The sequence below is a fragment of the Setaria viridis genome, chromosome 6 (genome assembly GCF_005286985.2).
Source record: "Setaria viridis chromosome 6, Setaria_viridis_v4.0, whole genome shotgun sequence".
In the NCBI taxonomy this organism is placed as follows: domain Eukaryota; kingdom Viridiplantae; phylum Streptophyta; class Magnoliopsida; order Poales; family Poaceae; genus Setaria; species Setaria viridis.
This window is the reverse complement of record NC_048268.2, coordinates 14,402-75,349: the sequence shown is the minus strand read 5'-3', so window position 1 is coordinate 75,349 and position 60,948 is coordinate 14,402. Positions and strand designations below refer to the sequence as shown.

Below are 60,948 nucleotides of genomic sequence, written 5' to 3'. Positions count from 1 at the left end.
GGCGTGGAATGCTGGCACCCTTTTGAGAACAGGGTTCTCTCTTTGCGTCTCAGCAACCTGGGTCTTGAGGCCAATTTCCTCAAGGTCTCGAGAATTGTACAAGCATGACCGGCCTGGACTTGTCGAGTAACAATTTTTCAGGAGCCATCCCTTCCAATATGGCATGGCAGCTGTCCAGTCTGACGTCTTTGACCTCTCATATAATAAATTTTCGGGTGAACTCCCAATCGGTATCTCAAACATCACATACCTGAACACTCTCAACCTTCAACACAACCAACTCAGTGGCCAAATTTCAGATCGATACGAGTTTTCTAGGTTATTTTTGTTCAATGTTGCAGACAACCAATTATCTGGTCCTATTCCGTTGCATTTGCAGATGTTTCCGCCTTCAAACTTTGCTGGTAACCAAGGGCTTTGTGGTGCACCGTTGGCTGCATGTGACCGTAGAAGCAAATGGATCAGCGACGAGTCCAGTATTGGCGTGGCTGTCGGGTTGGTGGTAGGCTTCGTGGTGGCTTTCTACTTCCCCCCCTGCTTCATTTTTCTCCCAGAGGCTCCGCCCGTACTTCTTCCGCATATTCTGACATCAATCATCTCTGGAGGCTAAATGAGCATCTGCAACACTGGTTCTTTCTTTAACATTTACCAGCACTTTGGTTTTCAGTTAATTTGTGCACTCGGCAGTTTCGCAAATGAGAAGTTTCGTTTGCACTGCACATTTCAACACTTAAAATTTCCAAAACCATCTCTGGCGTGGCAGCTTGTAAAACATGGGAAGTACTTAGTTTCAATCGAGCTTTAGGATATCTGCATACTGCATACATCATGTCGTCCATGAACCCTCTCGAGCAACGGCTTATCATGAATGTAATAACTGGCGAAAGATGCTTAGTACATCTGTGAACGCATCTTGATCATCGCGGCCATGTTCGGAGAAGGCATCTCATGCCGTTTGCAGTACAGCAAATGCGTAGTAAAAACAATGCAGACGTGAGTGCAGTTGGTGGCGCGCCAACGCGGAAGACAACAGCGTCACGACCGGCGCCGTGTTAGTCAAACACGGTAGACGCCAATTGGCAAGTGCGTGGCTGCCCAATTTCACGCGAGGAGATATAAACTTCTCCCCACCGACACGGCGACGTCGTCCCATACTCCCATCTCCTTCGCTTTCCATCTCGTCTCCATCCGACACTAGGTGCAATTAACCCTAACATTTAACAGAAGGGATTGATCTCCCCTTTCATCTGTCGCGGGTGATGCCTTGTGCAGTTCTGCTTTGCCTGGATCAACTAAGAGCCGGTAATTCTCCTGAAACACATCCTCTGTTTCAGATTTTACACGACTGTTGAACATCTAGTGATGGCGCTGCTACACATATGGAGAAAAAAAACTAATATTTCGAGTTCTTGTTTTTTTTTCTCACTTATGCAGGTAGGCATCACCATATTTTGTGCCTGTGTAGGAACACTATTTCTTCATTACAAGAGAAGTTTTTTTTAAGCAATAAGCAAGAGAAGGTTTTGGATATCCTTTCACAGCTTTGAGTGGAACCATGTCTTGGATGGTCGGTGGTATCAAGTTCCTCCTTTGGTTTCTGCTTTTGAGCAGCTCATCATTTTGTTTCGGTTCCGAACTTGATGTAACCTGCTTGAAGACTTTACAGAAATCAGTGATTGATCCTAGGGGCATATTGAAATCCTCATGGAATTTCAGCAGATTCATATGCGGCTTTACTGGTGTGGAATGTTGGCAGCCTGATGAAGATGACAGGTTTCTTTCGCTGAGTCTAAGCAACCTCGGGCTTCAAGGCCAATTTCCTCAGGGTCTTGAGTATTGCACTAGTCTAGTCAGCCTTGACCTGTCAAATAACAATTTTTCAGGGCCCATCCCTTTGAACATCACACGGCAGGTGACATACTTGACATTTCTGGATCTCTCGTACAACAGGTTTTCAGGTGAAATTCCAATAGGCATCTGCAATATGGACCTGAACGTCCTAAACATTCAGCACAACCAACTCAGTGGTCAAATTCCAAGACAATTCGATGAGATTCTTCGGTTAACATCTCTCAATGTCGCAGATAACCAGTTATCTGGGCTTATTCCTTCATTCTTATCCAAGTTCCCAGCATCCAACTTTGCTGGTAATAATCAAGGGCTTTGCGGTCCACCGTTGGATGATTGTGGCAATACAAACAAAGCGTGTCTGGGATCACGCAGGATCAACGACGAGTTCATTATTGGCTCGGCTGCTGGGTTCGTGGTGGGATTTGTGGTGGCGTTCTACTTCCCGCATATGTTCATCTTCTCCCAACGGCTCCATCCATATGTCTACCGCATATGTTAATGTCTATTTGTTCTGAAACGTTGTGGAGAGTCGAGACCAAGTGAGTGATTAGACTGCAATTAATTCTTTTTTCCCCTATTAGCAGACAAAAAGGAAACATTCTCTGAATTTGTGTTCATGGAAACCTGCAAATGAGGTGCTTGTTATGCTGTAAATGCGGATTTCAGCACTTCCCATTCCCAAAAATGATTTTGAGGCACAATGGAATGGGGAGCACGAACTAGGGGTACTTGGATGTTGACTCGCCGCCGCCGTGAGTGCTCGTTGGAGAGGATAATGAATTAACCATATATTTGCTTTAAGATTTGTACAAGTTTTATATGAAAAGAACCACCCATTGCCTAAGTTTTCATTTCCTGGTCTGCCGGAGCCGGCCTGCTATAAGTACTGAATAACTTAGTCAGTGTCCTCTTAAATCAACGGTGTGATGGCAATAGAGCATAAATTCTAGCATCTGATCAGCTCAAGGGTTTTTTTCGTGAATATACAGGAGAGCTGCGTATCTTTGTATTAAGAAGAAATAACGTTTAGAAACGTTACAACGTGGGCCAACCGGGCGCACGCACACAATGCGGGCCAACCGGGCACATGCACACGGTTTGAACAACGGTGGCAACGCATCCACCCAACCAGTACAACCATAGCGGCAAAGAATCCGCCCAAAGCAACCAACAACGGCGGCAAAACATCTGCCTGAAACAACCAATGACAGTGGCAAAGCATCCGCCCTAAGCAACCAATGACGTCTGCCAGAGAAGAGGGGGCCGCAAAGCATCCGCCGGACGACGACAACCTAAGCAACCCGGGCAAGGTGGACAAATCAAAGCGAAGGCAGGCGCCCGGCTGGAGACGACTGGGGGCGGTGTTCGGCAACGATCCCTGCAGTGGTGGCAGTAAGAACCCACTGAGCTTCCAAGACAACACCTCAAAGGAGGGGGCGACACCACTGGCGCCGTTGTTGTCTGACCAACACGTTCAAGGCTTTCACCCGGAAGCTCACCGTAGGGGAGGGAAAAGGGGGAATGAATGATGCCTTCAAGAAGGGAAGCGGTGCCCGGGGGCGTCGCCATCATTGACCCGCAAGCAGGCACAAGGCTTTCGCCTACACCCCATTCCTGTTGGAGGTATGCCCTAGAGGCAATCATAGAGATGATGATATTCCATTTGTATCCATGATTTATATTGTGTTCGTTGAATATCCATTAAAGGCTACTTGAATTGATTTGCAATTATGTGAATTGTATGTGAAACTCTTTACTTGTATGGTTATTCTAAAGTTGTCCCTAGTCGGTGTTCATGTGAGGACACACATGAATATTAGACTAGCACATGTATTAGTTGATGACTATGTTTCACAAGTCATGGACATGGAGATGTTGAACTAATAATGTGGGCACATGTGGAGACATGTGCTAGGACTGACCCAACACGAGAAGTAGTTCTCTCTTTACACAACATATACGCTTTGTCCTTAGACCTGAGATTGTCGCATGTACTCAAGATGTGGATCGACTTACTTAGGGGCTATCAAACGCTACGCCGTAACAGGGTAGTTATAAAGGTAGCTTTCGGGTTTGTCAAGAAGCATGCTATGAGACATGGTCAATCAAGATGGGATTTGCCCCTCTCTGATTGAGAGTGATATCTCTAGGCCCCTCGAGTGATCGGATCCGAAAATGCATGGCCATGCTACGTATGGTTAAGAGTTAACCTACAAAGGGATTCCGAATCATAGGATCGAGAAAGAGCGGTCGGCTTGAAGCTAGACCAAATATCGTGAGGCAAAGGGAATAGCATGTATATAATGTTGTGATGGTTCGTCTGATATGATCTTCGTGTGCGTATAGGAGTTGACACGTCTTGTTAGAGGCCGCTACCGACTATTGGGCCGAATAGGAGTACTCGGGCCATGTCTATACGTATCCGAACCCATAGGGTCACACACTTAAGGGGCTGGAAGCCCAATTCGGATGTGATCCGAGTTGGATTAGGTTTAGAAGTACTAATGGGCCTCGGACCTAGAGGCCCGTTAGGAACCTCTATAAATAGAGGGGTGGGGGCGCCCTAGGGTTTACACCTTTTGGCGAAAGACATCTGCCGCGCCTCCCACGCCCTCGCCTGTTGCAACTCACAGATCTAGCAGTCCGGCTTGCAACGCTTCCTCCCTGCATGTGTGGATACCTTGGAGGAGTTGTGCCTGCAGCACTTGGACGAGCCGCCGACAAGCCACGACTAGCCGACGACGAGCCGCGGCACGAGGGCGATCTTGCTGCACGTGGACGAGCTGCTGAGGAGCTGCTGGACGTCGACGTGATCGACTACGTACGACTACGCTGATCGACTTCGCTGCATCGACGCGAATCTACATCTTCCGCACCAGTGCGTCGAGTGGTAATCCCGTGATCCTTATACGGCAGTTTTCCTTGTTTACGCGGTAGAAAATTTTGATTTGCGCTAGTGTAGCCTACCTCGTATCCCTACAATTCCCTCCCCAGAAATCACTGCCGCCACTAGGAGCACAGACCACCGGGCGCCAAGGAGCCGAAGAATGCCGCCACATAGCCAGTTGCCCGGTCCCCCGCCGGTGGAACTTGGCGCAGCCACCAGATAGGGGTTTGGGGGGGGGGGGGCAGGGCAGCCACCCCGCCTGTAGCTCCCCGTCATCGTTGCTCGCCTCTACCGAGCAGTAGCACGTTCGGCTCCTCAACTCCCGCCGACCGCGGCCTCCTCCTTGTCGGCGCTAGGACCGCCACCGCCACCTACTCAGGGGGGCAGCCACCCAGCCTGCAGCTCCCCACCATCACCGCCCTCGTTGCTCGCCTCTGCCGAGCAGCAGCACGTCGGCTCCTCGGCTCCCGCCGGCCGTGGCCTCCTCCTCGCCGGTGCCCTGAAGGCCTCCATGGCCGCAACCGCTGTCGCCACTTGCTTGGGGGAGGGGGGAGGGGGCGGCCACCCGACTTGCAGCTCCCCGCCATCGCCGCGCTTATTGCTCACCTTTGCCGAGCAGCAGCACGTCCTACTCAACACCCTCCGGCCGCGGCCTCCTCCTCGCCGGTGCCAAGAAGGCCTCCATGGCCACAACCACCACCGCCTTCTCTAGCCATCTTGCTGCTGCATGCCGTGCTGCTCGCCCGCAACCCTCTTCTCCACGCAGATCAGGCACCGGGATGGTCGTATCCGGCCACCAAGGTGCCGGATCCGCCGCCCCTCGCCGCGCCGTCACCCTGCTAGCGGAGCTGCTCCGCACAGTCCTACTAGTGCGCGCAGCCCTAGCGAGGAAGATGCCCCACCGCCTCCATCATAGGGGCCCACACTGGCTTCGGCAGCCCCTCCGGCTGTGGCAGGGGAGGGGAGGAGAGGGAGGGGGCGACGGAGGCTGAGGTCACGGGTGCCGCCCATGTCGCCCGAGCGGGGACGACGTGGGGACCTCCTCACGTGAGAAGCTCCCTGGCCTTGTTTTCTTATTTTGACCAAGACAATCTATACCTAATATTAAAGTGCGGTTATTTCTTCCAACCGTCGTTTCTTCCAACCATCATGGTCATTTTGCAAAAAAACCCTTAAATTTTTGATAATCAACCCGTAGTCCTTGGTTGAGCACTTGTTGTTTTTGCTAAGAAGTCCCTGTGGCATCCATCCTTCCGTGTCCTATCCCTTCCTTGAGCTCCTCTCCCAGTCGCACGAGGAGGCCGCGGCGTGGTCTGCCTGCCGGCGGCGGCCAGCCGCCGCACACGAGGAGGCCGCGACGTGGTCGGAGGAGGCGTCGCGGCAGGTCTGGGGCAGCGCCATCCCCTTTCGTGAGCTCGTCTTCCAGTCTGCCGCCGGTTTCCTCTTCTCCGCCGCCCTCTCCCTCCCTTCCCCATGCCATAGTCCTTGGAGCAATTCTTGATGATTTTGCAAAAAGGTCCCGCAGGCCGTCTCCTCTAGGCGTCCTCCTCATCCTCCATCTAGATCCGGCATGGTGCGCCGGCTATTCTCCCATGCCACTATCGCTGGCACCACACCCTGGCTGCCTGCTGGCGCAAGCCACTCTTGTCTCACTGGCAGCTGCGCACAACCCCAGCCCCAAAGCTACCTACGGTGCGCGACCGCCCTCCCTTGCTAGTGACCCCGCGTGCCTCCGCGTGCCTCCGGCCATTTTGAAGTGTTCGGTCTGACACCTACAATTTCTTCCCCAGTGGCCGGTGTAGTTGTTTTTGACCTTCCATGACCTATAGCACACGTTTTCTTAACGAACATGCGTGACCTAACACACGCTTTCATAGCCGAACACGCTTCCGGAGGCCATTTGGAAGTGTTCGGTCTAACACCCACGATTTCATCCCCGGTGGCCAGTGTAGCTTTTTTTGCCTTCGATGACCTATAGCTCAAGTTTTCATGGCCTAACACGCGTCCGGAGGCCATTTTCACTTGTTCGGTCTGACACCCACATTTTCATCCCCAGTGGCCGGTGTAGCTTTTTTTGGCCTTCAAAGACTTATAGCGCAGGTTTTCTTGCTGAACACGCGTTTGGAGGCCATTTTCACGTCTTCGGTCCATCCCCACGTTTTTGTCCATGGTGGCCGGTGCGGCCGTTTTCGGGCTCCCGTGACCTATAACACAGGTTTTCATAGTCGAACACGTGTCCGGAGGCCATTTTCAAGCGTTCGGTCTGGCACCCACGTTTTCGTCTCCGGTGGCCGGTGTAGCTATTTTTGGCCTTCCATTAGCTATAGCACACGTTTTCATGGACGAACATGCTTCCGGAGTCCATTTTCACTTGTTCGGTCTTACAACCACGTTTTCGTCCTCGGTGGCCGGTGTAGCCATTTTTGGCCTTCCATAACCTATAGCACATGTTTTCATGGCCGAACACACGTCTGGAGGCCAATTACACGTCTTCGGTCCATCCCTGCATTTTCATCCCCGGTGGCTGGTGCGGCAGTTTTCGGGCTCCCGCGACCAGTAACACACGTTTTCATGGCCGAACAAGCGTCCGAAGACCATTTTCAGTTATTTGGTCCATCCGACACGTTTTCGTACCAGGTGTCCGGTGTGGCCGTTTTCGGGCTCGTGTGACCTATAACACACGTTTTCATAGCTGAACATGCATTCGGAGGCCATTTTGAAGTGTTTGGTCTGACACCCACGATTTCTTCCCCAGTGGCCGGTGTAGCTGTTTTTGGCCTTCCATGACCTATAGCACACGTTTTCTTAACGAACACGCGTCTGGAGGCCATTTTCACATCTTTAGTCCATCCCCACGTTTTCGTCCGTGGTGGCCGGTGCGGCCGTTTTTGGGCTCCCGCGACATATAACACACGTTTTCATGGCCGAACACAGATCCGAAGGCCATTTTTAGTTATTCGATCCATCCCCCATGTTTTCGTACCCGGTGTCCGGTGTGGCGATTTTCGAGCTCCCACGACATTTAACACACGTTTTCATAGCCGAGCACGGACACCCCGTTTTCATCCACGGTGGCTGGTGTAGCTATTTTTGGCCTTCCATGACTTATAGCACACGTTTTCATGGCCGAACACGTGTCTGGAGGCCATTTTCACATCTTCGGTCCATCCCCCATGTTTTCGTCCCAAGTGGCCGGTGTAGCCTTTTTCGGGCTACCGTGACTTATAACACACGTTTTAATAGCCGAACACACATCCAGAGGCTATTTTCAAGTATTTGGTCTCACACCCATGATTTCATCTCCGGTGGCCGGTGTGGCCATTTTCGAGCTCGCGTGACCTATAACACACCTTCCATGATCTATAGCACAAGTTTTCATGCCCGAACACGCGTCCGGAGGCTATTTTCAGTTATTCGGTCCATTCCCCACGTTTTCGAACCCGATGTGCGGAGTGGCCGTTTTCGGGCTCGCATGACCTAACACACGTTTTCATAGCCGAACACGCGTCCGGAGGCCATTTTGAAGTGTTCGGTCTGACACCCACGATTTCATCCCCGGTGGCCGATGTAGCCTTTTTTGGCCTTCCATGATCTATAGCACACGTTTTCATGGACGAACACACGTCCGGAGTCCATTTCAATTGTTCAGTCTGACACCTACGTTTTTGACCCCGGTGGCCGGTGTAGCTTTTTTTGGCCTTCCATGACCTATAGCACACGTTTGCTTGCCAAACACGTGTCTGGAGGCTATTTTCACATCTTCGGTCCATGCTGCACGTTTTTGTCCCCGGTGGCCGATGCGACCGTTTTCGGGCTCCCGTGACCTATAAAACACGTTTCCATGGCCGAACACACATCCTGAGGCCATTTTAAGTTGTTCGGTCCATCCCCCATGTTTTCGTCCCCTGTGTCCGATGTGGCCGTTTTCGATCTCCCAGGACCTATAACACACGTTTTCATGCCCGAACACGCGTCTGGAGGTCATTTTCAGTTATTCGGTCCATTCCCCACGTTTTCGAACCCGGTGTTCAGTGTGGCTGTTTTCGGACTTGCGTGACCTATAACACACGTTTTCATAGCCGAACACATGTCTGGAGGGTATTTTTAAGTGTTCGGTCTGATACCCACGATTTGATCCCCGGCGGCCGATGTAGCCTTTTTTGGCCTTCCATTTTTGTTAGGTTGTATTTACCTGTATGTACACTAGTGGGCCTACGTGCCTTGCTTCGTGTATGAGCTGGCAGGCAGCCTGCCTGTGGGCACCGCCGGCCCTAGCGAGTCAAGGGTGGCAGCTAGGGTTCCTAGCTGCCCCTGCGCCTAGTCCCCGAGGCCTATATATGGTTGTAGCCTGTGCTCCTGTATAAACAATCTAATCTTTCCTCGCCTAAATATCTCTTTCATGGTATCACGAGTCTAGGTTTCAGCCCTAGGTCTCCAGCTTCCGCTTTTCGCACGACACCGTGCCTTCTCTCCCATGGCTGGCTCCCTCGGTGCTCCTATCGCCGCCCCTACTGGCGCCTCGGATGCCCCTGCTGTCGCTCCTAGCGCCCCAAGCGGCGCTGCTGCCACAGCCCCCGCTTCCTCTAAGCGCGACGCGGTGCAGCACGAGGCCGCCGCCGTCGCCACGACTGCCGATGCCCGTGCTCGCGTGGCCGCTGAGTGCGTCCTCACCGTCGTCGTCGCTGCTCGCGAGGAGGCTACTGCCCGTGAGCAGGCTACTGTCGACGCCGCTGCCCGTGAGCACGAGGCGCTGGAGCGCGCTCTCGATCCCCCTCGCCCCGATGACACCATCTTCGCCGATGACCTCAATGACGCCCTCCTCCATCAGGAAGCCGCCCACCTCTTGGCGCTCCATGCTCAGGCAGTGGCTATCCATCATATCCGCGCCCTTTTCACCGTCATCCTCAACGTGAAGACCGGCAACTACACGCGGCGGCGCAGCCAGTTTCTCCTTACCCTCGGCAAGTACTCACTGTCCGGCCACGTCCTCACCGACACCGTCAGCACCCATCCCGACTGGGTCCGGATGGACTGCGTCGTCGTCACGTGCCTCTCCGGCACACATTTTTATGGCTGAACACGCGTCCGGAGGCCATTTTCACTTGTTCGATCTGACACCCACATTTTCGTCCCCGGTGGCCGGTGTAGCTGTTTTTGGCCTTCCTTAACCTATAGAACATGTTTTCATGGCTGAACACGCATCTGGAGGCCAATTACATGTCTTAGGTCCATCCCTGCATATTCATCCCCGATGGCCGGTGCGGCCGTTTTCGGGCTCCCGCGACCTATAACACACGTTTTCATGGTCGAACAAGCGTCCGGAGACCATTTTTAGTTATTTGGTCCATCCCACACGTTTTCGTACCAGGTGTCCAGTGTGGCCGTTTTCGGGCTCGTGTGACCTATAATACACGTTTTCATAGCCGAACATGCGTTCAGAGGCCATTTTGAAGTGTTCGGTCTAACACCCACGATTTCATCCCCGGTGGTCGGTGTAGCTGTTTTTTGCCTTCCATAACCTATAGCACACGTTTTCATGGCCGAACACCCGTCTCGAGGCCATTTTCAAGTGTTCGATCTAACACCCACGTTTTCGTACCCGGTGTCCAGTGTGGCGTTTTTTGGCCTTCCATGACATAGCACACGTTTTCATCTCCAAATACACGTCCGGAGGCCATTTTCAGTTATCCGGTCCATCCCCCACGTTTTAGTCCCCAATGTCCGGTGTGGCCGTTTTCGGGCTCACTTGACCTATGGAGGCCATTTTCACGTCTTCGGTCCATCCCCACGTTTTCGTGCCCGGTGGCCCGTGCAGCCGTTTTCTGGCTCCCGTGACCTATAACACATGTTTTCATGGCCGACCACACAGCTTGAGGCCATTTTCTGTTATTCGGTCCATCCCACATATTTGTTTCTGTACCCGATGTGCGGAGTGGCCGTTTTCGGCCTCGCGTGACCTATAACACACGTTTGCAAGGCCGAACACGCGTGAGGAGGCCATTTTCAATTGTTAGGTCTGACACCCACGTTTTCATCCTCGATGGCCGGTGTAATTGTTTTTCGCATTCCATGACTTATGGCACACGTTTTCTTGCCGAACGCTGGTCCAGAGGCCATTTTCGGTTATTCGGTCCATCTCCCTCCTTTTCGTCCCCAGTGGTCGGTGCGGCCATTTTCGGGCTCCTGTGACCTATAACACATGTTTTCATGGCCGAACAAGCGTCTGGACGCCATTTACACATCTTCAGTCGATCCCCCACGTTTTCGTCACGAGTGGCCGATGGGGCCATTTTTGGGCTCCCTTGACCTATAACACACATTTTCATGGCCGAACACACATCCAGATGCCATTTTCATTTGTTTGGTCCATCCCATACGTTTTTGTCCCTAGCGGCCACACCGGCCGCTTTCGGGCTCCTGCGACATATAACACATGTTTTCATGGCCGAACACGCGTCCGGAAGCCATTTTCAGTTATTGGTCCATCCCCCACGTTTTCGTACCCGGTGTCCGGTGTGGCCGTTTCTGGGCTCGCGACACCTATAACACACGTTTTCATAGCCGAACATGCGTCCGGAGGCCATTTTGAAGTGTTCAGTCTAACACCCACGATTGCATCCTAGTGGCCGGTGTAGCCTTTTTTGGCCTTCCATGACCTATAGCACACGTTTTCATGGCCGAACACGCATCCGGAGGCCATTTTCACAGCTTCAGTCCATCCCCCACGTCTTCATCCCTGGTGGCCGATGCAGCCGTTTTTGGGCTCCCGTGACCTATAACACATGTTTTCATGGCCGAACACACATCCGGAGGCAATTTTCAATTATTCGGTCCATCTCCCATGTTTTCGTGCCTGGTGTCCGGTGTAGCTATTTTGGGCCATCCATGACCTACAACACACGTTTCCATGGCCGAACCATGTTCGGAGGCCAATTTCACATCCTCGGTCCATCCCCACGTTTTCAACCTCGGTGGCCGGTGCGGCCATTTTTGGGCTTCTATGACCTATACACACGTTTTCATGGCCGACCACACATCTAGAGGCCATTTTCAGTTGTTTGGTCCATCCCCCACGTTTTCGTGCCCAGTGGCCGGTAAGGCCGTTTTCAGGCTCCCACGACCTATAGCACACGTTTTCATGGCCGAACACGCGTCCGGAGGCCATTTTCAGTTTTTGGTCCATCCCCCACGTTTTTGTACCCGGTGTCCGGTGTGTCTGTTTTGGGGCTCGCGTGACATATAACACACGTTTTCATGGCCGAACACGCGTTCGGAGGCCATTTTGAATTGTTCGGTCTGACACCCACGTTGTTGTCCCAGGTGGCTGGTGTAACTGTTTTTTCGCCTTCCATGACTTATAACACATGTTTTCTTGCCAAACACACACGATTTCATCCCCAGTGGCCAGTAAGGCCGTTTTCGGGCTCCCGTGACCTACAACACATGTCCGGAGGCCAGTTTCAGTTATTCGATCCATCCCCCACGTTTTCGTACCCGGTGTCTGTTGTGGCCGTTTTCGAGCTCGCGTGACCTATAACACACGTTTTCATAGCCGAACACACGTCCGGAGGCCATTTTCAAGCGTTCGGTCTGACACCCACGTTTCGTCCCCTATGGCCGGTGTAGCTGTTTTTGGCGTTCCATGACCAACAGCACACGTTTTCATGGCTGAAAACACGTCGGAAGGCCATTTTCACGTCTTCGGTCCATCCCCCACGTTTTCGTCTCCAGTGGCCAGTGCGGGCGTTTTTCGTCCGCTTAGTCCCTCCTGAGCTTCAGGAATTGAGTGTGAAATTTTAATTTTCGTACGATATCTGACCTAAACCATGACCTATAGCACATGTTTTTCATCCGTCCTAGTCCCTCCGGAGCTTCTAGAGTTGAGTGTGGAATTTTAGTTTTCATACATATCTGGCAACAACCATGATCTATAGCACATGGTTTCATCCTTCCTACTCCATCCGAAGGTGGTGGAGTTGTCTGTGGATTTTTAATTTTCGTATGATATTCGGCCTCAACCATAACTTATAGCACATGTTTTTCGTCCATTCTAGTCCCTCAAGAGCTTCTGGAGTTGAGTGTGGAATTTTAATTTTTGTACAATATCTAACCTCAACCATGACCTATAGCACATGTTTTTCGTCCTTCCTACTGCATCCTAAGCTGATGTAGGTGTCCGTGGTTTTTTAATTTCAAAAGGATACCTGACCTCAATCATGACCTATATCACATGTTTTTCATCCGTCCTAGTCCCTCCCAAGCTTCTGGAGTTTAGTGTGGAATTTTAATTTTCGTAGAATATCTAGTCTCAACCATGACCTATAGTACATGGTTTTCGTTTTTCATACTCCATCCGGAGCTGGTGGAGGTATCTTTAGATTTTTAATTTTCGTACAATATCTGACCCTAACCATGACCTATAGCACATGTTTTTCGTCCATTTGTAGTCGCTCCGGAGCTTCTGGAGTTGAGTGTAAAATGTTAATTTTCATACAATATTTGACCTCAATCATAACCTATAGCCCATGATTTTCATCCTTCCTACTCCATTCGAAGCTAGTGGAGGTTTTTCTTCTCCGACCTCAACTCTGACCTATAGCATGTCTATCCTAATCCCTGCGGAGCTTCTAAAGTTGAGTGTGGAATTTTAATTTTCATACGATATTGCACTTTTCATGCGAGGGAAGGAGTACAGGAGTTGACATAACTTGACAATACAAATTAAATGATGTCGAAACTTATAGAAAGTGGGTCTTGTTTTTTCGAAGGGAATCACAATGCGAGGGAATCATTAGAATTGCACTTTCCACGCGAGGAAATCATAATGCAGCAATTGACCTAGCAGAAACTAACAAGACAAGACATACACAGCTCAAGCACACAAATGTCCAGTGTCCGCCTACTTCCCCAAGGTCAACTAAATCCAAGAACTAAACAAAACCTAAACCAAAAACATACACGTTTAATAGAAACTGTTATTACAAGTGTAAAGGTCATTGGTGCTAGAATAATTTATGAAGACTACAGAGCACTTTAAAGTAATTCAAAAAATGGACTATGGGGAATACCATCATTTACTAAACACCAGCCAAAGCTAGTTAGGTTGACATCACCATTTGGTCACATGCCTGGAGGGCCTGGTTTGCATAGTACCTTACATCAACATCTGGGTCCTCACTGAGCTCAACAAGGCATGGTTTCACTGTCTTCTCCACAACCTGCAAAGAAGCATTTGATGGAGTCAGCAAAAAGCCTAATGCTGAAGAAAATAGGATCACAGGAGTTTGAAGGCTCCAACTTACAGATTGATCAAGGATGGGTATGAGCGACTGCAGGACTTTGGCAACATTGAATTTCATGTTTGGCACCCTAACAATTGAAGACTATCAGTGGAGCCTTGCGGAGATTATGCCTCAACATGTTAGCTATTTAAGACTCACCTATCCTTTGAGGATGCGATGACAACAGGGAGCAACTGTTGGCATGTGATGTCAGCACCCATGACTGGAGCAAGCAAAGAAATAGCTTGCAAAGTGGTCATTCGGTACAGATAATGTGGGTTGTTTATCTTCTCCAAAACCTAGAATACAAAGGAGAAATTAGACTATAAAGGTATATAATAGATAACACAATTTCATTTAGATAATCATAAGTTATTGCAAGACTTCTTCTTAAGGTTTGATGGTAAAAAAATGTTTACAAGCTCCATGCCATATGGTCAGGCCACATAAGGTCCAACCCAACGTTATTAATAATTTACTTGGTCTACTATGCCTCATTACTGTGAGCTTAGACATTGAAACTGGGGTTATTATCTATCACAGTTCCAATGGGCAGGCACGTAGGGCCCCTAGGCGCTAGGTGCAACCTAAGCAGCCAACTTGCCCTGTTTAGGTACTAGGCGCTATATCTCACTCTGCCACTTACCTATCACCTAGCACTTTCTGAATATTTTTTATTAGTAACCTCCTGGGACTAATTTCCTACTAGATTTCTTCACGAGTATGCATGAAAGAACGGTTAGGGGAACCATTGCATAAGAGCTGATCAGCATGAGTTTCATGCAATCATGCCCATCAACTAATCAACTAATTTAGTTAACCACCACCCTTGTAGTAAACCATGTCTTCTCAAGGTCAAGGAGGAAGGCAACCAAGACTAAGATAAGTATCAGCAAACGTATTATTTGTTTTTAGTAGTTGTAGGGCTAACCTGAGGAATTATATACTGCATTGCCCACTCAGGACTGAATTCCTCTGCCAGACGCTTTAAATTGTTGGCAGCAGCATCCCTGATTGAGAAAACCTGAAACCAAATGTTTTGGAATTTTCATAAGATCAATCAAGTATCCTACTTATAGATAAAAGACAGTCATCCAAAATTAGACATATAATTGGGAAACAAATGGAATGTTATATGGCATTGGTTCAGGAAATTGTTACTGTACCTTATCTTCTAACCACTGCATGCAAAGTGCCCCCAACTTGTCATCAAAAAATCCAACACCTAATTGGCTTGCCAACAAAGGTATGTACTCGATTATGGCAAGCCGAACTCTCCAATGCCTATCTTCAGCAAGCTCTACAATGGCTGGTAGAAGTGATTGCGACAGCAAGTCGATTCCAATAACCTGAAAAAAATTATTGGCAGAGCTTACAAGTGCAGCTTACAACTGGAAATGAATGAACCGGGAAAAGGTAATGTTGCTCAAGAGTCGAGACATAAAGGTAGGGGTAAACCCACATGAGCAAACTTGTCTTTTTATAGCTAAATAGACACCTTTAAGAGCTATTAACAGAATAGGGGCAAACTCAATCTTCATTTTGAAAAGTCGGGCATGTTGGGGATCGCCAAAAACGGTGGGTACCCTCGAGCGTCTGTCACAGGGTCAGCACTTGGTTAACTTATTCTTGCAGGTTATTATTTTGATACTGCAACTTCCCTTGCACTCATGGGAACCCTCGGGTAATTGGAAGAGCTACCAAATAGAGAAACATAATTCCTTACCTTAAGGTTCGAGGCTTATAAGAACCAGAGCTTAGGTCGATTGCGAATGACCTTCGATCTTTTAAACGGATAACAGCGCTTGCCTACTTGTTCGATAATTGTGTTTCATGTGCCAAGTCCATCAAGACGAGCTTCAAGGCGTATCTCCGAGCCAGAAGCCACGCCATGAGAGGATTAGGAACCCTTGACGAGAGATGGAGGCCTCGCAGAGGCTTCGCGGAAGAGCCCTGTGGCTATGGCGGAGTCCCAAGATAGACCCTAGCGAGGGTCCAAAGCAAGTGGTGTGAGAAGCCAACTTGAACACGTCTACATAGATGACCCTTGTGTACGGCACATTCTAAGGAATACAGTGGTTGAGTAGGGATAAATTGGGCAAGTAAAATAGTCCCATCCTGACCATAGAAGAGGATCGACCCTCACAGTACAAAGGATGATCATTCTTGAATGAAAGGCTCCTTTGTAGTTTCCATTTTGTGATCTTTACTGTGCAGCAAGTTTACTTGAGACCAACATGGCAAAATCACAAAGTAATAAAAAAAATGAGGGCAAAACCACAATTGGCCTTCGGGGGGCAGGATCCGAAAAGCCCCCAGATTTTATTATCAACACACTTAACATGTAGAAGACTAGGAACAGCATATATACTCATATTAAATTCTAAATTTGAAATCACAACATACCAAAGCTACAATAGAAAAGACGGCATGTGGCACAACAAAGGTATAAAGATGTTATGGACATAATTAGACGCAATGAGTAACTAACATAGGATTGTTAGTAGTAATGCATGTGTCCTTAGCTTATCTAACTAGTACTAATCTGAATGTCTGATCAGGTTAGCATAGGTCAGTTTCTTTTCTTTGGTCAGTAAGTCTAGTGAAGTCTTTCGCTGCAAGCTTGAGTCAAGTCAACGGATCAAGTCTTTTGTCTAGTAAGACAGCCACTAGGGATGTTATGTAGTGCTCCCTTTCAGCTATAAATAAGAAGCAAAGGGTCAGCCGTCAGGCTGTTAGCCCAAAATGATCTTTTCCATTCCACACACCCACAAAGGGGCAGTTTGAGGTACATATAGGACAACCATGGGTAGGTGGCTTAGAAGCTAACCAAAGCAGCATCTATAAAGCATCTAAGTAGATAAAGTGCACACAGGCACATAGATAGATAAATAGCACACCCAACACACACGACTTAGTCTATCAATCTCCCCCTAAGTCTTGCATGTCTTGAGCGGCAACTGGACCATCCCAATCCTAGAGCAGAGTTCCTGGAACTTGATCCTTCCAAGGGACTTGGTAAGGTCAGCGAGTTGATCCTTGGTGTTGATGTAGCTAGAGAGCCTGAGTCGAAGCGGAAGAAGTAGCGATGTACTCAGCCTCACAGCTGGACAGGGCCACCACCTGCTGCTTGACCGACTGCTAGCTAACGAGGCACTTGCTAAGGAAGAAGAACATCCCGCTCCTGCTCTTGCTGGTGTCGATGTCGCCGGCGTGGTCGATGTCGCTATAGCTGATGAAGTGTGCCGCCCCGGGACACCTCAGGTAGTGGAGGCCGTAGTCGAGAGTCCCCGCGACATAGCGGAGGATCCTCTCAACGGCCTGCTGGTGCTCCGCTATCGGTTGCTGCATGAACCGACTGACGTAGCCGACGGAGAACGCCAAGTACTGTCACGTGTGGGCGAGGTAGCGAAGGCTCCCCACAAGGTGCCGGTACGGTGTAGCATCCACCTCCTCAGCCGTGCTGTCGTGGCTCAGCTTCAACCTCTCCTCCATCGGAGTGAGAGTCGAGTTGCAGTCGGTGAGCCCACCCAGCTAAACGACGCGCTTGGCATAGGCAGTCTGTCGAAGTGTGATGCTCGAGTCGTCCTGGTGCTCCTCGATCCCTAGGTAGAAGGAGAGAGGCCCCAAGTCACTCATCTGGAAGGCAGCCTTCATCTCCTCCTTGAACGCTTCCACCTCCTCATCCTTGGTGCTCGTGATCACCAAATCATCGATGTAGACACCCACTAGCAGGGCATTGTCTCTGTTGCCCCGCCAGTAGACAACCACCTCGTGCGGGCTTTGCTCGAAGCCCATAGTCTTCAAGGTGGAATCCAGCTTGCCATTCCAAGCTCGTGGTTCCTGCTGCAAGCCGTAGAGGGCTTTGCGCAAGCGCAACACCTTGTCCTCCATGTCGAGGATGATGAATCCCGACGGCTGGTGGACGTAGATCTCCTCCTTCAAGTCGCCGTTGAGGAACGCTAACTTGACATCCATGCGATGGACACGCCAGCCCTCCTAGCTACCAGCGCGAGGAGACGCACGGACTCCATCCATGCATAAGGAGCAAAGGCATCATCGAAGTCGACCCCCTCCGGCTGCACAAACCCGCGTGCCACCAAGCGAGCCTTGTGCTTGACAATAGCACCAGCTTCATCCTTCTTCAACTTGTACACCCACTTAAGGGTGATCACGCGGTGACCGGGAGGAAGATAAACTAGCTCCCAAGTTCGATTCTTCTCAACAGCTTCCATCTCCAGCTTCATCGCATCACGCCATGGCGCATGTCCCTCAGCCTCAGCGAAGGAGCGAGGCTCGCCGTCCCTGTACGCGAGGTGCAACTCCACCTCCAAGTCGTGAGGCATTAGTCCTGGCACCGACTGGTCGCCGAGGATGTCCTCCATGGTGCGATACCTCAGAGGCTCACCATCGTGGTACGCGTCGACGCGGTCCTCGTCGTGAGAGAGCAGAGTGGCAAACTCCACCGGACTGTGCTCGTCGTGAGCCGTGATGGTGCAGGCGTGCCCGAAGAAGTAGCTACGAGCGTAGGAGAGTGGCGTGATCGGTGGTGGTGGCGGTGGAGAGCTCATCGCAGCCGAAGTACTCGCTGGAGTCGGTGGAGACCCGAGGATTAGGGTAGGCACGCTCGGCGAAGAAAAGCTGCCCACTCCCCCAGCTCCCTCGATATGGACGTAGTCGACGGTGAAGTCGTACGTCGGAGTCGAGCCGTCATCCACCATCTTGCCCAACGCCCAACCTCGCCCTTCGTCGAACACAACGTCGCCCAACCTCGCCCTTCGTCGAACACAACGTCGCGCGCCGTGCGCGCACGCTGTGCCTCCGGGTCAAGGATGCGGTAGGCCTTCACCCCCTCATCGTAACCGATGAACACCCCTAGGGTGCTCCTGTCGTCAAGCTTGCCAACGTGGCTCAACTCCTTGACGTACGCGAGGCAGCTGAAGACGCGGAGGTAGGCAACCGCCAACTTGCGCCTATGCCAAGTCCCGTATGGTGTCATATTGTCGAGGGCCTTGGTGGGCGAGCGGTTGAGGATGTGGACAACCATCAGCACCACCACTCCCCAGAAGATGGCCAGCATCCTCCTGTACCTAAGGAGGGCCCGGGCCATGGCCACCACCATCTAGTTGTGCCTCTCGACGACAACGTTCTGCTGCGGGGTGTACGGTGCAGTACGATGCAAACTCAGCCGTCATGAACTCGCCACCATTATCGGTGCGCAGCACGCGTAGCTCGCGGCCACACTTATTCTCCGCGACAGCTTGAACATGCTTGATGGCGTCCGCAGCAGCTCCCTTGGTGTCGACGACGACCATCCACATGTACAGGGAGACGTCGTCGACGAGTAGTAGGAAGTAGCGCAGCCCTCCAGGTGTAGCCGGCGTCACCAGCCCACGGAGGTCGCTGTTCAAGAGCTCGAGCCGCTCCTTGGCTCGGAAGCTCGCCTAGGAGGGAAATGGCGTCACTTTTGCTTCGTCACGACGCAGGTGTCACAAAGTTGCTCCATGTGGTCGACACACGACATGCCCGGCACCATCTCTTTGCTGCTGAGCCACTTCAGGGCCTCAAAAGTGGAGGTGTTTAAAGCGCTTGTGCCACCGCCAAGCCTCACCGTCGCGGCGAGCAGCAAGGCAAAAGGGTTGCGCCACCTCCGCGAAGAGGAGGTAGAGGCGGTTGCTCCCTCTCTCCACCTTGGCGAGTAGGCGCTGTTGTCGATCCCGGATCCGGAGCACTCCGCCGTCGATCTCCACGCGCGAGCCACTCTCATCCAACTCCAAGACTGATGATCGAGTTTCTCAGCGCAGGGATGTAGAAGACTCTAGTTTGGAGTCGGTGCTCACCAATCTTGGCAACGAGATCGACGGAGCCGATGCCCTTGATGTTCACGACCGAAGAGTCGCCGAACTTGACGAAACCACGTACGTCGACGTTCAAGTCGGAGAAGCACTCCCTGCACCCGGTCATGTGGTGCGTGGCACCACTGTCGAGGAACCTGTCGTCGATCTTGTCGTCACTGCTACCGTCGCCAAGTAAGACGTGTGCGCGTGGCTCATCGAGGTGGAGAGCCGTCGCGGCCAATGCCCCACCTCCTCGCACCCCACCCTCCGCACCTCGGCCGTCTGTTGAGGAAGAAGGCTCCCCTTCTTCCACTCCCTCTAGCAAGCAAGCCACTACTCAGTGGGGTGGAGCTTGCCACCAATGGTGACAGGCCCGCATGACGTCATCTCTTCACAGTCATCGAACGCCTTGAATCACCCCATCAGCTCCTCGATCGACAATGCTGAGAAGTCGAGCAGCGTCTCGATGGAGATAGCGAGCTGCGAGTACTTCGAAACGACGCGCAGGAACTTCGCAACAGCTTTCTCCTCGTTGATCTCGTCGTCACCGTACCGCTCCAGCTGCTGCATCAGGCTAGAGAGGCGGAGGGTGAAGTCATCAACGTCCTCGCCCGGCTCGAAAGCCAAACGATCCCACTCCTGCCGAAGCTTCTGCAGAGTGGACTTGCAGGCACGATCGCTGCCAACTCGCGATAGCGCCCCAGGCGGCCTTGGCAGTCCTCTTCCCCGAGAGGTTCGCTGCTATCTCCATCGGTACCACGGCGAGCGCTCGAGCTTGGCAGTCCTCTTCCCCGAGAGGTTTGCTACCATCTCCATCAGGACCACGGCGAGCAACGCCTCGAGCGCTCGACGGTCCACGTGGCTGTCGACATCGCCGTACTGAACCGCGTCACACATCTCCCGCACATGGAGTTTCACCTTCATCACCGAGGATCACTCCATGAAGTTGGTCTTCGTTAACATCGGCCATTGCGTGCTGCCGACGGACTCCCGGATGATAGTCTTCACGACCTTCGAAGGTCGGTGCCCGAAGTCAAGGTCAGAGCTAGAGTCGAAGTCGAGGCCGGACTCGTGGACGGAGCTCCACCTGCTCCGAGGACGCCCGCCATCCGCGCCTCGACACAGGTCCTGGACCCACCAGTCCACCCCCGCATTTCACCACCGATACACCTCCTCTAGCTCAAGACGGTCACCCTGCACCGTGCGCCTCAGCTCCATCTCGTCGTGCCGCGACATTTCGTGCGTCGCCTCTGCCTCCTCGCGCAGTAAGTTCACCTCCAGACACCACTGGGTGGCGGCCCCTGCTGCCGCCTGTGCCTCCTCCATAGCGAGCTGCCTCGGCTGCACGCGCTGTCGCGACCTCCACAACTGCCACGCACGCTACCCGAGCTACTGCCGCCTCTCGAGCCTCGGCGTCGCGCAGTTGCGCTGCTGCCACCGCGGCCGCCTCAGCACGCCACTCCTATCGCGCCACGCACCACTCCTCCCGCCGCTGCTTCTCCACCACCGCCTCGATCGCCGCCCACTGGTCATGGCTGAGTGGTGGGAGGAGGCTCGTGAGGCTCACGAGCGGGTCGGGGAGCGAGCCGGACGTGCACGCACCGCGCCAGCCGCACACCCCGCGTCGTAAACGGGCGCTGCACTGGTGGCTAGAGCTGCTCCGGCCACCAGACCAGCGCCATCCACGCCTCCTACCACCCGCTTGGAGCCCGCCATGTCGAGGAACAGCTCGGGGTGCTCTGCTGCCACGCGCCGCCGCCCGCTTGCATCCGCGCCGCGCCGAGCTGCACCGAGCCCGAGCCACCCGCGTTCGCCTTGTGTGCCGCCACCCGCCTAGAAGTCGCGCCGCCCGAGAAGAACCGAGGTGCCGTCGCCGGATCCGAGCTATGGGATGGTGGAGGAGACCAGCCAGCCACCGGATCTAAGCAGGGAGGGTGCGCCGCCGCCGCCGCCGAAGGTGGGCCTAGCAAGCACAGGAGAGAAAGGGCTCGGGTACGGGTAGGAACAGAAGAACACGGGAGAGAGAAGAGAGGAGAGGGTAGGTAGGAAAGAAATTAAGCTCTGAATACCAATCGTTAGCCCAAAATGATCGTTTCCATTCCACACACCCACAAAGGGGCAGATTGGGGTAGGTGGCTTAGAAGCTAAGCAAAGCATCTATAGAGCGTCTAAAGAGCATCTAAGTAGATAAAGTGCACACAGGCACATAGATAGATAAATAGCACACCCAACACACACATGACTTAGTTTATCACAGGCAACTGCAGCTCAAAAATCTCAGGTCCTGCAGCCCCAAAACCAGCAAGCAAACCTTCAATCTGTGCTGATTTTCTAACAAGGATGGCCAAATGGCTGGGCAATAGGAATATAGGATGACAAAATATTTGGGTTGAGTATAGAATAGTTTCTGCTCTTGCTTGATTCAAAATGGATATAATGGCATCCCTAGGAAATAATCTAAACTTGATTCCAATAATATGATATAAAGTAAATAAACAGAACTTAAAAAGGAACTACATGCCAGTGAACTTGGTGGATGGGTAAGATGCCATGAAAACTACACAACTAACTCGCAAGTGCTGCTACTTGTGGACGAAGCAGAAAAACTTTACTTTAAATTACATAGCTTGGCAGGGTAGCAAATCACTGACCTGATTAACTTGATCAAGTTTGCTTATTATGTTGAGTCGAACATCAGGGAACTCATCCTTCAGCAAAGAAAGGAAAATGGGAAGAAGTTGTTCGATAGTGGCATCCTACAAAAGGTGAAAGCTTGAATTGTCAGTACTATCAGAGAACAAATAGGTTAGTTTTTAGCAGTATACTAGCAAGTGCCAATAATGATTAGCAGTAATTCTGTATATAGTAACAAATACCAACAAATGATTAGCACTAATGATGTACAGTAACAAATATCAACAAAAAATTAGCAGCAGTGCTGTATAGTAACAAATACCAACAAAATAGTTAGTAGTACCAACATCCTAATGAAATGGAAGGGTCCATCTCTAGAATTCAAATCATTAAAAAGAGATAAACATTTGTTAAAAAATTAGTAACAGCTGAATGTGAAAATGAATTTAAAAAAGCAAAGTTCCTACAAAGAACAAATGGATTCAGATGTAAAAGTAGAATAGTGTATTCCAAAATAACCTATCTAAAGTTCAGCACCACCTCAGGAGCACCAAAAAAGGCCGTTATACAGCCATGGGGTGACATCTTGTTATGTTTCTTCCACAAAACCATATTTATTTGGAAGCTACTCGTCAAAACAAAGAGAACTTGTTCAGCTGATAACTAAAGTGTAATTCTCCATCAATGCAATGTATGCATTCACTGATATAGCTCACACCTTTCCCAACACAGGAGCCATTCCCATAATAACTGAAGCCAAAGCCGAACGAACATGCTGAGATGAATCTGACGATAGTTCCTGCAGGTAGAACCGGCACAAGTAAGCCTTCTGAAAATTAACAGTACAGAACTGAACAAGCTTGTGTGTGACACTAGATATACCTTGACACATGGAAGAATATGTTGGATTGCAATTTCTGGGCTTAATATCTTGCAGAATTTTGTAACTTTTCCAGCAGCCGCGATCCGCACTTCAGCCTCATTGTCACGAAGGACGCGAACATATGCTTGTACCAGATCATCCCTATTACAAAATGCAATGATCTTGATGGTAAGGAGTCCAGCATTATGTTGCTTAACCTTTCCACATATGCAGGAATAATAAATTTATGTCAAAGCACCATTTCTGACATAATGAAAGATTCACATGATACCTTGTGGGCTCAGGACCAACAGCTTCACACAGTTCATACAATTGATTTGCCACCATGTAGCGCACGCGCCAAGATTTATCCTGACAAGGATGATAAGAAAGTATAAGCAACCCAAATCATGTAGGTTAGTTGCTGAAACTTAGGATAATCTTATAATCTAGTACTTTTATGAAAATGAATATTGATAAATTTACAAGACACCCAATGTGTGGAAATTATACCTGCGAGAAATTTACAATAACCGGAAGAATATGTACTGCACAATCTTGGGGCTCCAACAACTTCCCAAGAGCAGCACAACCCTCAACTGCCAATAGTCGAACTGAATCTTGGTCTGAGTTAATAAATTCAGAAACAGTTTCTTGTTAGAAGATGCAACAGATGGGTTTGAATAAACTTATTTCAGATAACACAAGCTTATCATTCCAGGATATGAAAAGAAAAGCTTGAAGCAAATAAAAAGAAAAGTTTGATGAGAGTTCATAAAGCATAGCATAGTTCAAGCATTTTCAATCCGAAGGAATCCTGATGATCATTGACCATCATACAAGTTTGTAAAAGTAGGTTCAAGTGAAAAGGCGCAATATGGGGATATACAATAGAAATGACACTTTAACCATCTTTTTTATAAGTAACATCTTTACTCATGTTCTAATATTCAGGAATCAGGATAACATGTTACTTAAAATACTTGAAGTAGCAAATATTCCTATCTTTCCAACAAAAAAATTATATCCCAATATATAAAGGCATTTCTATTTCATAATTTTACCATTAATACAATTAAGCTTGCAACTAATCTAAAATTGGCAACAACAGATTGCAATAGAAAAAACAGGATATCCTGTTATACATGTTCTAGATAGATTGAAAATTACATAGAGTGTTACATACAGAAAATCTAACTGCTAAAAGAATATTAAAGATTTCACTGTAGCCTATATGAAACAACTACTGTGAAGTTGGTGAAACATTAAAGTTACCAAAGTCAAAAGGCAGATAGCAAACAGCAGAAGTAATTCAAATGCTTCTTAACAACATGTTGTGAACAAAATTAAATAACTAAGAGAAGGTGAATGAGTAGTTAGCACACACAGAACTAGTGCAAATCATACACAGTAAAAAACAAATGATATGATAAAATAGCGGTAAAATGTCCACAGGATGCCAGGATGTACCATCTTGTGTAAGATCATCAAATATTGACATGATTTCTGTCTTCAAATGATTTTGTTCAACTGTTGCAGAAAACTTTCCAAGATTGGATGCAGCAGCTCTTCTCACCATAGGCATGTCGTCTTGGCATAACTGACCATAAATAGTCCTTAATTCTGCCTTCAGTGATTCAGATGCGCTAGGATAGGCGATATGAAAAAGGCCACATGATGACACTCTAGCTGTGAACCACTCGCCCGCCGCTAATCTCTGAATTGAACAAGTATGTTTAATTCATTGTTAAAAAATATAGAAAAAATTGCAGTACCCACATGCACAAGTGCTCTTTGTGTTTGTAATAAGTTAACTAAAAGAGATGAAAGATATATAATTTGAATGGAGTGCTCTTTTTTCTATGCTTGTGACAATTTAAACTACTTTATTTAAATCCATAACTGAAAACTTAAACTTAAGAATAAAGATTAAGTAATATGCACATGTAGAAAACTAGTTTCCTAGAAATTTAATAGTAGTTTCAACTAACAGAACCAGCTAAATGATCATTGTAAACCTACCATCAATACAACAAACACCAAATGATGATTGTTGTTGACAAGAAAAATGTAAAATATTTATGTTATCTTGTTATAAGACGGTGTATTAGGTGAAAAACTAGTTCATTAATGATCGAAAAGACATTGTTCAAACTATAAATGCAATAGGTTACATGATCCTGTGGAAGTGGAATATACCTCCAATACATTTTGTCAATTTGAAGCCTTTCTTAACTTGTTAAATGAGAATGTAAATTATAAATTCATGAATATGTTCAATAAGCATCTGCATAGTGTTATGATGCACCAGCAGTGAATGCAGAATTTAAAAAAATGACAGAAGCACTAGGAAAACAGGTTTATGTGTATTTCTATTAAGATAGATAGATATATAACTACTGCTTTAGCCTAAATCAATGTGAATGCTTCTTTTTTTCTGCCATTTACATCACAATGTACAAGAAAGCTGGAAATATATTAACAATAAACATACTCATCATACCTTTACAACAGGGATGAACCAGTCCACGATATCACTTTCATTCATCTGTGCTCCAATCCGGCACAGTGATTCCACAGCCTTGTCTCTGACGCAGGTTTCCTCCACAGTACACAATGTTTCGAGTGGTGGAAGCAAAACGTGTGCATGCTCTACACCTCCAACATAAGGAATAAACACACCCAACTCTTCCGCCATTGCAAGAAGCACCTCATCTTCATCATCATTGTTTTCACTAAGGAATGGAATTAGTTCCTTCCTTGTTCTTTCTTCACCCAGTGCCCGGGCAATCGTAGAAAGTTTTCTGATGGAGTTCAAGCGCAACTGAATATCTTCATTTTTCAGTTCATCGATCAGTACAGCAATCGGGTACAGAGGCTCATCTATCATAGCCATTATCAGGTTTAGCTAGAATATATTTTCAGCTGCAAAATAAACCAAAAGGCATAAAAATAAATTAGATGTGAAAAGGAATATCACATCCACAAATTATTAGGAAACCAAATTAAGCCCTTCAATAAACAGGTACAAGGCCTATAGAACTTTGTGCAACATAACAACTTAAACATTTGGTCGAATTTAACACTCCTAGAAGATTTAAATAAATTATCAAACATCATTTGTGTGCAACAATGCAAGGCGAGCTTCCTCAACAACGACCACTCAGATCCTAAGGCTCGCAACGGGGTCCCAGGCATCCGAAATTCGGAATCTATGCGAAAATATTAACCACTGCACATGCAAGATTTGGGGCGACGGCATGCACAGTCCCGGTTCAATGAACCCGAACTGCCCCTGCCACCGCCGGCCGCGCCACCCACAAGGCGCTCGCCCACGCCGTATGCCCTTCCCGCCGGTTGTCGTGCGCCACCCGACCGGCGGCGCCCACGCCTCCCCGCCTCCCCGCCTCACAAACCTCGATCCGACACCGCTGCCGCGCCTACCGCCGCCGCCAGACGCTCCTCTAAGCCCGCGGGCCATGGAGCCCTCCCCCGACAACCCCAGACCCGAAACCCTAACCCTAACCCAGCCACCACCATGCCTCAATCCGAGAGAGGGAGGAGGAGCAGGAGGAGGAGAGGACCCACCTCGTCACCGGCCGTCTACCACTACACACAAGAGCTGGACGAGCATGAATCGGAGGAGAGGAACCGTGGCTGAGCGGCTGAGCTCAGACGGAGAAGGCGCAACCGTGGCTGCGGAGAGGGAGTCCGGTAGCGGTAGGGGAGGGCTGGGCATAAGTTTGGTTGAATGTATTGGATGGATGGAGGCGCAAATACCACAACCGCGTTTTCTCAATAAACACTTTCAATATCTAATTTTAGGATTGACAAAAAAAATTGTCGAAAAACAAAACCTTTGCACATTTTTTTTTAGAGGTATCTAATATTTCCTTAATGAGTTATGTGGAAATTTAGTAAAATACATCCAATATTTATGAGTTGCATGTTTGTTTTCTAAAATTATGAGGTGTTAATCATAATATTTGGTGTTTAAAATTCAAGTCAACTTAAGCATCGGGATCCGGAATCGGAAGTTGGAAAGAGGAGACAAAACCCCACCCGAAAACCAAAATTGCAAATATATGACCCCAATTTATTTTCCCACATCACTAAAAGCCTTTGAAAACCCAAGTGTCGGATTTAGTAGCCCGACAATCCATTGGGATTATTCAAGTGGTTGATTTGTAGTCAGTGAGGATCGCGAGACCACGAGAGTTTAAACAGGTTTGGACTTTCGGAGAGTAATACCCTACGTCATGTGTTTTGTTGCATTGTATTGCTGGTATTGTTCGGGGAGAGTTGATGTGCCCTAGGGACGCGCCCTTGGCCGCCTTATATAGGCTGACAACCTAAGGTTATAAGTTGGATTGAATCTAGTCGGTCGTTATATGGAAAGTAATTTGAGTCGGGTTACAACAAGTATCCCGTAATATTTGGACTGATTTGAATTGTCTGAGCTCCTTGACTTGTGCTCCAAGCATTTTCACGTCCTTGGCCCGCACGTTCTGATCGGGTGGGCCCACTTGTTAGGACCGGCCAGTATCCTGGTCGGTGGGGACCCATGGGGTACCCATATCTCTCAAGCCCCGAGCGATGTGTAGGCTAACAGGAACCTGAGATCATCGCAGCGAAGCTTCAAATGTGGTCGGCTGAAGCTACGATGGCGTCAAAGTGACGGAGAGGCTGCATAGTGCTCAAAAAATAAGAAAATCCGAGCAAACGTAGAGCCACACACGCAGAGCGAAGTCGAGTGCCGAGTTGATGGATGTTGGGCATCTAGTAGGTCGAAGCGAAGGACATGGAGGACATCGCAAGACCACTCCATATGGAGTAGCCCCCGAGCATTGAAGTGATTAGTATAATCGGCTCAATAGTCAAAAAAAGAAGAAAAAATTGATCCCAGAAGTCGATCCTATTGCCTGAGCACAAGGATAGGTGAAGACACGGAGGTACGCCGATTTGAAGTGGACGCCCAACCCCCTAGCGTGAGCGTGAGGACTGGCGAAGCCATGGAGGCACGCCAACCTGAAGTAAGCGCCTAGCCCCCAAGTACGAGCGCGAGCGCGAGGACTGATGGAGTCACGAAGGCACGTTGTGACAAACATAATGGAAAACCTGCAGATTATGTCCAGCGCGTGCATCCCAATAACGGAAAACCCGCAGATTTCGTCGCCAGGGTTACGCCGTCATGTCCTTCAAAGGCCCAAGGGGCACGGTTCCATTTTCATTTCCATCTTCCATACTCGCGTAGCTGCCACCGCAGTCCACGGAGCACATCGCTGCCGCATTCGTGAATCCTAGGCCACGTCGCCGCGCCTTCCAATCTGCTTGCACGCACTTCTGCACCACCACCCAATCCGTCGCGCCATCGTATATGAATCAAGAGCCTCGCAGTTATTAGATCCAAATCCCAGGGAGTAGAAACCAAAGAAATGGATCAAGCACAATTATCGGATCCATCCTCAATCTGGGTGAAATTCGTGATGACGGGGGAGCGCATCTAGGCACTCGTCGATTCGGACCTCCTCGGGCCCAAAGCGTTGCTCGAGTGGAAGGCGACCGTCGGGCAAGAGTTCCCCAGCGAGGACAAGACGGAGACAGTGGTCTTCGCATCATTCTTTGAGCATGGATTCAGAATCCCCTCCCCCCCCCACACACACACACTTTGATATGTGGAAGTATCTATATCAGTTGAAATCTGTATCGACCAAGGGGGAAGCCACGAGTGATTGGCGGATGTGGGTTTTTGCTGTGGCCGAAGCAAGTGCAGGAGTACTTCGACCTCCAGTTGAAGAAATCCAACAAGGACTGGCACAAAAAATGGTTTACAGTCACCAAACATAAGCCCGAGTTCCTGTCGTGTACCGGATATGCGCCAGTCACTATGCCCGAGTGGTCGAACCAGCCGACCTCAGAGGAGATGGTGCAGGTGAAGCAGTTGCTAGAGAAGATCATTGACCTGAAGCGTGCGGACTCACAGCCGGGGCTGTAAGTATCAATTTCTGTCAGAGATTAACATAGTCGATCAAGAATAGGGTCCATCTGGCATATGAGTATACAGGGCCACTAGACCCAACCTGGGAGGTCCAGCGAAAGGTGACCAAGGAAGAAGTCGCCAATCGGGTAAGCGAGTTTTTTCGTGGTATCATCAAGAACAAGAGCTGCCCCAAAGCATATTCCCTCAAGAGGTCGGTCGACCCGGTATGATCTTAACTACATTGATTTGGTGTTCCTATTGTGCTTTTGTGTTGTCTCTAACTATTCTTGCTGATTGACCAGAACAACAAATTTGAGTTCTTTTGCCCGGTGCCACTTCCTGGAGGGGCCGAGCAACAGCGACCCAAGATCTGCCCGACCACCGAGTCCGATGAACCACCTGTCGGCCTTGATTGGGAGTCGGACTCCTCCATCGGGTCGAACGAGGACATGCAAGAAGAGGTCGGCCGGGTCGAGGAATCCACCTCAGTTAGACGCCGAACACAGCAGATCGTGCATAAGCTTCCGACCTCCAAATTCAGAAGCTTCAAGAGGAAGAAGGCAGCTGGTAGGAAGGAGAAGGCTGCCACAAGGACAACCTCCACGGGTAGGTCGACCAGCGAAGTGGCCGATGAGTCGGACGCGCCAAGCCCAGCCACCAAGAAGAAGAAGACCGAGCTCCGTGAGATGACCGCGGTCGACGCGAAGTGGATCAAGGAGACATTTAAGGTGAAAATCCATGGGGGGCTGAGCGGAGGTGTGTTGTCGCCGCCACCGCCCTTGCACCCCAAGTTCTGAGTGAAGCAGGGCACCATGTGAGTGAATCTGGTTATATTATTTGTTTTGTGGTTCTTTTGCTGCCAGTCTTGCTGAAATTGCCTCTCACAATGATAATGCAGGAAAGTCGTACTAGATGATGAATCTGGTGCGCAACTAACTAGTTGCTCGACCCATGCTAAAGGGGCGAGCGGTCGCGTCCCTGAACAGTTGTCACCTTCGGAGGTCAGGGATCAAGATGGTAGCGCCAGAGCAGCTGTACCAACCCTAGTGCCGCAGCAAGGCATAGTCGGGGATATTACACCTTCAAGTGCGGTTGCTGCGGATGCCGCTGTGGTCAGCTCTGGGGCTGAGCAGGTGTCCAGGGAAGAGTTGCCTAGGCATGATCCGCTGCTGAAGAGGTCTATCGGGGACGCTGGCGTTGGCGTGCAAGGAGGAGAAGATCCTGATACCTTGGACTTTTCCGGGACTGAACTTGCTGGGGGATACGGCGCGGGACAAGAAAGATCTTGCCGAGTTGCGGCAGTCATCCTCAAGGATCTCTGAGCTGTTATTTGTAAGTATGCCTACCAACCCAGAAAACCTATATCTTGAATCTTGTTCCTTTGCAAAGCTCTGATTCTTAGAGTTTAAACAGGGTCTGGCCGCACGTGCTCATAAGAGGGTAGACGCGATTCAGTAGGCCGAGGAGTACCGCTTGAAGGCAAAGCAACTTGAGGCTGACCCCAAGAAGGTCGCGGAGCAGCTGAAGAAAAAAGACCTGGACCATGCCTTGTGGGAACAGATTCTTGATACACACTTGAAAGGTACATTGTGCTGACCTATCTACTCGGTGCTGTCCTTGAAGTCTTTGTACTGATGTTTGCTTGGTCGAATGAGCATATGATGAAGTGGGGGAGCAAAGGCTCAAGTGACACCTCAAAGAGTGCAAGGATTCGAATGCTCGTCTCTAGCAAGAGCCAGACGTGGCAGTTCACCATGAGCACACTGTGTCGCAGAAGCTGGCTTACGACGCCGGCTTGCACAAAGATACTGACCGCTGCTTAGAAGCTGCACTACAAAGTCTTTAGTGTGACCAATCAGTGATTGCAAGGTTGGAGGTGGAGCTGGAAGATCTGCGCGAGGCTACCAGCTATGTGATGGACATGGTCCAACCGGAAACCGACCCGACCGCGCCAACTCCACTTCTTGATCGCCTTAGGAGTGCGCCTGGTCGGCTAAAGGAGCTGATGAAGGATATCGTGGTGGAGTGCGTCAAGAATGTCTTAGTAGTGTTGAAGACACACTTCCCACGGATTCCCTTGGAGCGTGCTGGTGCAGGGGTTGCGGCCGACTTCAGCGCAGGGAAGCTTCCAGAATTGGCTGACCAGTTTAATGATGTAGCGGAAAACATTGTTAATGATGTGGACATATAAAATGAAACTTGTGGTGTATCAAATTGTATGATAAAACATATGATATAATTGATTTAACGTATGTGGAAAGAACCATCCCTTCCTTGGTGTATACGATAGGACAGTGTGTAGCTGAGTCATGTAGCCGCTAAGCGCTTAGCCTTGCCTGACCAACATCCTGCTGAGAGCGGATCTCGAGCTGTAGGAAGGGTAAACGCAAGGTTGTCTAGGTTTTGCAAGCTAGGATACCGACCACATGAGTTAGTCGTATTGCCTTGAGAGGGGGGGAGAAGGATGCAAGACCCAAAGGTCGGTGCCTGGGGGAAGCCCCTGAGCTTGAGAGTGAGTGGTCTGTCGAACAGGTCAGACAGCCACCGAGCGTCAGGAATAGCTCGACAAAGGATCAGGAAGGCAGTAGAGACGCAAAAAATCTTGGAGGTTTTATTCATTCAATGAAAGGGGAAAAAGTACATAGCTTTTAAGCCTTAAGGGTAGAAGCACCGTAGATGCTCAATGTTCCACAGATTGGGGACGCCTGAGACGTCTACCCATTGGAGTCGATAGGTGCCTCGCTGGATGACTTCTTTGACGATGAAGGGGCCCTCCCAGGGGGCAGCCAGCTTGTGCATGTCCTTGGTGGACTGGATCTGATGAAGCACCTAGTCACCGATGTTGAAGGAGCATTCTTTAACATTCCGATTGTGGTAGCGCCGTATCTGCTGCTCATGGCGTGCATGCTGGATGAGAGCCATCACTCGGTACTCCTTGAGGCTGTCAATGTTGACCCGCCGACTTGTTTCTGCCTCGCCTTCCTCGTATTACTGGATGCGTGGGGCGCCAAAGGCCACGTCGGATGGTAAGATGGCCACCAAGCCGTACACCATGAAGAAAAGTGTGTAGCTATTAGCCCGGCTTTTCTGGGTCCGTAGGCCCCAGATGACATTTGGTAGCTCACGTAGCCACTTGGTGGCGCACTTGGATGCGTCGTTGAAGATGTGAGACTTAAGGGACTTGAGGACCATCCCATTCGCACGTTCGACCTGTCCGTTGCAGCGTGGGTGCACTACTGAGGAGTAGTACACATCGATGAGGTTGTCCTGGCAAAGGTCCCAGAACTCGTAGCTTGTGAACTACTTGCCAAGGTTGGTGATGATCTTGTTTGGAACTCCAAAGCAGTGTGTGATCTCTTCCATGTGAGGGATATGGGTACCCCAAGGATCCCCACCGACTAGGATACTGGCCGGACCTGACAAGTGAGCTCGCCTGACCAGGGCATGCGGGCTAAGGACATGAAGTTACTTGGAGTACATGTTAAGGCAACAAAACAATTCAAATATACCCAGATATTGTGGAACACGTATTGGAGTCCAACTCAGATTACCTCCATGTAAGTACCGAGTAGATTAGATTCAAACCAACTTATAACTCTTGGTCGTCAGCCTATATAAGGCGACCAAGGGAGCCCCCCAAGGGCAATCCAACCCAATCTATAAACTATGCACCAGCGCAAAGCAATACGAACCACCAGCATACACGACATAGGGTATTACTCTCCGGAGGTCTGAACCTGTCTAAACCCTTGTATTTTTCGTGTTCTCGCGATCACCTTCAAGCTCTAGGTCTCGCGATCCTCTCTGCATACAAATCAACCACTTGAGTAACCCCCTGGTGGACTGCCAGGCTACTAAATCTGATAGTTGGTGCACCAGGTACGGGGGTTGTGAGATCCTCTTGGCAACCTCGATGGCATCCTGTCCCGGTGTAGTTTTTCCCGAGAGCATGAAGGATTTCCTCACCAACCCGATCTAGGTTCGCTTCGGGACCATGCCGGCGGATTTCGATCCGACCGCCTCTTCCGTCGACTCGGCGTCCGCAACTAGCTCGGCTTCCATCAGATCTGCTACAGCGGGACAAGTTCTCTACCCAGGGATCGTCACACTGCTTGCCCAGCAAGTCGGCGAACTCTCTCTCTCTCTGAAAGGGTTCTATATCTACTCACAATCGCCCGCCCACCCATGCCCTCTGACCTAATTGCGAGGCTAGATCACATTAGCAGCACTATTGCTGAGTGCATAGAATTGTTTGCGGCGGCGCTACGTTCAACAAGGTCAGCGCAAGGTCCGTCCCGTGTCCTCTTCGGTCTTTGGAACTCGGCTGCCGAATACTCCGCCAAGCTCGACCAAGTTTTCTAGAGCCAATCTGGAGACTCACCCGAACCCGCCCAGTTTCTGGACTGTGGTCAATTCCAGGTGCCTCGAATCGTTTTGACACCAAATCCATACGGAAGCGACAATGAGAGCAACTCTTCACACCAAATCGTGAAGCTTTCGTGGTCTCCGTTGATAAGCCACTCCGTGATGGCGAAACGGAATCTCAAGAAGAAGGTTGACTCGATGCCGGTGACAGTCCTGACCTCAATCCATTTGGTGAACTTGATAACAACCACAAATTTATGAGTGTAGCCGCCCAGAGCGGTCTTGAATGGTTTGACCATATCCAGCCCCTAGCATGCGAAGGACCAGGATTGTGGAATGGTGCGTAGGGCTTGGGCTGGTAGGTGCTGTTCCTTAGAGAAGAAATGACACCCTTTGCACCTTTGGACGAGCTCCTTTGCGTCGGCTACCGCTGTTGGCCAATAGAAGCCAGAGCAAAATGCCTTGTTGACCAAAGTGCCTGAGGTGGCGTGGTTCCCGCATGTGCTTTAGTGGATCTCGTGAAGGAGGTCAATGCCCTCGCTGCGCAGAATGCACTTCATGAAGATGCCTATGGATGCGGCCTTTCTGTAGAGCTCCTTCCCAATGACAATGTAGTTTGTACTGCGCCGAGCTAGTTTCTCGTGTTCTATCTTGTCCTCTAGTGCCAGCTGGTCTGTGATCAAGGCTATGAACGGAGCGCGCCAGTCTTCTTCTGCCTCAATCATCATGATGTTAGTGGGAGCTGGGTCGGCCGGAGCCTCAGTACTGTCGTTGACCAGGTCCGGGTCCAAAATCTTGATGGAAGGTTTCCAGAGATCTTGTATAAATACGCACGACCGGGACTTGTGCACTCTTGGAGTTGAGCTTGGACAGGACGTCGACGGTGACGTTGTGTTCCTTGGGGACATGGTGGAACTCGAGTCCATCGAAGTGGGCCTCAAGTTTGCAGATTTCCGCACAGTAAGTACCCATGGTTTCCTTGGTGCAGTCCTAGTTCTTGTTGACCTACTCGATGACGATCTTGGAGTCGCCGTAGGCAAGGATGCGTTTGATCCCAAGGGAAATGGCCATGCGGAGGCCGTGGATGAGAGCCTCATACACGACGCTATTATTGGTGGCCTTGTAGTGGATTCGGAGAACATACTTGAGTTGCTCGCCTTTGGGGGATATGAAGAGGACCCCTGCGCCAGCTCCTTAGAGGTTGAGGGCGCCGTCAAAGTACATGGTCCAGTGTTCCGGCCTCTCCAGGGAGGGCGACTTCTAGATCTCTGTCCACTCAGCCACGAACTCGGCTAGGATCTGTGACTTGATCGCATGACGTGAGCAGAAATCAAGATCAAACTCACCGAGCCCTACAGACCACTTGACAACTCGGTCATTGACATCCCTGTTGTGGAGGATTTCGCTGAGTGGATACGAGGATACCACCCGCATCGTGTGCGCCTGGAAGTAGTGGTGCAGCTTGCGAGACGAGATCAGGATTGTGTAGAGCAATTTCTGAACCTGTGTGTAGCGAACTTTGGAGTCGCTTAGAACCTCGCTGACGTAGTAGACCGGTCTCTGCACCATGTGTGTGATAGGGAAAAACACGTGGGTTGGCCCGATCTTCACGGCAGTAGGTACGGCAAGAGATAACTTGCTGAAAAAAACAGCGAGATAGCTAGCTTTATAGCTAACAAAGGTTGAAATGTGGCCAAGTAACGAGGAGAGAGGAACCGAATCCTTGAACTCGACTCGATCTCCACGAACTCAAGAACACAAATCAGGTAGCTTTAGACCTGGTCAAGGTTGGTTGCGACCAAGCGATGGGGAGAGAGGCACCTAAACCTTGATGGACTTTGACTCGATCTCCAAACGACTGTAGAACCACAAACCGGGACTAATCCACACAAAATGGTGCAACCTAACTGGAAACCATAGAGCACGGATTAGGGGGGTCCTATAGGAACCTTCACATATATACCGGTGAATCAGTCTCTCACAAGTCGATGAAGAACTCGCAAGAAATTTGGGGTAAGTTACTCAACAGCTCTTGGCTGGAAACACCATCTGATGGATTTTTCTTAGTTCATAATCGTGCTCTTTTTGGCTCAGATACAGTAGGTATTTATACTAGGAACACCTTTCCTAGCTAGGTGTGAAAGTTCTATAAGTTTTGACAAAAATAAAGGGAGATGAAAAGGTGAAAACAGGAGTTCCCGAGAAGCCTCACGTGATCTTCAGCCTCCCTGGTAGTCTTCACTTAAATGGTCATTACTCCTTAGTGGAAAGTCGAAAAGACGAACCATTTATTGGAGATGAAACTAGACTTGATTGTCTTTCTGTCCATGTGCATTATGCATGGTGAATCTTGACCAATTTGTGCGTGTGTCTCTTGGAACATGGCTCTGATCTCAGGAGTCTGTAACTTGTCTCCTTCTCGGTGTAACTTGTCTCCTTTGGTCCAGCAGCAGCTCCAATATGCGTAAACCTTAGCAATACAAAAGTAGAACGTTTAGGTAGTATAAAATTCTCATTTGTATTGTAATCAAATTTAGTAAGGAGATAGTTCACCTCTTCCTGCAGTTTCCTTGCACGACTCTGTGTGATGGGTCCTTGTATTGGTGTAATTGGTGCTTGACTTGTTTCAGCTAGTCCATGGCTTGGCACATTTGCTGGGAGGTCCTCATCAGTGTGCATGGCTGGGCTCTTCGCGTTCTGCAACTAGCACAGTGCTGACAACGTGCGTCGTTGCAGAGATGTAGAGTTGTAGCGTTTCTTGGTCAGTAGAGGCCATCATGACGGGGGGAGTCGTAAGGAAAGCTTTGAGCTCTTCGACCGTCTTGCTAGCCTCGTCATCCCACTTGAACTTGTCCACCTTCTTGAGTAGCTTGAAGAAGGGCAAACCCTTTACACCGAGTTTGCTGATGAAGCAGCTGAGGACCGCCATCATGCCAGTAAGCTTCATGGCGTCTTTCTTGTTAGCTAGCTTCGCCATGTTTCTGATTGCGTCAACCTTGACGGGATTGGCTTCGATGCCGCGCTGGCTGACCAGAAGCCTGGGAGCTTTCCACATGGGACACCGAAGACACATTTGCCCAGATTGACTTTCCAATGATAGGCTCGAAGGCTGTCGAAGGTTTCTGCAAGGTCAGTTATGAAGCTCTCCTCATCTTTAGTCTTGACGACCACATCGTCGATGTAGGCCTCAACGTTCTTGTGTAGTTGCTTCGTGAGGCAACGTTGTATTGCCTTTTGGTGGGTGGCGCCGGCATTTTTTAACCCAAAGGTCAGGGTGTTGTAGCAATAGATACCGAAGGGCGTTATGAACGTTGTCTTGTCTTGGTCGGTAGAAATGAGGGCGATCTGGTGATAGCTCGAGTAACAATCGAGGAAGCACATCAGGGTGCTTCCAGCAATAGAGTCTACGATCTGGTCCATGCGTGGAAGAGGGAAGGGGTCCTTAGGGCAATTGTTGTTGAGGTCGGTGTAATCGATACACATTCTCCATTCACCGGTTTTCTTTTTTTACAAGGACTGGGTTTGCTAACTATTCAGGGTGCTTACATTCATGAATAAATCCGACAGCTAAGAGCTTATTGAGTTCTACCATAATGGCCTCCTTGTGATCTTGGACGAAACGATGAAGCTTTTGCTTGACCGGTCTTGCTGTCTTGTTCAAGTCCAAGGAGTGCTCAGCCAGCTCCCGCGGGACACCGGCCATATCAGATGGCTTCCACGCGAATATGTTCAAGTTTTCCTGGAGGAAAATGGTGAACGTGAGCTCCTATTTGGCGAAGAGGTCGAACCCTATGAGGGCTATCTTGGAGGGATCTTCCAGGCCGAGACAGATCTTCTTGACCTTCGGGTCGGGCTGCAGCGTTGCGGGCATTGGCTCCGTCTTTGGGATCGTGAGCTAGGTCTGGTCCACCTTCTGGGCCTCAGCGAGCATGGCGATGGCTTTGGCCGAGTACTCCAGGGCTTTAGCAAGCTGTACTGCCTCTGTGTCACACTTGTATGATGTCTCAACGTCACCTTAGATGGAGAGGACACCATTTGTAACTCGCATCTTGAGGATGAGGTAGGTGTGATGCGGAATCATTATGAACCTCACGAGCATGGGCCTGCCAAAGATGGCATGGTAGGAAGTCTTGAAGTTGGCTACCTCGAAGGTGAGGTGCTCTGTACGGTAGTTGTCAGGCGTGCCAAAGGTGACTGGCAAAACAACTCGGCCGATAGGATAGGATTATTTGTCAGGCACAATGCCGTAGAAGGGGTCTTCACAGGGCTGGAGCCAGTCTAAGTTGAAGTCCATGCACCATAGGGATTTGGTGAAGATGATGTTGAGCTTGCTGTCGCCGTCAATTAGCACTTTGGGGAGGAGAGCTTGGTCTATGGTCAGGCAGACCACCAATGAGTAGAACCCAGGATCTAGAATGTGTACCCAATGATCCTCCTTGGAGAAGGTTATGGGCATCTCCGACCAGCGTAGATACCAGACTGGCAATATGTGCACCTCTCGCTGATGTAGCTTGTGTTTGCGGTTGCTGCAGAACGCCTTGGGGCCGCGCACGATGATGTTGACTTCATGGTTCAATTGCTGAACTTCCCGTTCTGGTCGGCACCGGACCAGTGGGCGTCTAGGTTTGGCTAGTCGCGATGCTCATCTCTGTGCTGATCATCGCGATCATCACATCGGCGGTTGTCGCGGTCATCACGATCATCACGGCGGTGGTCGTGGTCGTCACTATCATCACGGCGGTGGTCGCAATGGTCGCGGTGGCGATCATCGTAGCGACGGCCGCCGCGGTCATTATAGTCATTCTGGCTTCCGTTCTCACAATGGTTGTTGTCCTTAAGGCAGTCGTTGCGGCGAGGTTGCTTGTACTCCACCGGGGCACCGAGCTCTTTGTTGAGGACTGTGTAGTTCTGAAGGTTGTGACGTGCGTCCTTATGGAAGGGGCATGGAGCATTCAGGGTGTCATCAAACTCTTCCTGGAGGAAGGTAGTCGGCCTAGCGGGGTCGGCTTCAGCGGTGAGGACCTCGGGGGCCCTTTTTCGAAGTCGGGAGGACCCCGGTCATGCTTGGTGCTCCTCATGGGTCGGTAGTTCGTAGTCGTCGTTCTAGTGATGCTTGCCACCCTGGAACTGTACTTTTGTTGCCTCCTTTGTGTCGGCCTAGACGTTGATGAGCTGCATCATCTACCAGACCGTTAGGTCGGAGCGGAAGTACCAAATGATGTCGTGGTCCTCGACGTTGGCCAGCCTGTTGCGGTTCTCAAAGAAGTGGTTCACGTACTCTCGGAGAGTTTCATTCTTTCGTTGGCGGACTTGCCCAAAATTCTCCATGTTACCAGGTCGGCTCTAGGTAGCCTGGTAGTTCTTGGTGAAAACTCTAGCGAGTTGACCTAGGTGTTGATGCTGCTCGGCGGGAGGTTCTCTCGCCATAGGAGAGGGGCGGGACCCATCACCACTGGGAAGTAGGCGGCCATCAGGTTGTAGGTGGCTGAAGAGTATCTTAGCCCCCTAAGTGGGTTTTGGTGATTTAATGACACAAGCTTAAATGTCTAACCAAATTTCAAGTGCATTAGCAGGTTTAAATGGATTATTGGTCATGAAGCACTTGTGATGGACCTTTCAAAAGGAAATCAAACGACGAACGACATCTTATCTAGTTTAAATTTATTTTCGGTTTGAAATTGAGTATAGGAATGCCACACTATTAAGAGGGATGCATGATCTTTGGTCTTGATGATGAAAAAGGTGCTCAAAATGACCTAACAAAATCTATGAGAGACACCATTTGCACCTGCATGTCACATGGGGCTTTTCAGATGTGCTAACAAGAGAGTTCCAGAAATTTTCTCGGAATATTCCGGAAATGAGAGTTTTCGGAGAGGCTTCGAAGGTTTGGATTTTTCCGGAAGTTTTCCCGGAAAATTCCAGAGATTCTGGAAATCTCCGGAGAAAGTTACGGAAATCTCTGGAACTTATGTTATAATGGCTAGTTTTGGGGTGAAGGGTATAAATACCCCCTCACCCCCTCCTTTTCGCCCTCTCTTGCCTCTCTTCTGTTCTAAACTGCAGAAACACTCTAAAACTCCCTCTTTCCTCCCCTTTGACTTTCTTGTGAGATTTGGTGGGGATTTGAGGAGAGATTAGTGAGTAGGCAAGGGATTGTGCAAGTGAGCTGCAACTCCATCTCTTGAGCACATTCGTTCTTCGTCAAGCTGGTGGCTCGCGTTTGTTACTCTTGGAGCTTCAAGCTCCTAGCCAGCTAGGCGTTGCCCGGACGAGCATCCAAGCTTTGTTGCTGCTCCGAAAAGTTTGTATTACCTCTACGATTGAGTAAATGACTCTAGCTCGATCTTTGTGGTCTAGAATGTCCCGAAAAGTTTGTATTACCTCTACGATTGAGTAAATGACTCTAGCTCGATCTTTGTGGTCTCTAGAGGGAGGAAAGTGGTTTGGTGGTACAAGCCCACCCTTTGTGGGTCCTCAACGGAGACGTAGTTTTCGCAGTGTAAAGCTGAACTCCGGTAACAAATCCTTGTGTCTCTCTTGCTTGCTGTTGTTACATTCATCAATTTTCTTGCATGCGCTAACAAAGGTGACAATGCAACTGTGCAGCGGTCAGGAATGGGGGGCGCCTTGGGGCAAGACGTGCGTGGGGGAGACGATGCCGGTGAACAACACCGCGGCATACCACGGCCAACCCAACCCAACCCGCAGGACGCATCGTGAGGAGAGTCCTGGCCGGCATGGCGAAGCCGGTGCACCTGCTGGACATCACCTTCATGTCGCAGCTGAGGAAGGATGGCCCCACTACCAAGTACAACGGGGACATCCAAGGTGTGGACTGCACCCACTGGTGCGTCGCCGGCGTACCTGACACCTGGAACACAGTCTTCTACTCTGTTCTTGCCGCCGGGAATTCACTTCGGTATTGAGCTAGCATGTGCAGTTGAATGATGAAAGGAAAACATAGTATCGGACTCATTTATTTGTTGAGTTTAGAACAATATTAATTTATTGGGGCCAAAGGATTTTTCAGCTTAAAGGATATGCGACAGACAGAGATGCGCAACAATGCAAGATAGTGTAATTGTCAACCTAGGATAATGGTGTAAATGTAAGCTGTTTATATATTGATACGACATTCTTGGTCACATATATGTTGCATGCTAAATAGATTCCTTGATCTAAAAAATATATGTTGCATGCTAGTTTTGATTGCTTTCAAAGATGTGAAGTATAAGGATATGTAGTGATCCCAGAGGAGCAGCTGAGAGCATCTCCAGCGGACCCCTTTCCTCTTTTTAGCCACATGGACTAGGATGACACCTCCACTGGACCTCCATAGACACCTCCACCGGCTTCGGATAGACTAGGAGAGACGAAAAACATGTGCTATAGGTCATGGTTGAGGCTAAATATCGTATGAAAATTAAAAATCCACAAACACCTCCACCGGCTCCGGAGGGATTAGGATGGACGAAAAATATGTGCTATAGATCATGGTTGAGGCCAGATATCCTCTGGAAATTAAAAAACTATGGACACCTACGTCAGCTCCGGCGAAAAATATGTGCTATAGGTCATGGTTGAGGCCAAATATCGTATGAAAAATTAAAAATCCACATACACCTCCACCAGCTCCGGATGGAATAGAAAGGACGAAAAATATGTGCTATAGGTCATGGTTGAGGCCAGATATCGTACAAAAGTTAAAAATCCACAAACAACTCCCCCAGCTCCGGATGGACTAGGAGGGACGAAAAATATGTGCAATAGGTCATGGTTGTGGCCAGATATCCTACGAAAATTAAAAATCCACAGACACCTCGACCAGCTATGGATGGACTAGGAAGGATGAAAAACATGTGCTATAGGTCATGGTTGAGGTCAAATATCGTACGGAAATTCAAAATCCACAGACACCTCCACTAGCTCCGGATGGAGTAGGAAGGGCGAAAACCATGTGCTATAGCTCATGGTTGAGGCCAGATATCGTACGAAAATTAAAAATCCACAAACACCTCCACCAGTTCCGGATGGACTAGGAAGGATGAAAAACATGTGCTATAGGTCATGGTTGAGGTTCGATATCGTATGAAAATTAAAAATCCATAGATACCTCCACTAGCTCCGGATGGAGTAGTAAGGACGAAAACCATGTGCTATAGGTCATGGTTGAGGACAGATATCGTACGAAAATTAAAAATCAACAAACACCTCCACCAGCTCCGGATGGACTAGGAAGGAAGGAAAACACGTGCTATAGGTCAAGGTTGAAACCAGATATCGTACGAAAATTAAAAATCCACAGACACCTCCACCGGCTCCGAATGGACTAAAAAGGATGAAAAACATGTGTGGTCTTGGTTGAGGCCAGATATCGTACGAAAATTAAAAATTCACAGACACCTCCACCGGCTCCGGAGTGACTAGGACGGATGAAAAACATGTGCTATAGGTCATGGTTGAGGCCAGATATACTCTGGAAATTAAAAAACCACGGATACCTACATCAGCTATGGATCCACCGAGGACGAAAATGAAAATGTAGGGGCTGGACCGAAAAAGTGAAAATTGCTTCCGAATGCGTGTTTGGCTATGAAAACGTGTGTTATAGGTCACAGGAGCCTGAAAACAGCGACACTGGCCACCAGGGTCGAAAACGTGGGGTATAGACCGAAGACATGAAAATGGCCTCCGGACGCGTGTTCGGCAATGAAAATGTGTGCTATAGATCACGGGAGCCCGAAAACGGCAACACTGGCCACCAAGGACTAAAATGTAGGGGCTGAACTAAAAAAGTGAAAATTGCCTCCGAACGCGTGTTCGGCCATGAAAACATGTGTATAGGTCACGGGAGCCCAAAAACTGCGACACCGGCCACCGGGGTCAAAAACGTGGGGGACGAACCGAAGAGGTGAAAATGGCCTCTGGACGTGTTTTCAGCCATGACAACGTGTGCTATAGGTCACGGGAGCCTGAAAACGGCCACACCAGCCACCGAGGACTAAAATGTAGGACTGGACCGAGCAAGTGAAAATGGCCTCCGAACGCGTGTTCGGCCACGAAAACGTGTGTTATAGGTCACGGGAGCCCGAAAGAAGCGACACCGACCAGTAGGGTTGAAAACATGAGGGATGGACTGAAGATGTGAAAATGGCCTTCGGACGCGTTTTCGGCCATGAAAACATGCGCAATAGGTCACGGAACCCGAAAACGACCGCGCCGGCCACCGAGGATGAAAATTTAGGGGCTGGACCAAACAAGTGAAAATTGCCTCCAAACGCGTGTTCGGCCATGAAAACGTGTGTTATAGGTCATGGGAGCCTGAAAACAGCGACACCGGCCATCAGGGTCGAAAACGTGGGGAATGGAGTGAAGACGTGAAAATGGCCTCCGAACGCGTGTTCGGCCATGCGAACGTGTGCTATAGGTCACGGGAGCCCGAAAACGGCCACACCGGCCATCTAGGACTAAAATGTTAGGGCTGGACCGAACAAGTGAAAATTGCCTCCGAACATGTGTTCGGCCATGAAAACATGTGTTATAGGTCAAGGGAGCCCGAAAACTACGACACCGGCCACTAGGGTCGAAAATGTGGGGGATGGGCCGAAATCGTGAAAATGGCCTTCAGATGCGTTTTCGGCAATGAAAACGTGTGCTATAGGTCATGGGAGCTTGAAAACGGCCACACCGGCCACCGAGGACTAAAATGCAGGGGCTGGACCGAACAAGTGAAAATGGCATCCGGACGCATGTTCAGCCATGAAAACGTGTGTTATAGGTCACGGGAGCCCAAAAACAACGACACCGGCCACCGGGGTCGAAAAGGTGGGGGATGGACCGAAGACGTGAAAATGGCCTCCGGAAGCGTTTTCGGCCATGAAAATGTGTGCTATAGGTCACGGGAGCCCGAAAATGGCCACACCGGCCACCGAGGATGAAAATGTAGGGGACGGACGGAACAAATGAAAATTTCCTCCGAACGCGTGTTAGGCCATTAAAACAAGTGCTGTAGGTCACGGGAGCCCGAAAACTACGACCCGGGCCACCGATGTCGAAAACGTTGGGACGGACCAAAGTGAAAATGGCTTGCAAACGCGTTTTCGGCCATGAAAACGTGTGCTATAGGTCATGGGAGCCCGAAAACGCCAACACCGGCCACCGAGGACTAAAATGTAGGGGCTGGACAGAGGAAGTGAAAATTGCCTCCGAATGCGTGTTCGGCAAAGAAAACGTGTGTTATAGGTCACGGGAGCCCGAAAACATCGACACCGGCCACCGGGGTCGAAAATGTGAGAGATGGACTGAAGATGTGAAAATGATCTCTAGACGCGTTTTCGGCCATGCGAACGTGTGCTATAGGTCACGGGAGCCCGAAAACAGCCATACCGGCCACCGAGGACTAAAATGTTGGGGCTGGACCGAACAAGTGAAAATTGCCTCCGAACGTGTGTTCGGCCATGAAAACATGTGTTATAGGTCACAGGAGCCCAAAAACTGCGACACTGGCCACCGGGGTTGAAAACGTGGGCAATGGGCCGAAGTCGTGAAAATGGCCCCCGGACGTATTTTCGGCGACGAAAACGTGTGCTATAGGTCACGGGGGCCTGAAAACGGCCACACCAGCCACCAAGGACTAAAATGTAGGGGCTAGACCGAACAAGTGAAAATGGCCTCCGAACGCGTGTTCGACCATTAAAACATGTGTTGTAGGTCACGGGAGCCCAAAAACAGCGACACCGGCCACCGGGGTTGAAAACGTGGGGGATGGACCGAAAACGTGAAAATAGCCTCCGGACGTATTTTCGGCCCTGAAAACGTGTGCTATAAGTCACGGAAGCCCGAAAATGGGCACACCAGCCACCGAGGACTAAAAAGTAGGGGCTGGAATGAACAAGTGAAAATTACCTCCGAACGCGTGTTCGGCCATGAAAACGTGTGTTATAGATCATGGGGACCGAAAACTGTGACACCAGCCACCGGGGTCGAAAATGTGAGGGATGGACCGACGACGTGAAAATGGCCTCCGGACGCATTTTTGGCCATGAAAACGTGTGCAATGGGTGACGAGAGCCCGAAAACGACCACACCGGCCACCGAGGACTAAATTGTAGGGGCTGGACCGAGCAAGTGAAAATTGTCTCTGAACGCGTGTTCGGCCATGAAAACGTGTGTTATAGGTCACGGGATTCCGAAAACTGCGACACCGGCCACCAGGGTTGAAAACGTGGGGGTTGGACCGAAGACATGAAAATGGCGTCCGGACGCATTTTTGGCAATAAAAACGTGTGCTATAGGTCACGGGAGCCCGAAAATGGCCACACCAGCCACCGAGGACGAAAATGCAGGGGATGGACCGAACAAGTAAAAATTGCCTCCTAACGCGTGTTAGGCCATTAAAACATGTGTTATAGGTCACGGGAGCCCGAAAACAGCGACACAGGCGACTGAGGTCGAAAGATCGAAGACATGAAAATGGCCTTCGGACGCTTGTTCGGCCATGAAAGCACGTGCTATAGGTCACGGGTGCCCGAAAACGGCCACATCGACCACCAAGTACTAAAATGTAGGGTTGGACCAAACAAGTGAAAATTGTCTCCGAACACGTGTTCGGCCATGAAAATGTGTGTTATTGGTCACGGGAGCCCGAAAACTGCAACACCGAACACCGGGGTTTAAAATACGAGGGATGGACCGAAGATGTGAAAATGGCCTCAGGACGCGTTTTCGGCCATGAAAACGTGTGCTATAGGTCACGGGAGGCAAAAAACGACCACGCCGGCCACCGAGGATGAAATTGTAGGGGCTGGACCAAACAAGTGAAAATTGCCTCTGAACGCGTGTTCGGCCATGAAAACGTGTGTTATAGGTCACGGGAGCCCGAAAACAGCGACACCGGCCACCGGGGTCGAAAACGTGGGGGATGGACTGAAGACGTGAAAATGGCCTCCGGACGCGTGTTCGGCCATGCGAACGTGTGCTATAGGTCACAGGAGCCCAAAAACAGCCGCACCGGCCACTGAGGACTAAAATGTTGGGGCTGGACCGAACAAGTGAAAATTGCCTCCGAACACGTGTTCAGCCATGAAAACGTGTGTGGTCACGGGAGCCCGAAAACTGCGACACCGGCCACTGGGGTTGAAAACGTGGGGGATGGGCCAAAGTCGTGAAAATGGCCTCCGGACGCGTTTTCAGCCATGAAAACGTGTGCTATAGGTCACAGGAGCTTGAAAACGGCCACCGAGGACTAAAATGCAGGGGCTGGACCGAATAAGTGAAAATAGCATCCGAACGCAAGTTCGGTCATGAAAACGTGTGTTATAGGTCATGGGAGCCCAAAAACAGCGACACCAGCCACCGGGGTCGAAAACGTGGGGGATTGACCGAAGACGTAAAAATGGCCTCCGGAAGCGTTTTCGGCCATGAAAACATGTGCTATAGGTCACGGGAGCCCGAAAACGGCCACACCGGCCACCGAGGATGAAAATGTAGGGGATGGACCGAACAAGTAAAAATTGCCTCCGAACGCATGTTAGGCCATTAAAACGTGTGTTATAGGTCACGGGAGCCCAAAAACTACGACACCGGCCACCGGGGTCGAAAACGTGTGGAATGGATCGAAGACGTGAAAATAGTTTCTGAATGCGTTTTCGGCCATGAAAACGTGTGCTACAAGTCACGGGAGCGCAAAAATGGCAACACCGGCCACCGAGGACTAAAATGTAAGGGTTGGACCGAGCAAGTGGAAATTGCCTCCGAATGCGTGTTCGGCCAAGAAAACGTGTATTATAGGTCATGGGACCCCGAAAACAGAGACACTGGCCACCAGGGTTAAAAACGTGAGAGATGGACCGAAGATGCCAAAATGATCTCTGGACGCGTTTTCGGCCATGCGAACGTGTGCTATAGGTCATGGGAGCTCGAAAATGGCCACACCGGCCACCAAGGACTAAAATGTGGGGGCTGGACCGAACAAGTGAAAATTGCCTCCGAATGTGTGTTCAGCCATGAAAACATGTGTTATAGGTCACAGGAGCCCAAAAACTGCGACACCGGCCACCAGGGTCGAAAACGTGGGGATGGGCCGAAGTCGTGAAAATGGCCTCCGGACGCGTTTTCGGCCATGAAAACGTGTGGTATAGGTCACGGGGGCCTGAAAACGGCCACACCGGCCACCGAGGACTAAAATGTAGGGGCTAGACCGAACATAACCATCGTGCAACGAGTTAGGTAAACTAAAAATCGTTATTGGAAGAAGAATTAAAGGATGGGGTGTACTTGTGAACGGCGGGCGGGACTGCAGACGTAACAGGAAGTGGGGACTGCTGGTACAGGCTAAACTGCCTCATCACACGGTGAACCGCGTAGTCCTCGACGTGGATGTCGTAGACCAATGGCCTCGTCGTCCTTCAGTACTCCATGTCCCGATGGCACAACGAAGAGAGGCCATGCGGGGCATGAGCCTGCACCTTGTCGATGGTGTAGGGTCTCCACCTCACGTCGGTGTTGACAAGAGCGTCGAACTGACTGATGAAGTTCGGCTACGACTTCTTCGTCTGCACCCCAACCCACGATCCCTGCAACAAATAAAATGACAATAAAGGTGATTGCTAATAACTATAGGCAATGTACATTTTCCATAGAAAGTTCATGAATTTATTCCATCATAAATAATTATAGATGAAGCACCGTACCTTCCTCAAGCACCACAACGACCCCATCGTGGGCCTGTCAACGTTGTCGTGGTCCAAAGGCAGCTTCGGGTAGGGGGACATCTCAATCCGTGGCCGCCCGATCAGGAACCGCTCGTACGACCACAGCTGAAGCAGCAACGGGTAGCCAAGGAATATTGGCTCCACCGAGGCTACCTTGCAGCAGCCCGTGCAAAGACCCTGTAGGTGGCCGCCAATACAGCTGAACCCTAGCTGTACCGCGGAACGTCGTCGAGCGGGGCCTCCGCAATGGACCTAGCGTAAGGAAGTAGGTGCTTAGGCACCGAGTTTCCCGGCGACGTGCACAACATGATCCACCCAAACAGCTAGAGCAGGTATGCCTCCAAGTGTCACGCTACCGTGGCATCGTTGGCGTCGTCTCTCATGTATGTGGCCTGCACCACCAGAAAAAACAATTAGTTGATAAATTAACAATAATTAGACAAAATGATTTGAACACTTAGGTAACTAAGAACTCACACTGAACTGCAACAGCCACGCCTTCGTGGGCCCGTGTGTCGAGCTGAAGGTCACGTATGGCGGGGCACCATCTTTGTGGTGAACGTCGGCAAACCGGCCCAATAGCTCATTATGCCAGCTAGGTGGGACATCGACCGCAGCAACGGCACACCCCGCACAAGGAAGGCCAAGTAGTAGTGAGATGTCCTCAAGTGATATGTCGAAGCAGGGACATGTCAAAGTGGAACCGTGTAGACTTCTCCCTAGGCCGCGCAGCGGCGTCAACCATGTCCCCCTCAACCAACCTAGCTAGGGGGAGAAGGCCCGAGCGCGTAACCTGTACCATGCATAAAATTAATTAGTTCAAACAATGTAATGTTACAATTTAATATATAAATTTAACTCAATACGATGTACCTCAGAATCCAATAGGTGTCGATCGGCATCGTCGAAAGCGGGTTACGTGCTCGAAACGTGCCCAACCTCGAACCCCGAACGGCAGACATGAATGACCTGCAACATGAAACAAATAAGTACGTGCCCAAAACAATAATGACTTGAAAACATAAATGTAATAAAAAAATGCAAATGAAGTAGTCCACGATATGCAAATTTTACATGGTCATAGTACTACAACTTATGTTACATATTACATGACATTTCGGAAAGGTTTGCCTGAATTACATATTACAACGACTTCACAAACTTAAAAACACAAGTTCAGAAACATACATCACATGAGTCACAACTTAAATCAACTTTCGAAACTTTAAACACAATGAGTTCACAAACATACATCACATGAATCACAGAAGTCCGTCATTGTTGCTACGTGCACGACGACCCCCACCACGCGCTGCAGCAATTCTATCACCGTTTGATGCACCAGCTTGGCTACTCGCACTTCCATATGTCGTCACAGGGCAGTTCTTATAGGTGTGACCGGCTTCATGGCACTTAGAGCAGAGACGGACATCAGGACCAGCTTCAGATTGATCCATGACGTTCCGAATACGTCTGTTCATGTATCGCCCGACCCCTTGGAACATTTCTGGACAGGCTCACGAAGGTACCGCGCAGCATTACCAGGATTGTTGACGAAATCTCCTAGTAAACGATATCCATAAATCTCGTTCCTCCAAGTATGCCATATGGTTTCCTTCAGGAAATAGTGCGACATGAACCGACGAGGCTGAAGTCCCCCCGCCTCGATGCATACAGCAATGATATGGGTGCAAGGCCTATGCAGCAACTTTATCTTACGCAATAACAAACACACCGTGGATCAGTCCAGCGAACTAAACAAACCCACCACGAACCAAACCAACCCCCTCGCATGCGCGGACGCGCCACCCCACACGCACCCACTCCTGCCCGCCACACGCCATGTCTACCCGTCGCAAGGGGGGACCTGACACGCACTGCATGCAGCCATACAAGAACCACATGCTAGAGACAGGCATGCATGCACCTCCGACCCAAGCGCTAGAGTATGCTACCTGCAGCTATGTTACTGATTTTTGTTTGCGTGCATACGGATTAAAAAGAAACTAATCCATTTGTTAATTTCTTCAGTATTCCATATTTGACACAAAATAGTGGCAGATTATCCTAAAATAAAAATAATAAATAACAACATTTCAATGGCTACGCATGCAAAGTGTCAAATAATTATTTTGCCTAAACAGTGGGCCTTTGATTTTGGAAAATAGAAAAATGAGTCTACTATGTGCCTATGTCTCCTCTCCAAGTATATCGCTGTTAGTTAATTAGCTACGGGCATGATTCGTGGTATGCATCCAAGCACAACACAGGTTCCATTTACTCGTACCTACTGATTAGGCTTACATCATCTATACTAATCAAGGTCGCGGCTTCTGTTCAGATAAGAGCCACAACAAATATACATCTCGGTGCTTCAACATCCATTTTTGTTAGTTGTCCATGCACCCATACCGATTACAGGCCACAGCCAGTACATTGGTTAGGGTCGATGCATCCGTTACCAATTATAGGTCTGCAGCTTGTCTCCTGATTAAGGTTTCAGCAGATATACTGATTATGGTCGCACTGTGTACTGATTATGGGCGCAGCTTGTGCACTGATTAGGTGCCAAAGCATCTATATTGATCAAGGTCCTAACTTGTGTTAGGATCACAAGTATAATGATTAACTTGTGTACTGATTAGGATCACAAGTATAATGATTAACCTGTGTACTGATTAGGATCACAAGTCTACCGATTAGGGTTCAACACCAATTTTGATTAGAGGACGATGCAACCCATTAATCTAGTGTTTGTTACTGTTTTTGCCCTGCTACACTTGCCAATTTCCTTACCTCGTGAATGATTGGATTGGTTTTAGTCAGGGCAATAAGTATGAGCCTGCTCCAGGCAAGGTGTACCGGAATGCCCATTTTCACAATGGCATTTGCTGGACTCATGGGAACTTTGTAGCTCGTAAGAAGCGCTCTGGTTGGTTCTCATTCCTTCCTGCTCCAAGGACTCTCTTTTTCTTCGAGCTTGCTCATACAAATGATTTCGATGGCGTCTTCACATGCACCCCCTTAGGTATGCTCTACTTCTTTCTTCTTGTTTCTCTTTTATACAACACACCTATCTCGTATGTACTCGTTGGAAGAAGATCATTACAATTGTGATCTGATCTGTTTGCACTTATTTATATTATTATAATAAACAAACCTCATGAGTACCTTTGCGGTTACATTGTAATGCTTTCTGTATAAATTAATTTTTGCCTTCTGTTCCTTCTGTTTTCAGATGAACCAGTTACTGAATCCTACAGTGTCTTGGGTTTCCCTCTTGGGTTCTCTACTCGTCGTAGTGGCAAATGTATGAACCCCCTCTCCTCATCCTATTCCTCTTCCTCTCTCACACAGACCACACGATCGTTCGCTTTACTCATTTTTATATATTGCTTGGCTTCCTGTGTTTTTGCAGTGGATTCCTTTTGCAAGACGTGCTACAAGCGCTTTGATGTTCCACATCCTGGCATACAGAAGATATTTGCGTGTGGACATCAGCATGTGCAGAAAGTCTGTGAAATGTGCTATCTTCACTCCCGTGTGCTGCATCCGCGCCCTGGAGGTTTTGCGTTTGTCTATTGCGATCCTTACCGCCCCTACCCTACTAAGCACTGATGTCATCGATCACTGTGGATGTGAAAACTGGCTTCTTAGCTTGCTACTTAAGATAGACTTGTCGGTATTGCTATATTTGGCTTGCTGGGTGCAATGACTGTGTCCGAAGAACTTAACATTATGATCGCTTTCCATGTACTGAGGTAATTTGAAGCTATAAATTATCCAAGTTGCTATGTAACTTGGAAAGCTGTTTGTATATATGCTTTTGCTGGAGACGTGGAAAAATTTCAACCTTTTGTATGCCTGCAGTTTTGTTTTATGAGATATTAGGAAATGTACCCGAGAGGATTCCCCATTTTGTTATGTCATTCCTGACCATGTCCTGAGATCATGAAATCTATACGACATGAATTCTGTCATCAAAATTTGATTGCTATTGAGGGATTTTTTTTATTTAATAAATACGTACGTGCGTGTTACTAGAACTTCAAAAATCCTTACAGTTTGAAACATATTGAAGGCAAGTGATGAGTCAATGGAGACATCCTATGTCGCATCAACCTAATAATTGGCAGCATCGTATATATATGGTTTGAAACCGGCACAGAAGATGCAATCCTTACGCCACGATGGAAGATTAATTTTGTTTCATTCAGCCTTGACAAAGTGCTTATTTATATTTATTCGGCGGGTGCTTTTTTTTACCGCCATGTACGATATATGACGCGTGGGGTGAGTTCTGACACGGAACTTATCTGTCATCAACACTGCACATTTGTGTGTTGTTTTTTATTAACAGAACCAAGTGAAGAACTTATCCATCGCCATGGAACTTTTTGTTTTCTTGCTTCTCTGATGTCATCGATGGATGGCATTGTTTAGATGGACTTCGCGTCGATCCTCGGGGACGCCATTGACTACATCGTGGGCCTGCAGAACCAAGTGAAGGCGCTGCAGGACGAGCTGGGTTCCCAATTGCTCCTGTGCTGCTCTCTCGGCGTCATGTATCATCACTACTCAATGTTACTCTACATCTACATATGATCACAGGCAAAAATTTATCTACTCCAATCACTGTGGGAATATCAGTATCAACATCATCCAACTTCTTTTTTCGGGCCCATTGACCCATTCCAAGTAGGACATAAGATCCTGGATTCTGAAGATTTTATTTTCAGCCTACTGTGTCTGCACTGTGTAGCGTGGTTCTCTAGCATTAGTGACTTAACATACTAGAATGTTTGAGAAGTTTATGCTGTTATATGTTGAGACAGGGGAGGGAAATCTTTCTACTGGTCTCTAGATGTCTGCTTCAAGCACTCTAATTTCACTATACTGCTTTCTTGGGCAGATTTTCTGAATCTGTGGTATGATCAGTATGTGTATCGCCATCCAAACGGGTAGGTTTTCAATTTCGACAAGTCAACATCAGGTTCTCAAGGCTTTTGGTGAAATTTGCATTTTCACAATGTGCATCTAAGGCTGACAACAGTTTGCTATGGTGTCTCTCTCTAAAGGGAATTATTTGTAGATACTAAGAATGCTAAGTGCGCTGGGTAACTAAGAAAGCTGAATGTCTGCTTCATAACATAATCGTGGTACTGTTTTATCTGCAAATAAATGATCTGTTCTTGTGTTAGGTATTTATTTTCTATACAATAACTCTAGTTGACAAGTGCCAATCAATGCCTTCCTGTTTTGTGAGTAGTGCACATTGAGATTTCTAATGAGCCTTAATATCTATATTCTCATGGTTGCTTTGTTTTGTTGAAAAACTTTAGATTGTGTGTGGTTGGTTTAGCTCCAACCCATGTTGTGTTTAAAGAGGAAGGAATAATAACCACTGTTGACTCCAACGTCGGCAAGTCAGATCGCAGCGAGATGAAAGTCACAGGAAAACGCAAAAGAGTAACTAGACTATGTTTCTTTTCGTTTAATTAAACAAATGACAACATGAATTGATGTTCATTTTACATTGCAGAATGCACAACACTGGCAAGAAAATTCGGCGTTGTGCAAAGTTTGTGTAAACGATAAATCTTTTATTGTGAGGCTGGTCCCCTTGATTTTAAATATCACAGAAGTATGTCTGAGACATTATTGTTTTCTGCACTGCAGTGTTGCTTATGCTAAAGTTTTACAGATGCTGCGTGAAAGGTTCCCTTTTGGAGATCAATGAAAGATTGATCAAACAACCAGACCTTCTTAATACCGTTGTGAGTACAACCTGTTCTGGCAAATTTCCTCTATTTCTTTGACTCTTTGTGAGCTTACTATATTGTGTGTTTTCCTTTTCTGTTCAAGTCGTGCTCTAGTTTTTTTTAAAGATAGAATATCAATTCAAGACTTTTGCTGCTTTTTCATTGCTATATGTTTGTTTTCTTTACCATATACTGGGCAGCACACATTACTCCCTTTTTCTCCCTTTTTCTCCCCTTTTCGAATTTAGGCTGACAGTGAAGGATATATAGCAATCTTCCAGCCAAAACCAGCTGACTGGCTCAAAATTAAGGACAAATTCCTTAGTTATGAGGACTAAAGAACTTGAGAGGAGTATGCTGACGCCAAATAAATTGCATCCCTGATTGCAGCACTGTTTTTATTCTGTTTATCTTAGCTGTTCCATTCCACCGGAATTTTACTTATCACAAGTTTGTTGGGCTTTGGAAGATCTTGCAGGTTGTGGTGTCACCAACGCATTACATGTTTCAAATCTATCGTGATGGTGTAACTGTTGGAGCCCAAAAGTGGCAGCTATGGGAAGATCTGGTCAAACCTGTTCAGACTGATCTCCCAACCAATCAGACCGGTTTGGGGAAAGTTCTCAAAGTGCAAATTGAACTTCACCGTGGCGTAGCTCTCGTCGAAAAGATCAATATTCATATATAGAACGTCCGATTTGGAGGTCGGATGAGGGAGATAACGATCTTCGCAAGATCTACACCCGGGCAGACCGGTTGCCCAGGCCAGTCTGACTGGTCTGGCTCTGTGTAATCCTAGTAGGAGTTGTGATTTAGCACGAGTTGTATTAGGATTTCGACTCCTGCGTGGGGAAGACCTTCCCTTCCTATAAATATAAAGGGATTCGGCCGATTGAGGACATCCAACCCAATTGACAAAAACCAATCTACTATTTATCATCTTTTCCTTTATTCTTTTGCCCTAGCTTTTCCAATCTACTACCTGCTATTCTTCCTTCGTCTCGACGACGTTTGAAGGCGCTCTAGGTGGCCTGCCGACCCTAGAGCAACCCTGCGTGCGCCTGCCCCGACGGGAGGTTCTGGTAACTCTTACATAACTCTGCGAAGGCTGTAGTAGTTGATTGCAACGTACTTGCTGTGTGGGTGCCATGGACATTGTTTCTTGAGTAGTTCACTGAATGAAGGGCCATCATTTCATTTGTTTGTTGATCTTTTCTTGCTTGAGCTTGACATTGCTGCAATGGTATTGTCTGGTTTGCGCTTGCGATTTTGATTACCTGAGTAGTTGTTTTGGTGATCGTCGTTACGGTTTTTGTCTTGTTCTTAGTTTTACCTTGGTTATTGTTGTCACGTCCACGATTGCGGTGTGAGTCGAACCTTTCTCGTTCCTTGTCTTCTTCGTCTGCCCACGACTGAGCTATAATTTTGAGTTCTTTGACATCCGCTGGACGGCGTCTGCCAAAGTCTTGGAACATGCGTCGGTCCCAAAGGCCATTCTGAAAACATTATACCACATCTGCTTCTGAGATGTCGACAATTGTAGTCTTTTTGTCGAAAAAATGGCGTAGGTAGCTGCGTAGAGATTCATCCTTTTGCTACTTAACCTGAGCCAAGTCAATTCTGTTGCCAGGGCGCTGCATAGCTCCGGCATAGTTGCTGGTAAAAGCTTTCTTTAGATTAGACCATGAGTCGATGGAGTTAGGCTTCAAAGATTCGAGCCAAGTTAGTGGTGCTGGTTCCATGCATATGGGAAAGTGGATGACCTTTGTATCATCGCTTCCACCTGCAGCTTCGACTGCCAATGTGTAGCAGCGGAGCCACTGAACTGGGTCTTATTTGCCATCATACTTAGTGATGCCCATTGGTTTGAATTTCTCTGGAAGAGTAGTCTGCATGATTCATCTTGTGAAAGTGGAGAAGTGGTCATTGTCATCACCCTCAGCTTCACATTCACGGCGGTGATTGTTGATTATATCTCGAACATCACGGTTGTGATTTAATGTTTCTCGAAGATCACTGATGTGCGAGGGTTCTGGATTAGCTCTGCAGTGACATGGACCTTCCGCGGAGGCTGTACGACTACCTTCGGCTGCATCTCTGTCTCATCTTGGAGCTTTGAGTACGCCCCTATGTTGTCATGGTTCTTCATGTGGTTGGTTTGAATGTCTTGCATGATCTCTGCTATCATCATGGTGACTTGGTTTACGAGGCACAGACGGGATTGGTGTTCCTTGTCAAGGAGTTTGTATGCGTGTTCTGCCAAGTATGACAGGAGATCATTGTACTTGTTCGGAGACATTGAACGGGCGATAAGGTCGATAGAGGCAATAGTGGCAAGTGGCGTGTTGTGTTCTCGTGTTTGTACTGCTTCAAATGCTCTGTCAAGGTTCACAATAGGAAGTCTTGTGGCTAGAAGTCGATGACGTTCCGCTCGCTGAGTGTTTCTTGCTCTTCTTTGAGTTCTTTGGCTGCTAGTTTCACCCTTCGGGGCGTCAGCTGATAATTCATCTTGGAAAACTTCTTCAATTTGGCATTCCCGATGAGGAGTTCTTTGGTGTTGATCGCTAGTGCCTGTTCCATCAGCTGGTGAAACAACAATAAAGAGTTCTCTATCCGGAGAGTAGCTTCCAGAGCTGGATGTGATGACTTCAGTGGAGCCATCTTCTTCGCGGATCGGTGAGAGTGGAGTACCCTCTTGGTATGGGAGGATATCCAAGTGTGTGACGAGGCGTGACTTGTTGTCTTGGGCAAGGAAGGATGGCTTCATGCTCAGCCAGTAAACGAATCTGCCTTGCGGTGTTGATGTGATTACCAGGCCCTACTACGGACCTAATAAGGGAAGTTCTTCAAGAGAGTTCGAGTCGCAGTCGTGGTCCTCAATTGACTCTAATCCGGATTGGACTTTGGATAGAGCTTTTTGATGAACCGTGATAGCATTTTGGAGTCTGAACGGAAATCAGCTTGGAGTTGTATTCGGTCAATACGATGGATGAATTGCCTGCTTGTGCGGACTAGTCCAAGTTGTGGTCAAATCCGAGTTGTGGTCGAACCCGGTGTTGTTCAGATCGAAAAATTCGAAATTCTCGATGAAATCTTTTGTCTCATGTCGACGAGAGTTTCCGCCGAGATGCTTCTTCTCCGGTTCTTCGATGATGCGGCGTTGGAAACCTCTAATGCTGTCAGTGATACAGAGCCAGGAGCTGAAAAACGAACGTTGCGCCCGCTTCGAACACAAACGTAGGCTTAATGATGACCGGAGCTATCGATCTCGTGCGAAGAATTGCCGCGACTGCCCCTACCTGGCTAGCAACCTATCAAGGGAGTACCCGAGATAGTGTTTTGGTTGGTGGGTGTCGCTGAAGTCAAGGAGTCGATGGTGACACAGGGACACGATTTAGACAGGTCCGGGCCGCTAGATCGCGTAATACCCTACGTCCTGTGTGTTGTATGTTTGTATTCAATTGAACTTGTCCTTGAGGGGTCCCTACCCGCCCTTATATATCGGAGGAGTAGGGTTATAGGGTAGTCTTTTCTACAAGAGTACTAGTCAGGCAAGACTATAGAGTCCTACTCTAACTGCCCGAGTAGTTTCCTTGTATTGTGACTAGTCCTTCAGGAGCTCCGTATAGTCTACGTTGCCCTGTAGCATAGTTTTCATATCCTGATACGTCTCGAGTACGTTCCCTTGAGTGGGTCCCTTGAGTGGGTCCGTACAGAACTTCTGGTGGACCCGAAGATGGACCCGGAGATGTCAAAACTTCTGATGGACCCGGAGATGTATGGTCGACACCAGCCATCCTCTTCACAGGATGAACAAACCAGACATTTTATCTATGGACATCCATCCTTTGAAGGTTAGTTTGTTAGTACACCTGGAGAGGGCGGCTGCAGTTGGCTTAAGGTTTAGGGATTGAGGAGCAGCAGCCGGCGGATATACCGTTGTGACTTTTCTTATGCTGTTCCAGTTTGACATCCCTTATCGGACCGAAACAGAATAAGAAACATCACAAAGGGATATCTGACCAAAACCGAATAAGAAACATCACAAAGGGATATCAAAGGGGATAAAACACCGAAACAGAATGACAAAGTCACAAACAGAAAAAGAAACGTCACAAGCGGATATCAAACCAGAATAGAATAATAAAAGTCACAACGGTATATCGGACCAAAACAGCACAACAAAAGTCAGGAAAAATGTATTAGCTGATTGCCTAATGTTCATCAGCAAAGTCTTAAGTCTACAACACAAGCACTAAACATCAGCACAATCTTAAGCTCACAACACAAGCTAAGCACAACATATTAAGAGAAACATCACAAAGGGATATCTGACCGAAACAGAATAAGAAACGTCACAAAGGGATATCACAAGGGGATAAAAAACCGAAACAGAATGACAAAAGTCACAAAGGTATATCGGACCGAAACAGAAAAAGAAACGTCACGAAGGGATATCAAACTGGAACAGAATAATAAAAGTCACAACGGTATATCGGACCGAAACAGCACAACAAAAGTCAGGAAAAATGTATCAGCAGAGTCTTAAGTCTACAACACAAGCACTAAACATCAGCAGAGTCTTAAGCTCACAACACAAACTAAGCACAACATATTAAGTTCACAACATAGACTTTACGGGAGATCTCCTCCAAATCACCAGTACTCTAGCCTTCAGGATACATTGTGCCACAACAAGCTCCCTTGATATACATCAGCAGGAAGAGCACCAGCAGGAAGACATTACTGCTCCCCTGGAGGTTTTTGTGCCAACTCGCATGAAGGTGTCTTCACCACTCCTCCTTCCTACAAGATGAGAAACGCAATGTTCATATCAAGGGAAATTATAGGCTCCATAAATACTGTATTTTCCAAACAGCCCTTTACTGCTTACCAACAAGTCAGTGAGGTATTTTTTCCTTTCTTCATAGGTCGTCAAAGCTATAAACCCATACAGAACAGTTGTGTTCTGCAGTGCAGCTGTATATCTAAAAAACTCAAAGCTATAGCAACCATGTTCATTCATATACTTCAATGCGGAAATTAAGTCATCGAGAACTGTGTGTTTCTTTTTCCACGTCAACACACCCATTGAACCTGAACTTCTGGCTTCATTATCACTGAATAATGAATTGAATTGCGTACTATACTTATCTAGGAGATTGAAGCCTGAGGATGTATCCTGGGATGCAAAGTTTCAGTTAAGTTAACAAACAAAACGAACAGTGAACGAGCAGGAGTGGAGCAAAGAACGAGCAGGAGTGGGGCAAATACCATCTTTGTAGCTGAAGAGCAGTGTGCTTTCCATGACGTAACAAATTGTTTAAATTTTTTCTTAACCTTGTCAGCATTCAGAGGAACATATTTGGGATTTTTCAGTTCCCATTGGCGATTCATTGCCTCTGCAAGACGAGCATAAAAGTGGGTTTTGCAGCTCTTATACAGTTGAATCATAGAAGGATCCTTAGAACATTCCAACAGAAACTCTTCTTCCTCTATCGACCATACATGTTTTCTTCCTAGCATATTTGCTAGACGACTCTATATATCAAAACCAGAGTCAATATTAGAGGCAATGCATACAGTTTGTTTTCTTTTAGCAGAAAAAACAGTAAAGAAGTTGGTGAGTCAATATCTACTGAATGATTCTATACCAGAGTTGAAAGATGAAACATAGCTAAGTGTCAAGAAGTGTAATGGTCTGGCTATTATTGTCTGACTATTATTAGAGGCAATGCATACAATTTGTTTTCTTTTAGCAGAGTTGGGGGAACCTGAAAGGAAACAGAAGAACCATTGCTTCATTTTAACAACACAAAATCTATACCTAATATTAAAGAGAGGATGTTTCTTTCAATCCTTCAACCGTCGTGGTAATTTTGCAAAAACCCCCCTCAAATTTTTAGTAATCAACCCACAGTTCGTCCCTCTCGCACGCAAGTCGCAACGCGTCCGTTCTTTGTCCGTTGTCATCCTGGCAAAATTTTGGTCCGTACCGGCCTGGAGTGGGCTTTCGTCCGGGCAGGAGAAGGAACTCGACCGACTCGATCCTACACGTTTGCACTACAGTCAAATACGTGAGCTCGTACGTGACGTGAGGCCCAGGCGGCAAGGAGCCATCAGAGAGATCGGTTTGGAATTGGATATGTGCGAGGCGTCCTCTCCGATAGCTCTGGCGACGATGGAGGGCCCCAAAGTGCAGTTCGCCAACGACGTGTGGGTCGACGCCGCGATGCGCCTCAAGGTCGGCTACGCCACCGTCGTCTCCGAGATTAACACGCCGTCACGCCCAGGCGCGAACGGCGTCCTTCAAGGATATGTTGAGGCCCCTCTCGCTGCAACTTCTGCCAAGGAATTCGTCACAAAATCCCATGATCGACTCCAATCTCTCACAATTTGCTTCGTGTCTTGAATTTTTTACGCTTGCAGCCCGAGGGCCTTGCCTATTCAGGCGCGCAGGGCGTCTGTTGCCCACCGCCGGAGGAGCGGGCGGACATGCCGTGCGGCCAGCCAATCTGCTGGTTGATCTGCATGAGTTCCCACTCATCCGCCTGTTGAGTCGGCTTGCCGACATACTCGATGCCGCCAACTACTTCCTAGATGAGCGAGCAGGTGGACTTGGCGGCGGCGGCTAGGCGGAACGTGGAGGGTGGGTCGATGGCGGAGGAGGAAGGGTTGAAGACCTCGAACGAGCCCCGGGTGTCACGCGGTAATGCATGCAATAAATCCAAGTCCAAGCTGGCCAGATCCTATATGTGCGAGAGTTGACGTATCTTCACAAAAACTTTGAGCTTCCAAATTATTGCAGCACGAGGCAAAATCAATTGTATTTTCTGCAGAGAACGAAATGCATTCTCTGCATAGTTTCCAGCTCTTTCAGGTTGTATGGTGTGCTGACGGACATATTTGCTTTTGGTATTGGCCAATTGCTCAAGAAGTCCAAAAAGTCAAATCTTCTGGAGTTGCTGGTTATCGACGGAACTGCACAGCTCAACGAGTGTGAGACCGTAACTCCCTTGCAGCTGCCTGGCATTAGGTAGGCTTTTTTTATTACCTGCTCTGATGAAAAGCAAAGTAAGCTACATACGGTTGACTATCCTTTTATTTCAAGAAATTTTCCTTTTGGAAGCGATGTATTGACATGTAATGTGATTCTGTAGGTATCTGACAATGCTAACTTGGGGCAAAGTGCTTTTTTGAGAGGTTAATTAGGTATGCTTCGCTACGATAAGCACCTTCTCCATATGCAAAACAGAATACATCCAAAAATAAGCAAATTAAAATTCCAGGTGTTACATTTTATGATGGAAAGATATCTGATGGTCCCAATGTTACTTCTAAGAGCTATGATGAGAAGAGATTTCTTCATTTTTATCAAGCAAAATCTTTAGGTCGTACTCATTCATAAATGTAGATGGTGAAACAACCAAGAAGCACAACCGTAGCCTGAAAACACAATCGAATCTGCTGCAGTTTCGTGGCCGTTGCAACGCACGGGTATGTGTGCTAGTGAAACTAAAAGCCTAAATTATAGTTCAACTTCTACCAACTCCATAACAACTACAAGTAAACAAAACTAACTTTTCCCCCTTTTGGCCTTGTTCTACTTTCTAGTGTTCATATCGAGTATGAACCATACCCATACTCTTTAAGTTCATCAAGGATGGCAGGGTCAATATCAGGATAAATCTTCGTCCCATCAAGATCATCTTGATCAATAGCAACTTCACGTGGTTGCTCAACATCAACCTTTTTGGCCAGTTTGATCAAAATG

At 48.5% G+C, this 60,948-nt stretch overlaps 3 protein-coding genes across 3 annotated transcripts; 2 read left to right on the top strand and 1 right to left on the bottom strand.

Moving 5' to 3' along the window:
* The first annotated feature begins 986 nt into the window (after positions 1-986).
* Positions 987-3,009, top strand: LOC117861567 (probably inactive leucine-rich repeat receptor-like protein kinase At5g48380). The gene is made up of 2 exons (XM_034745138.2): positions 987-1,302; positions 1,435-3,009. Exon 2 carries the CDS (start codon positions 1,556-1,558, stop codon positions 2,348-2,350), a length of 795 nt encoding a protein of 264 aa, XP_034601029.1. The 5' UTR covers positions 987-1,302; positions 1,435-1,555; the 3' UTR covers positions 2,351-3,009.
* A 10,507-nt stretch (positions 3,010-13,516) lies between these two features.
* On the bottom strand, positions 13,517-27,115 carry LOC117860580 (uncharacterized). The gene is made up of 13 exons (XM_034743901.2): positions 26,941-27,115; positions 25,856-26,277; positions 24,823-25,069; positions 23,866-23,978; positions 23,645-23,724; positions 23,373-23,514; positions 23,209-23,289; positions 22,508-22,612; positions 15,186-15,368; positions 14,951-15,043; positions 14,179-14,318; positions 14,041-14,107; positions 13,517-13,956 (listed from the first exon to the last, which is right to left on the bottom strand). Exons 2-13 carry the CDS (start codon positions 26,246-26,248, stop codon positions 13,837-13,839), a joined length of 1,764 nt encoding a protein of 587 aa, XP_034599792.1. The 5' UTR covers positions 26,249-26,277; positions 26,941-27,115; the 3' UTR covers positions 13,517-13,836.
* A 24,740-nt stretch (positions 27,116-51,855) lies between these two features.
* On the top strand, positions 51,856-53,586 carry LOC140223085 (uncharacterized). The gene is made up of 6 exons (XM_072294517.1): positions 51,856-51,940; positions 52,325-52,373; positions 52,755-52,881; positions 52,955-53,025; positions 53,117-53,189; positions 53,423-53,586. The coding sequence occupies exons 1-6, from the start codon at positions 51,856-51,858 to the stop codon at positions 53,510-53,512; spliced, it is 495 nt and encodes a 164-aa protein (XP_072150618.1). The 3' UTR covers positions 53,513-53,586.
* The last annotated feature ends 7,362 nt before the right edge of the window (positions 53,587-60,948 follow it).

What these genes read in the sequence shown, in the direction of transcription:
- LOC117861567 (XM_034745138.2), top strand. Translation starts at nt 1,556, where the DNA reads ATGTCTTGGATGGTCGGTGGTATCAAGTTCCTCCTTTGGTTTCTGCTT.
- LOC117860580 (XM_034743901.2), bottom strand. Translation starts at nt 26,248, where the DNA reads ATGGCTATGATAGATGAGCCTCTGTACCCGATTGCTGTACTGATCGAT. An exon ending in TTATTGTAAATTTCTCGCAG is followed by an intron (nt 23,725 to 23,865) that starts GTATAATTTCCA and finishes CATCCTTGTCAG; the next exon opens with GATAAATCTTGGCGCGTGCG. An exon ending in TGCAGTGGTTAGAAGATAAG is followed by an intron (nt 15,044 to 15,185) that starts GTACAGTAACAA and finishes ATTTGGTTTCAG; the next exon opens with GTTTTCTCAATCAGGGATGC.
- LOC140223085 (XM_072294517.1), top strand. Translation starts at nt 51,856, where the DNA reads ATGGACTTCGCGTCGATCCTCGGGGACGCCATTGACTACATCGTGGGC. An exon ending in GGCGCTGCAGGACGAGCTGG is followed by an intron (nt 51,941 to 52,324) that starts GTTCCCAATTGC and finishes TTTCTTGGGCAG; the next exon opens with ATTTTCTGAATCTGTGGTAT. An exon ending in GATAAATCTTTTATTGTGAG is followed by an intron (nt 53,026 to 53,116) that starts GCTGGTCCCCTT and finishes AAAGTTTTACAG; the next exon opens with ATGCTGCGTGAAAGGTTCCC.